Source organism: Cryptomeria japonica, chromosome 7 (assembly GCF_030272615.1).
Source record: "Cryptomeria japonica chromosome 7, Sugi_1.0, whole genome shotgun sequence".
Classification (NCBI taxonomy): domain Eukaryota; kingdom Viridiplantae; phylum Streptophyta; class Pinopsida; order Cupressales; family Cupressaceae; genus Cryptomeria; species Cryptomeria japonica.
Genome location: NC_081411.1, coordinates 705,749,548 through 705,821,636, shown reverse-complemented (window position 1 = coordinate 705,821,636; position 72,089 = coordinate 705,749,548).

Below are 72,089 nucleotides of genomic sequence, written 5' to 3'. Positions count from 1 at the left end.
CACTTTGAAGTATTTGACTGATGGCTTCCGGTCATACCACAATTTATAAGAAGTCATTCTACTATTTTCTCTTAGTTCAACCGGGTTCAATGTCTATACAATAGTATGAACTACTTCTTGGCAGTATGTATCTGATATGTTTTCTTCATTCAACATAGTTCTTGCCATCTCCTTGTCAGTCTGGTTTTTTCTTTCTACAACACTGTTTTGTTGTGGTGTTCTTGGGGTTGAATACTGTCTTCTGATTCCATGTCTCTCATAGTAGTCTACAAACTCATTTGATGTGAACTCACCACCTTGGTCAAATCTCAAACACTTTATATTGCATCCAATTTCCTTCTCAACTATGTTCTGAAAGATTTTGAACCTCTCATATGCTTGTGATTTGTCATGTAGAAAAGTGACCCATGTCATTCTTGAAAAATCATCAATGAACAACATGAAGTATCTTTCACCGGCTAAAGCTCTTATTTTGGTTGGTCCACACATATCTGTATGCACAAGTTCTAAGGGCCTTGAGGTATTATGCACTTTGGATTTGAAGGTTACCTTAGTCTCCTTACCTCTTAGACATTCATCACAAAAGGTGCTTTCTAGTTTGATGATTGGTGGTATATGTCTCACATAGCCTTTCTTGCTCACCTTAACCAAATTATCAAAGTTTATATGGCCTAATTGTCTGTGCCACAACCAACTCTCATCTCCTTGTCCCATCAAGTATTAGGACTCAAAGCATTCCTTCATATTGTACACATTTCCATCTGTCCTTTTTCCTTTTGCAACAATCTGGCTGGTACTCTCCTTTCTTATCTTACAACCAGTAGAGTCAAAAGTGAACTTGTATCCTTTTTCACACATCTGACTCACACTCAACAAATTATGTTTTAGGAATTCCATATAGTATACATCACATTATTTTAATTTTCCATGTATGTTCAGAGTACCTTTGCCTTTTATCTTTATGGAAGAGTTGTCTCTAAACCTCACCGAACCTCCATTCCAATCATCAAACTTGGTGAACTTCTTTTTGTCTCCTGTCAAGTGATTGGAACATCCACTGTCTACAACCCATAAATTTATTCTTTCTACATGTTGGGTGGTCTATACAATCAGGCTTGATTATGCTTTATTCATTCTGATGCATGAAATCTTTTCTCCTTCATATTTAGTCTTCGAATACACATATATATAGGATATCAAAACAATCAAAATAACATAAGCTCATCACTATCTAACTCAGTAATAGTTTCCCATTGAATAACTTATTACTCCCCTTCATTTTCACATTCTTTCTGTGTCACTTACTGACATCTTTATACTCATCAAAACATACTCTTTAAGATATGGCAACATCATACTGAATCACCTGGCCATCCACTGCCCCATCTCAGCCTCCATTTGGCAAAGGTTCCTCATTAGTTTTAGTATTACCTGGGTGTTCCCCAAAACCATCTCAGATTTGTTCTCCTCCTAGAATATAAAATGGTCTAACTCTTTTTTGAGATATTTGTGGCAGCTCTCGCTTCCTCACATCCTTTGGGGTCTTTGGAAAGAAAGAAATAACCAAATCTTTAGGGATGTTTCACTCAACTAGGATATTGTGTTCCAGAAAATCCAATGGGATATTTAGGAGAATATAGAGATCAATGAGGGTCCTTGTGTTGCGAAAAATCTTTAGGAAGCTAGCATTCTTAGGGCTTGGAACATGAAGTGTTCTGATAGCTCTAACCTCTTTCATAATAAAAGGCTTGATGTTATTTGGAAAACTCCTCCCCAAGGTTGGTTCAAAGTTAATTTTGATGGTGCTGCCAAAGGTAACCTGGGTCCTTTAAGTTGTGGAGCTGTTCTAAGAGATGACAAAGGAATGTGCAAGGAAATGGTTGCTATCCCTATTGGGGTCCAAACTAACCATAAAGCCAAAGCAATGGCTGCTCTCCAAGGTATCCTCCTAGCCAAAAAATGGAACTGTCCCTACCTTTGGATTGAAGGGGATTCAAACAATATCATAAATTGTCTTAAGGGAGTCTCAGAACATTCTTGGTTGATCAACAACATTATTACCTCTGCTAGAGACCTCAATTGCACCTTCAAAAAAAGCTACATCTCCCACATTTACCAGGAGGCCAATGGTTCTACTAACTGGGCCGCCACTGCGGCAATTAATAAGGAAGTAATGACCACATGGATGGGAGAACATGTACTCCCTAAAGATGTCAGGCAAATCATTTTTCATGATCATTATAAAAGTACTCCTAAGATACTCAATGGACAGGAAAATTATGAAAATAATTGATTTGAGTACTTCGAGTCACTGTAATAATGAGATATCCATTAATTATATTATCATCACCATAAGTTCCCATGCTTTATGGGTGACTCTTATTGTTTTGAAAAGCTCTCCAACTAATTTGCTCTGCAAGTTTTGAAATTTGGTGTTGAATAGCAACAAAATGGGTGGCAACAGGAGCCAATATGAACCAAGTAGATGTAAAGAATGGAAACAGAAGGAGGAGGTTTGGGGTATTCTACAGAAGGGAGGGCTCTCAAAATTCATGGAGAGACTCCATGGTTGTGATGGCATGGTCACCATCTTTTTCTGTAAAAACTAGAAGAAGGGAATGCTAAGAATGGGAGATCAGACTGTGGAAATTGACGAGGATCTAATTGCTCAAGCTATGGGCCTCACAAGAGATTAGTGCAGCTTCTACAGAGATAGGAAAGTCAGCAAGGAAGCTATAGAAAGATACTTGGACATGGAGAAAGAGAAGAAACAACTGGTAAAGTTGAGAAAAACCTACTGCCTACCCAGGGCTTTTGCCAAACCTTGGCAGGAAATTCTCTTTGTTTTAATGCGATATATCATGCTAGATGGTAGGTTCACCAAAGTCTATGATTATCACTTTGTCCTACTGAACCACTTTAGGCACAATGATAAGGTAAATTTTCCTTATTTTTTGCTCTGTTCGATGAATGCATCCCTCAAGGCCCACAAAGAGAACCCACGAGGTGATACAACCATGCACCAAGGCTTGATGGTCCTCATCTATGACCATCTTAAGGCCAACCAATTTGCTTGCTTACAACCCTCTATGGATATTGAGGATGAGGGGTTTGATCCTACCTTCTCAAAGGATGAGGAATCTAAAAGCAAGCCCATGACTGACACTGAGGATAGCATGGATGTCTTGGATTATGATAGTGGAAAGAAGAGGAAATACAACAAAACCAGACCCTCATCCTCCAAGGGTAAAAAGCCCAAAGGTAAACCCCTGATTAGCATTTCTTTGGAAGAGGAGAATTTGGATGACTTTGAGGAGGAGTAACCTCAAGGGCGGTTGAAGAAGAGGACTAAAGTTCACACCCAGGCCAGAAAAATGCACAAGAAGAAAGAGGAGACTGTTAAGGAACCGGAAGCTCAAAAGCAGGTTAGGGACCCGGATAATGACCAAAATCTGGAAAAGGAGACATTGGAAGAGGCTCTTAGGGCTGTTGACACCACCACCCTACACACCCCTAAAGTGGAAATGGCTACCCCTGAAAAAGTTGACCACCCACCTAATCCTCCCCTCGAGGGTTTGCATGTTTTTATGGAAACTATCGAGTGGCTCATCAATTGTTACAAGAAAACTGTAGACGAAAATAAAAAACTCCGTAACAGAATCCTAATCCTGGAAACCATCAATATAGGGGAAGGGAAAACCATGGTGAACTTCATTGAGGACCTGAAAAGTACCATCACCAAAGATAAAGACATAAGAGATGCTTTCAATCCCAGGTTTGAAAACATTGAGAAGGATTCACTGGAAAGAAAGAATCTTGCTGACACTAATGACCACATTCTCACGGATACTATTAGCAAAATTGGTAAAATAGAGGAGTGTTTGAAGAGCATTACCGAATAGAGCCTCAGCATCCTGAAGATTTCAGCCAACAACACCAACACTCTCATCAGCAAGCTAGATGATGATAAGGAAATTCGGGACATTGACCCGGAAACAAAAGGAACAGGGGAAGTTCAAGGTCCTAGAACCCGCACTAGAGGCAAAAAGAAGGACAAAAAACCAAACAAGGATCTGGAAGACCTTAAAGCTATCAGGTCTACTTATGATGAGCTAGCGATGAAGGCAGAGGACTTGTTGAAGAAAATTACTGTGTAGTGCCCTCTCAATTTCTTTGTTGTTGTTTGTTTTGTTGTCCTTCTAGTTTACTAGCTTTTTGCAAGTCTTTTTGTATGCGGTTCTTAAGAATTGTTGGTGTCTTATCTTAATATCTTTTGTTAAAGGTTTCGGGTCCTGAAATTTTTTTTAATTAATCAGAATATCATACTGAATCAAAAAATCAATTGCTTGACATCAATGACAAAATAATATTATTAAGACGGTAATCATCCTTCATCAATTATATCAACAAACTTAATGTAATGCCAACATTGTAATGTGGCAAAAATTTTGACAATGATAGCATTTCACATTGACATTGAATGATGAATTTGAAAAATTATTGTAGGGCACCGGTAGACTTCTCCTACATTCATAACTCCGATGACCAAATCTATTACATTGATAACAAATAACATTCATCTCCTAAAGTGTAGCAAATAGGTTTTTACTTTCAAAATTCTAAGGGGGCTTACGCATCAAACTACACTTAGCAATTCTATGTCCAAACTGATTACACCGGTAACAATAACCATGAAATTTGGGTACATCCTTCTGTTGTGACTTTAGATCGGCTAACCTTTGTTTCATCGGTTGTCTTCTACTCATGTTATTGACTTTAGTTAACCCTTCATTATGAACCTTGGGATTTCCTTTATGATCTGCATTCCAGTACAATGAGTTAGCCTTCCAGTTCAAAGTTTGAGCAATCTAATTCACAGGCTGGTTTCTAGTAACTTCAGCATAGGTCTTCTTCTTAGTAGCTTTGCTGACTATAAAGTTTTGTTTTTCTTCACTTTCACTTGAAGAAGTAAACTGTATCTCCTTGCCTAATGTGTCTTTTCTATTTGAACTCTTCTCCTCTTCAAATCCTATACCTTCGGTATCTTTTGAGTGCTTTTGGTTACTTAACATCTTGTCCAAGGCTTCTGTATTGCTTTCATATTTGCTCCTCATCTTTAATTAATTCTTGCTCTTTTCAGGCTCCTGTCTGAGCCTTACAATTTCTTCTTCTATATTTTGATCCTCCTTCTCCTTATTTATCAAATCAGAGGATGTAACTTCACATATACTTTTAGTTTCTTCCAACTAGAGTTTCAGATCAGAAATTGTTTTCTTGGATTCCTCCAGAGATTGCTTTAAATGACCTTGTTCTTCTACGGCAACATACTTAACCTTCTTTAGCTCTCTTCTTGTTTTACTTAACTCCTCAAGAGCACTTATGAGCTCACCTTCCAAGTCCACTTTAGCTTCAATGTCTTCATCTTCATTAGCTTCATCAACCGGTTCATCTAGTGCCATAAAGAGATTAATTTCTCTTTCATCCTCACAACAACCCTCTCCTGAGGCACTTTATTCATCTATAGCATCATCTTCAAAAGTAAACAGACTATTTTGCTTCTGGTAGCTTCTTCTTTCTTTTTAGTAGGATTTCTTCTTTTTATCCATACCCAAAGGTCTATTGGTGCTTTGTAGCTCCTCTCCACTATTCTCACCATAGGGACATTTTGAAGCGAACTGTCCTATTTTACCATAGTTAAAATATTTGAGAGGTAATTTTCCTTTGTACTTATCGGATCCTCTTTAAAGCTTCCTTACAAAATTTTCTATCACTATATCTGAGTCTTCACTAGATTCTCCATGAGTAATTTCTTCCTTACCCTTTCTGATGGAGTTGAAAGCAACCTCTTTCTTTGAAGTTCCTTCATCGATTGTTCTCATCTCATAAGTAGTTAGGGATCCAAATAACTCATTCAATGAAAAGGTTTTCAGATCCTTGGCTTCTTCCATTGCAGAGGCCTTTGTATCATACTTAGATGTGAGGGATCTAAGTACCCTTTTGACAATAACTTCATCAAATATGTCCTCTCCAATTCCTCTAATAGTGTTCACCATTTCATCAACTCTTTGAAGATAATCAAAAATCTTTTCTTCATCTTTCATCTTCAAGCCTTCAAGATGAGCTCTTAGTGTTTGTAGTTTAGCCTCCTTGACCTTGACATCTCCTTCAAACAATCTCTTCAACTTATCTCATTTCCTTGGCGGATGAGCAGTGCATAACCTTAACAAACTCATTATCAGGTGAACCATTGAGAATATCATTCTTGGCCTTGGTATTGTTTTCATACTCATTCTTAGCATACAGATCTATAAGGGGTGCATTAGGGATAATATACCCATTTTTTACAGACATCCAAACATCAGAACATAGGTAGGATAGATAAGTTTTCATTCTTTTGCTCCAGAAAGAATACTTGGTACCATCAAACATGGGAGCTTTGTAAGATGAGGATTCATTCCTTCCCATTATGTTCTTAAACCAGAATCTACCCAAGCTAGAGAAAACTTTGACCAATAGGGAACCTAAGGCTCTAATACCAATTCTAGAACACAAGATATCACTAAGAGGAGGGGGGATAAATAAGTGATTATAAACAATTTCAAACAATGTGTGTAACTGGTAGGATAATGAAAACACTAACAAACAACTACACACAAGAGCACATCACATAACATCAGATATATGAGGAAAACCCAATGTGGGAAAAACCCCGGTGAGAAATGCTGCTGGAGATCTACTGCTCTAATCCAACCTCACAATGAAATAATAGTTTAACAATGTTTAGGGCACCAACCCAAGGACCACCAACCCCTAGCAATTTATGGGAACCTACCTAAAGGAGCACCAACCCCTAATCTATTCTGAGCACCAACTCAAGGAGCACCAACCCCTACACTGAGCACCCACTCAGTGAAATACAATGAGATATAAAAATAATACAATGATATGCACTTTGTTACAAATGAGTTATGTAACACCTGCAAACTATTCACTCTTCTGGTTGAACTCTTTTCTATCACATTGCTTCTTCTCGACCAGATCTTAGTTCTCTCTGTCTAAATCCTGTATGTCTCATCTTCTGCCTTGCTGGATCTCTTCTCACACTCACTCTGCTCTCCTTCACTCTTTGCTATTATCTTACTGGTTCAGTCTCTGCCAGTTTAATAGACTGTTATGCTCTGTAATAGTTTACTGGTTACCTTAAGTCTAGCTGGTTAAACCCCCTACCAGTTCTTCTTCTAATACTCAGTTACTTCAATAATTTTTCTATCAACACTTAGAGTGATCAACTCTCACTTGGTAGAATTATACTTTCTCATCAACCATCCACCATACTATATCAGCTTAAGTCTTTGATCCGCACATTTATACACATGCTTTCCCGCCAAAACAAAAACTCAAACTTTATGCGCCTAGGGTTTTCTTCACCGACCATGATCCACATCAAATTGGATTTCATCTTCTTGAATTGACAACCTGCAATAGCTCAACAAAAAGCTCTATCCTTTTTTATTCTTCCTATAAACATTTACTATATTTAGCAAACTCGACCCTATTCATCGGTCTTTATTTTGTCGATCACAATAAATGATCTAGTTGTTTCCTTCTCTAGATCAACAAGATGATCAGATGTCCTTCTTTGATCATAATATCAAAGAATAAAATCTTTTCCTTTTGATTTTCTTTTAGCTGCAATCCTCTGCAATCGATCCGTGATTTCTGCAGTCTTCATGCATTACCGACCTAGTTAGCAACTACCTTGCTAATACACCATTCACCTACCACTGCATGTTTGCCACCTAGAGTACATGTGACATTTCTTTCAACATCCATCTCACTTGATTGTGTCATTTCAAACCCAGTCACCGAACAAACATGAACCTGGTATACACTAACCAGTTAACCTTCATATCACGCACTTCGTTGTTTTACCGATTAGGACATGTAAACATACTACTGGTGACAATCCTCAACTATTTTTCCAAAGTGGAAAACACTTCATATCCTTTCATCTTCTTATCTGGGTCCTTCAATTTGTCTCTTTGATTGCTTACCGATTGACATACTTACCGGTTGACATCAACATGCCAACAATCTACATACCGGTAACATCAACTTGCATACCGATTGACATCCCATATTGGTTGATGATTACCAGTTGACATACTTACTGGTTGACATCAACATCCAACAATCTACATACTGGTAACATCAACTTGCATACTAGTTGATATCCCATACTAGTTGACATCCCATACCGGTTGACATCAATGACAACATGAAGCCAATAACATATTCCTTGGCTATTCTACTAAAATAAAAGCTTATAGATGTTAGAACAAAAGGCTAAGAAGAATTGTTGAAAGCACAAATGTGAAGGTTGATGAAGAAACTTTGAAGAATACACTTGTCGAGATGGGACATGAATCAGATGATTCTATCGGTAAAACAAAAGAAAAAAAGACTAAAGGAATAGAAGTGAAGAATGATAAAGAAGTTATTCCAAAAATTACTCCTAAGACTTCGAGGTATGTGTAGAAGAATCATTCAAAGAAATAAATTGTTGGAGACAAAAACAGAGGTTTTATCACTAGAAGTAAAGTTGTTGAAGAACATGTGAACTTATGCTTAATTTCAGAGATAGAGCCAAAAATAGTAAAAGAAACTTGTAGTGATCAACATTGGATGGAAGCTATAAAAGAAGGATTGGAACAGATTGAGAAGAATCAGACTTGGGAACTTGTCCCAAGACTAACTAAGAAGAATGTAATAGGAACTAGATGGGTATTTTGGAACAAACTAGATGAACATGGACACATAGAAAGGAATAAGGCAAGACTTGTATGTAAATGCTACTCATAGGTAGTAGGAATATATTTTGAAGAAAATTATGCTCCTATGGTAAAAATGGAATCTATCAGAATGTTTCTGGCTTTTGCGACAAATAAGGATTTCAAATTTTATCAAATGGATGTGAATTTTGCATTCTTGAATGGAGAACTGAAAGAGGAAGAATATATAGAACAACCAAAAAGATTCAATCTATCAGTCACTCTGAATATGGTCTACAAATTGAAGAAGGATTTGTATGGATTGAAGAAAGCTCCCAGAGCTTGGTATGCAAGGCTTGATAGGTATTTTCTAAAGAAAGAATTTCAATAAGGTACTATTGATAATAATCTATATTTTATGGTTGAAGAAAATGATATCTTGCTTGTAGTTATTTATGTGGATGATATAATCTTTGGAGAAAATAATGGTATGTGTAGAATTTTTCTGATGAGATGCAAGAGGAGTTTGAAATGTCTATGATTGGGGAAATGAATTTCTTTCTTGGTTTAAAAGTTAGTCAGACGAATGATATATGGTATATTTATTTCACAATCTAATTATGTTAAAGAAATGTTGAAGATGTTTAGAATGGAAAATGCTAAACCTGTATGGACTCCTATGTCTATTGGTTCTAAGTTAAGAAAAGGTGTTGAATCTCTCAAGACTAATGAGAGAAAATACAAATAAATGATCAGAGGATTATTGTATCTAACTACTACCAGACCGGATATCATACATGTTATTTGTCTTGTAGCTAAATTCCAACAAGATCCTAGAGAAAACATGTTGCTGATGTGAAAATAATTTTTAGATACTTAAAAGGAACATAAGACTATGATTTGTTATCCCAAAAGATATAATTTCACTCTTATTTCCATTACCAATGCAGATTGGGTTGGTTGTGTGGATGACAAGAAAAGTACAAGTGGGGGTGCATTTTCCTTGGACCCTGTTTGGTTGCTTGGTCAAGTAAGAAATGGGATTTAGTATATCTATCTACTATTGAAGTTGAAATATATTTCTACTGCTACTTTCTATACATAGGTATAATGGATGAAACAAACTCTAAAAGGCATTGGAATATTGTTTGATGAACCAATTTCTAATTTTTGTGATAATACTAGTACAATAAATATTTTTAAGATTTTGGTACTGCATTCAAGAACAAAATAGACTTAAATATGGTATCACTTCTTGAGGGAGAAATTTTTAGAGAACGAGGTGAAGCTTGATTATGTACCTACAAAAGAAAAAATTATTGATATCTTTACTAAAGCACTTGCTAAGGATAGTTTTGAATATCTTCAAGAGAAATTGGGGGTTATTGCCCCTCCTTTTCTGAACTAAATGAATATAGAGGTGCATTAGTCTAGTAAAATTCATGAATATTATTATTCTAGACTAATGATTTGGGGCTACCTCTTAAGGGGAGCTAAGTGCAATTTTGAGTTTTGAGGAGTTGAATAGAATGAGCTAATATTTTTTATATATGAGCCTTTGTCATTGATGGAAAAGGGGGAGAGAATGAAATATTGGGTGAGAGAATGACAAGATGCGAGTAACTAAGTAATTGGGAAAGCATTTAGAATTTTGGTATGAGAGCTATTGATATTGTTGTTGTCATTGATGTGTTTCCATCAATGAAAAAGGTGGATATTGTTGTAAGTTTAGTTAAAATGTACTATTGATGTGTTATCATTGATGTCAACATGCTTTGGTTGTCATTAGTGACTAGTTGTTATAGTTGATGTTGAGTTTCCTATGTAGTTGTGCTAAGATATTTTCTCCACATATCTTCTATATTGTATATCTATTCTTGCGGTTTGGATATGTTGTTAAAAAGTGTTTAGAAATGTTATATATTCAGGATTTCATGCTTTAGATTGTTGTGCTAAGGAAGTTGCATTCGCTAGTGTTTGACAATGTTTCTATATGAAATGCATGCTTCACATTTCTTTGTGTTATGGTTTATGGAGTTGCAATTTTGAAGATAAGTTGATAATGTCCTTAGCTTCATTATATTTAGTTGGCATGTGTTCTCGGGCTTCAAAAGCATGGTTTCAAAGTTCAATGGTTTTTAGTCTAGGTTTGGGTGACCTTGGGTGTTTACACTTTATATTATTGGTTTGATTATTATGGATCATTGTATAACATGTTTGCTATTTATTTTGGTCTTAGTTAAGATGTGTTGTTGTCCAATTTATATTCTTTTCCACTGCGAGAATATTTAGTGCTGACCTAATTTGAATTGTGTTTGGTTAAGATGCTTAGCCAACCTTGGGAGAGTTTGCATATGTGAGGAAGATATAAATAAAGGATACTTTGATAAGGATTATACAAAAGTGTGTGTATGCATGTGAAGAGAGAATGAATGTGTGTTATGAAAGAAAATTAAATGTGATGAAGGTGTGTGAAAGACAATCTATCTCCTTGATTAGTTGATGAGTGTTGTTTGAGTTGGTGAAAAGTATTGAGCAGTGTGGACTTTCATGTGTTAGCTACTAGAAGTAGTGAGTTAAAGGTATTTATAGATCTTATGGTTGTAGAAGTGGATCAGTGGTAGATTCTTTCTCTTTTATTCTTCTTCATTTGGGCAGTGAGCCCTTCAATAGAGAGCCTTTATTTCTTTCCTTTGGGAAGTGAGCCCTTTGGTAGCGAGCCTTTCTTTGTAAAAATCATCTTAACCACTATCACCCTAACAAGTGTTCATATATTGAGAATAACATTCTCCATGGTTTTTCCCCTAATAGGGTTTTCCTGTAAAATTTGATGTTTCATTTTGTATGGTGTGTTCTTCTTTTCATGTTCTTTCATGCTCATATATTTTTGTGGATTAAGTGATAAGTTGACTTTCTATGGATTTGATTTAAGGAAAGATTTAAGGATTTGTTTGTACAACTGATTCACCCCCCTCTCACTTGTCTTGTGTGTTATAACATTCAACACAAATAAGCAATGACAAAGGTTGGGTGTACTTTAAACATATCTAATCCATGCCCAAACTCCCAAAGGCTCAAACATGCTAATCACACCAAGAACCATTAATCATAATTCTTGGATGCTAAACAAGACTATCCTATATGCATTTGGAGAGTCCCAAATGCACTCAGATTGACTCAAATCCACTCAATGACTCAAGTCTCAAAAAGGAGGTAGGACAACCTCATGAGGGAACTACAAAATGCTCAAAGAATACTCAAAATACAACATGATTATTTTAATATAAAATTAAATATTCCTAACATATATTGATGATACCACTTAAAACATAAAGAATGAAAGAATACAACCTCATGTCTGATATTGACATTGATACATGTAAAAATACTCTAATCCATTACATATCTGCATGATTATGTCATCCTCCACGAGGAGTGTATAATATATAGATACATCATTACATGACTTGGATTCAAATATTCATATACATATATTTACATTAATTGAGAAAGTATATGAAGGAATAAGAAGGGAGGAGAATAGGATGAACTCAATCCCATCATCAAAGTTGTGATCTCCGGTCCCTAGTGATGGTTGACTAGGGTAAACGACAATGTAGAACTTGAAGGTCCACCCCATCATGCTCATGGAGATAGACACAAGGTCTAAACACTCAAGAAAGCATACATAAGGATATAGGCTTTACACATGCCACATATAAAATGTACACATCAACATGATAAAGAGAAATAATCCCAACTAGGAGAAATACCATACATCGCAATTGCAACACAATAAGAAAGAAAATGATGCAACCACCAATACAAGTATGTTGAACATAAAGAATCAAGGAAAAAAGTCACTCATCAATCAAGAATCAAGTAACATGTAACATCCAAGCCAACATATATGGTGATCATATGAATCATCAAATAAATAATACCAATAAGGAAGGCACGACATCTTCTAGGTACTACTTAGATCTACAATGCTAGATGTTAGAGAGTGTAGCGTCGTAAATTGTACGCACTTGCTAGGGTGGTACAATTTCACACCTAGTTTAGCACCCGCCTTGGTGCATTTTACATTTTGCATTGCATTTCCCCTTTAGCACTTAATTAATGAAACTAATTAGGTCTAAGGTTCTATTTCATCATCTTCCACATCATAAAGTTGGGCCCTTTCATTAAAGCGTGCCCTTTTCATTTTATTCCTCCAATACATCATTCAATCAAAAACCCTAATTAAGTCCTATTTTGAACTTGGGGGCTTGATTTCGGGGGTCAAAACATCTTGAAGTCATCTATAACTTCGGGATTCTCTCTAAAATCATCATATCTGATGACCCTAAAAATTTGGTGAAAAGTTGTCGGGACTGTGGCACCCGGAGTGCACATGGTCTCGGACATTTTTCCCAAAATTTTAGGAGCACGATCCAATCATAAAATAAAGCTTAACCCTAAGAAATTGGCAGGAGATTCAATCTTTAGGTCGGCCAAAAGTTGAAATTAAGACCTAGGGTTTCATATATAAGAGCTCTCTTTCTTCATTTGAAGGAGGCAGAATTTTGGTTTTAGGGACCTTCTATATAGCGAAAGAGCAAATCTTTGAAGACTTCAATAACATTCAACATCCAACCATCAAGCATTCATCAATTTCATTCATCCATTTAGGGCTTTGAAGGCATTGAAGAGCAATAGGGGATCATCGACTGAAGATTGGCTTGTACCCCTTCCTTGGGGTTGGGTATGATTTCATGTTGTTTTCATGTCTTTGCATAAGCCTCATTATATCATTTGTATTCATGCTTTAGATCACTTTTCATCTTGATTTGGAGCATTTACATTATCATTTACAAGCAATTAGGGTTTACTTGCTAGGTTGCTCTAGTTTGCTTACTTGCATTTTAGGATCTTGCACACACACAAGGTCTACACACACACTACTTTTACAATACAACTTGGCTATTCGTGGAGGTGGAAATCACCAAAGTGGGGGTTTGACTAAGGCAAAACCCTATATAGCCACCCACCATACCTTTTCAGATATAAGTGCAGATTTTTGAATTCGAAGGATGCCGCAAGTTGTAGATCCGATGGAAGCGGACCGAGACAGAACTTCACACCAAGTTTCAGAACAAAAGACCAGGACAAGGGCGTGGGGTGCCTTGGTCCTACCGGGATAGGGGCGTTGGGTGCCCTGGTCCCTGGGACAGTGGCGCTGGGCACCCTGGTCCCTCTATCAGATAGCAGTTTCAGCATTTCCGACAGCTTTTCAGGTTGCAAAACAACAGTTTCTGGAGCAGTTTCAGGGGCAGAATCAGGACAGTGGCACCCACACCCCCATCCCAAACATTTCCACTCAGATTTTAACTCTGGGTATGCATTTGCATTCTTGTCTTGTCCTTGTGTTTACAACTTTCCATTGTTTAATCTCAATTCTGCAATCTTGTTATTAGTTCATACTTACACTTTAGGGTTAATAGTTGAACTTGCATCATTCTATCTATCATTTGCAACAAGGGAATAGAAATCTTAATAGGTATCCCGTGGCTCTCTCTTCCACAAAAAGAAGTAGCCAATTGCGTGATACCTCTAGGCTCTTTCGTATTCCACAAGTGTGTGATTGAAAGTGAGATTAGGGCATGTTTGCTTAGTGTCACTTTTTCCCCCACATAGAGAGAAAGAGTGGTAGTGTCATCATGTAGCTTGAAGAGATGGCTCACTTGGAATAGAGTAGTCCTCTCATACAAGTGAGGAGACTCGATCATGCTAGATCAATGCCCCATGGATGACTAGGCCTTCCCTACTCATCCTTAGCCTATATGAGAACTCAAGGCATGAGAGGGGCATCTAAAATTATCTTCGTTCATTTAATTCATGTGTCAAATGTTAGTTTTTAATTGATTACAAAACATTTGAATGGGTTATCCTAGCAATCCCTTTGTGCCCTGACACCCATTGGATGCCACTCCCATCATTATCCCTAATATCTACCCTAGGCTCAATGAATCCAAAAACCAATTTCTAAATCCAATGATGTCAACTATATAATTCACAATTTTTACCAAAATAGACAACAAAAAACTATAAAATTTCACATAAAATACCACTATTCACATAATGTGCATGATTGATCAATTAACTAAAACCACATGAAAATAGATCTAAATCAATCCCAAATCAAAATTTCATATACATTATCCATCATTCCACATAATAATATCACATCAAAAACACAAAATTCCACTTTTCAATAGATCTTATTTTGGACCAAAAACCAGTCTAAGAGGCCATCCTCCATTGATGGACCTCCAAGAATTCAAAAATTCAAAGTGCATGGATAAAAAATCTAAGAAAACCCATTGGTTCCCATCAACCCAAAATAATAAACAATGAACTGAAATTTCCATTTCAATGATCCAATAAAATTATGACAACATATCCCCATCTAAAAATACAATAAATGTAAACAATAAATTCCACATAATTTAAATATGAAAATTCTTTAAACCATTCCAAATATCATTTGAAACAAGCTTGAAACCTTCAAAATGAAAAACAAATAACAAATGAAGATTCTTACCTCCAAACTTGGAGAAAAATTCAAATTCAAAGAGAAATTGACAACACCAAGAGAGGTTGCAAAAAATGGAGAGATTGTAGAGCTCACCCAGACAATTCTTTTGAGCCTCTACTCACAAAATTCCACCTAATAAATCTCCCAAACTCACCAATTCAAAATCAGCTTGTAGGGTTTTTTTTTAACTTCCCCAAAATTGCAATTAAAATTACTAAGTATAAAAATCAACACTTTTCCCATATATAACCAAATTACCTTTTAGCCAATACAATAATTAAATGAATAAAAAATTAAATAAAACTTCAATTCCCATTTTCATAAACCTTCTCCAATGAAAGTTATAATAACATGAGCATAAATAAGCCCCATAAAAATATTCCCAAAACATCAAATAACCATTAAATAGTTAAAAGTCACATCAACATCAAATAAATTAAAAATTAAATTTAAATTCTTTAGAAGTTCACATTTAATCCTAAAAGTCGTCCATAATCCCAATTGAACAAATGCCAATTAAAACAAATACTCATAAGTCATAATTAGATTTAAAACATTTAAATTGCAATCAAAATCATTAGAAACAATTTCCACATTAAAAATTGATGATAATTTATTATTAAGCCAAATCAAGCAAACACTCTTTGCACTAGTCTACCACAATAGAGAATTAGGGTAATCCAAACATTACCAACATGGTATCCAGATCTTTACTAGTATTCACATGGGGAATCACAGTTAGATGGGTAAGGCTTAGTGATAATTTTGGTCAATGTGCTATCTCCAATATAACCACTGTTAGGGAAGGGTACACTTAGAACTATGGAGCTAGGTGGAATTGATACCCAGTATCTACAATCACCCAAAATATCAAGGATACCTATGCATACATATATACACATATAATACTAAAATGTATACAATTCCTAATGGGGTTAAAATACAACATAATATTAATTAATTACATTAGAATGACTAAATGGAACACATTATCATCTAATTGAACATCATGCTTGATATTTCAAAGCATAGTAAATCAACTGATGACATTTATCCATTTTAAAATATATTTAAACATCAATAGCACATTAATTAATCATTAAAATAACATTAAATCAATATGTAATAATATCTCAAAATCAACTAGCTTAAAGCATGATTAATATAGAACACACTTGCATCCCATAAGATATATTTACACATATGTACAAGTTCTAGCTAGGGATTAAACACATCAGAATACATGCACATATATCAAGGTAGTAACAACAATAGTCAATGATCCAAACACATCATTAGTCATAGAAGTATTATACAAACACCGAAGCAAGATAAAGAATAGATGCTCGAGGGCCAATTAAGCACAACACATCAACATCCCCATAGTAAGGTTGGGAAAAAAATGAGATATCCATCTTCTCAAAATTACAAATGGGAGAAGGATTACACTAGTTTCTAAAAATGTATTTTTTTTCAAAATTTTATGGATAGTTAAAAATCTACACCCAAAATACCACACGTTGGTTTATGAAAAAAATTGATACACTAACAAATAAATTAAAGAGGAAAATCTTAACATACTTAAAAATGTGAAAAAAATTACATGGTTAGATAGTTAAGAGAGAGCTTAAATCATCATGGTAATTTTTAAATTTGCACTAAAATATGTGCAAACTTGATGGAGAGCACACAAAAAAATGTGTTTTTTTACTTTTACAAAAAATACATCTTTGGGCATGAAATGGATGTCCAACCCTTTAGGTTGGAGACCAAGGAAAATGCAACCCAAAGGGTTGGAATTTTCCAATTCAGACTATAATGTGAGCACATTAAGATGAGCTTGCATTTTGGAGAAGTAGAAATTTTTTCTAACTCCCCATCTTTGTCTTCAAGTCAAATTCAATTTTCCAATCAGATTATATACATGAAATATAACATTTGAGTATAATTCAAGTGAATTCCCTTTCTTATACTTAAAGTTATATTTCTTGTATATATTAATAGATTATTTGAGAGTGGTTTTAAATCTCTAGGTGTTATAATGCAAATTTTAGGCTTTAGAAGATATAAATAAAATTTCTAACTTAGTCAAATTTCAATAATCAATATGCTCCTATTAGTATTCTCTTTCTATCTTTATCTCACTCTCTTTATCTCTATCAAGCTATATACCTATCTCTCTCTCTATGACTCTTCCTCTATACCCTCTCTCTCTATATATCTATCTCACTCTCTACTCCCTCCCCCAAGTTCTAGACCTATCTCTCTACCTCTCTCTCTTACAATTTACTCTGTACTATCTATCTCCTGTCTCTCACTATAAACCTCCCCATAACTCCATCCCTACCTATATTTATCTACATACCTATCTCCTCCTCCCCCCCCCCCCCCTCTCTCTCTCTCTCTCTCTCTCTCTCTCTCTCTCTCTCTCTCTTTTCTACACCTTAATCCTAAACCTTATACCCTCAATCGTAAACCCTACACCCTAAACTATAAATCCAATACATTACAAAATCAAACTTAAACCTTATCTTAAATATCATCAAACCTAAACCCTATACCTTATACTCTCAATTATAAATCTAATTCCCTCAACCTTAAACTCTACACTATCCTCTCAATACCTTATATCCTCAACTTGGGTAAACCCTGCAGCGTCAACCCTATACCTTGAACCTTATATCCTCAATCTTAAACCATATACATTAAAACCTATTTGGTATATGCTCAACCCCCAACCCTATACCTTATACCCTTTATCATAAACCCAATATCCTCAAACCTAAAATATATACCTTATATCCATGTTATCACCAAGATTGCACTCGTGACTCTTAAGCCAAAAGCTCAACAATCTTGTGAAACATGGGATTATTTCTAGGCCTCTGGGTTGTCTATGGTGGAAATCAATCTCCAAAATGAGTTGGTTCTCTTATGAAATACCTCCTGCAAACTTAACTTGACAGGAAAAGGGATAGGAAGAAACTTTGAATTGGAAACTATCCTAAGAGGTGATGCACCAAATGTTTGGGAATCCTAAACAAATGCACTAACTCACAATCAACTTAAGAAAATAAAATTTATTTGTCACAATTCAACTAAGCATGCAATACATCAATATTTCATAAGAAAGGGCTAATTTCAGAGTTTGCTTGAAAGAAAACAATGTATTTTCATAACTACAAACTACCAAGACTAGCTAAACACAACCTATGACTAGCATTAATTATGCATCTTCTTGCATTAATACTATTTGAAAGAGACAAAAATTAAAGGATTATAAGAATGAATGACAAAAACATCATCAAATCTTTCATTCAACACCAAATATAAGAAGTATTGAAAAGGAAAACTGTCGTTCTCTTATTAAAATCTAGAAGGAATTGTTGATACAACTAATATGCTTCCAAAATGAGCTACAATATTCATGCCCAGCTGAAAAGAAAAGGGTAGAGAGAAAATAACTAAAAAGAAAAAGAAGATAGAAGAAGTCTTATAGAAGAAAAAGCTTCAAAGGTAACTGAAGATGAACTGGATGTCAAACTGCTTCTTCTTTTGAATCTTTACTTGAACTAATTGTCTCCACCTTGTTTCTATTGACAATATGTAGGAATTGATTATGTGTTGCCATTGATGTCAATAGTGCTCCGGTTGGACATGGTTTTGGCATAGGTTATCAGAGATTCTACTCTAGTATGTTTGGATTGTTGGATTCAATTTTGGTAGGATATTCATGATGATTATCTGTATTTCATATTCAGTTGGTTCATGATTTGGTGCTCCAAAAACTATTGATTATGTTTTAGTTTGTCGGTTGTTGTTCTTAGTCCTGCTTGATGATATTTGATGAAATGGTTAAGTAGTTTTGATCCAGCGTCTAGAAATGGTTCTTAACATGCTGAAGGTTTTCTTGATCGTATCTTAATTGTTTGGTGGCTTTGCATTGGATGGCATGAATATTTGGTGATCCTATTGATGAATACTAAGAGGGGGGTGAATTAGTATGCCAAAAATCTTTGCAATAAAACACTTACACAGTCTAGAGATAAACCGGTAAAGCAGTCTGACAATCAAACTGGTTATCACACATACAAACCAAAATGCGAATAAACCATTCATCCACAAAAGCAATGCAACCATAACACAAGATATTTGACGTGGAAACCCAATTGGGAAAAACCACGGTGAGATGGAACTCACAAGTCACTATCTACAGAATAGAAACCAGACCGGTTAAGGTCAGACCGGTTAAGGTCTTACAATGTTCTTAACTAGAACAGATCCTCTTAGGAATCTCAATCTCTGTTAGGAGATAAGTCCAATTAAAGACTACCTTGTTAGAGGATTTTAGATTCACATGTGTGAACCACCTTGTTAGAGGATTTTACAAAGGCTTTGAGGCCTACCCAGTTAAGGGCTACAAACTTGTCAAAGAGGTAAGTAATCAACAAGTGTTTGATCTTTCTACTAGCACAAATTGCTTGGTTAGATCCAGTATTGCTCACAGCTAACGCATTCCAGCATTACTTCAGTCTTCTCTATCTTTCTCTTAGTTACAACTCGATCTTCTTTGATAAGATCGCTCTCTACTTCCACCTTAAATCCTAGCTCAACATAAACCCTATTCACAACTTCTTCAACAACACAAAAACCCTAGACATGATGTCCTTTTAAAGGAATTTGATTTCATGTCGGTCCAATAGGATTACATTACATTTTCCTAGGTTTAGTGAATCTAGACATACTCAATAACATGACACAAGAATCATCGTCAATGTGTCAGTACCGTCAAACAATCAGTGGATTGGTAACTCGTCACAAAATGTCAGTTGGTAACTCATCACAAAGTGTTACCGATTCATACAAAATGTCGGTTGATGGTTTGAAAAAAATGAAGACCGGTAAGAATGTGTTGTGCTACTTTGCTTCCTCATACCACTTGTGATCTCTGAACCGCTTGGGGTCAACATGCCACTTCAGACCAGGAAACACATTCTACAAAATCACCACTAGTCAAAAGACTAGAGTACAACATATCGGTTGGAACAAATACCGATTGAGCATGAGCTCATACATATAAAGGGGATCTCAATACAAGTGTGTGTCCATCAATGACAATCAAAACATAAACATAAAAAATGCCAACAATCTCCCCCTTTGGCATTGATGGCAACACTTAGGAAAATAAAATTTTGACATCTAAGTGTTTTACAACAAAAACTTGCCATTAACAAAATTGCTCCCCCTAAGCATATACACTATCCCTTAATCAACAGAGTGTATAGCAATTTTGCATTAAGAGCATAATCATCAGGGCATATATATATCACAACATATATCAAAATGTCAAAAACAGATACTTCTCCCTCTGATATGCCAAAATTTCAAAATCAAAATTTTAAAACCATGTACTTCTTCCCCTTTGCCAACAATCACAAAGTACCACTGCAAAAACCTATTTCCATATATATATAAAAGAGTTTATGACAATAATGAATAATATTTGTCAAAAACTGCTTTGTAGTCCTTCAAAAATTATTTCATGGAGAGAGACCAGGACTCAAGTAGGGAGGTCGCCACTTCCTTCTCTGTCTGCATTTGGGATACCTATTCCTCCATGGAATCTATTGTGCTCAGTCCTTGGATAGCTGTCAGTGCTTCTAGGTTTAGATAGCATTTCTAAAGAATTTGTAGTCATGGAAGTAATACCAGTTGAAGTTCCTGCAAATCCCTAGATCTTGTGCTGATCTCTTTCTCTATCTTGGCTAACTGGATCTAGAACCGGTGAACGGTTTGCCCATATGCCGCAAAGGAGTCGTAAGGAGTCTTGAATGTGCTTAAGTAGGACTATAAGTCCATTTGAAGCTGTTGCTTCTTAGCTAGCACATCACCACAAAATAGGTGAGGTTGACAAATTTTGCTTAGTAGCAAGTTTCCCTAATCCAAAGCACTCCTTATGTCTTTTTGCTCCTTTGACATTTCAACCCTAAGCTCATTTAGTTTCTTCACCAGAGCAACATTAAGAGCCTTTTGGTGCTCTTTCTTTACATTGGCCTCAGCTGCTTCTTCTAGGCTCTGCACCTGATCATCCACCATAGTACACAGAAGTTTGAGTTGTGCAAGTGATGAATCAGTGTCAGGAAGATTAGTACCGGGGATTAAACCGATGAGTGTGTCTACAGCTGCCTGAATGATGTCTTGTTCCTTTTTCTTGTAGATGATCTCAAGGTGCTCTTGAGAAACCTTGATGCTCTACATAAGTTCTAACTTGCTTGTAGATTGGAGGTCGATAGGACTAGAGAGATCAACCGGTGAGGGTTGACTTTTGGTTGCCTTCGGAGTCTCCACCTGAGAGCCTTTTGCCGCTTCACGTTCCTTGGCTTCTTCAGCTTTCTTCTTTTCCACTTCTCTTCTCTTCTTTTCTTCCTTGTCTTCTTCTACCTTTTTCTTCTCCTCTGCTCTCCTCTTTTGCTCTTCCTTTTCTTCTTCTTCCCTCTTCTACTTCTCTTCCTCTTCCTTTTTCTTCTTTTCTTCCTCTTCCTTCTTCTTTTCTTCTTCTTCCTTCTTCCTCTTTTCTTCCTTTTCCTCTTCTTATTTCTTTTTCCTATTTTCTTCTTGCTTCTTTTCCTCTTCCTCTTTTCTTTTCTCCTCTTCCTCCTTTCTTTGTTTCTCATCTTCATCTTTCTTCTTTTTCTCTTTTTCTTTGTCTTTTGCCGCTTGCTATGTGTCGATAGCTTGTTCACCATCTTGATCGGCCTGTTGCCCCTGTTTAGTTCCCTCAGATGGTATATCGTCAGTGATATCTTCTATATCCAGGGCATCGACATCTATGGTGTTGATTGGTTCCTCCACCATGTTTCCTTCTTCATCAAAAAATTCATCTGGTTTAGAAATAATTGGTTCCTTTTCCGCTTGGAGGTTGGCCATTCTAGCTTTGTGTGAACTAATAGCATGGGCCATGTGTTGATGTGTATCCTTTTCTACATCATCAACTCTCCCTTCCAACAACCAGAGTCTTCTTCTCCTTGTGAAGAAGAGACCTTTATTTTGATCTAATACATCAAATAATTTTGAATTTGAGAGTTCAGGGAAGTAATGTGCAAACACTTTCTCCCTAATCTCTTATTCCTTTTAAATGGCAATGCGCCATTTGTTATCCAATGCTTTATACAATGAATCCAGTGTCTGAGATTTAATCTCTGATGGTGATCGGTCATTTCTACATAAATAAAGAATAATCTCCTGAAGTACTTCATCTTTTTTCTCACTATTGAAATCATCATAGTAATCAATTAAATCATGAAGTAAGTTTCTCCTAATATTCTTTACTATTCTTTGACAATGTGTCAAAGGTTTGTAAGAAGAGATATCTATATTTACTGATGCAGATGTTGCTAGTTCATTCTTCTTCACCTTCTTGGTCTATCTAGCCTTCTTTGGCTGTTCATCAAACTCAGTTTCTTCGAAGTCCGATTCATTTGCCTTAGTCTTCCTCTTTCTTTCAAAGACTTTTGCCAGTGTTACCTCCGGTTTCTTCTTTGTCGGTGACCACTTGGTCACTCTTGGAGTCTCAGTGGTAGCTGGTGCTGATGCCACGGGCACTGCCTTAGCTTTCTTGGCTGCCAGTTCTTTTCCCTTCTTCACTGATGGTTCTTCAATCGGTACAATCCTCTCCAAGTAGGTTCTGGTTCGCTTTGCCTTTGGATCAAGAGGTGAGGCAATAAGGGTTGAAGCATACCCTTCCAGCATGTCATGAATGACTTCATAGCCCATAGGCTCCACTTCCTCCATTCTAGGCTCAATAGCCTCCATTAGACATTTATCCACCTGAATAGTGAAACAGATGTCATCTTCATACTTCTTCACTATGTCACCTGAGATTCGCATCCTCTGACTCATTTTTCTTCTAAACTCATCAAAGTATTTGTTTAGGATCTCAGGGTAGCCGGTTCCAATGGCTTGCATACTTTCCTTTATCTACTTGGTTACCGGTTGGTCAGGGGACCACTGGACATCTCCTACACCCGGAAAGTAGCCTTGGAAATAGAAAAACAATCCTACTAGTAGTTGTCCAAATTTAAATCTCAGTGAATTGTCCTTTTTGATTGCCTTGAGATTTGATAGGAGTTGCCTTTGCATACTGATGCATAAGTCAAATGATTTATCGTCTATAATCATCCAGTAAGTGACGTTTACCGCTGTAGCAGATATAGAATTAATCCTGCTAGCTGAGAATGTCCTGTAACCTACCACCATGCAGGTGTATTTTACCAATTCATCCTTGATAGAATTAACTGTCATACCTCGTGAATCACTTGTCAAACCGGTGAGCTTGGTCATTTCCATTTTGCTTACCATTCTCAGGGCTGGTACTTCCCCTGTGTTGCAGAAATCGGTGACTGCATGAATTGCCTCAGGCATGATATCATGCATTCTTTCTAGGTACATCTTGTCACCATGGACTCTGCTCAGGATGATTCTAATGTGATCTTCTATGAAGTCTTCTAGAAAGTACACTGCATTATGGAGTTTCTTCTTCTCTAAGATACTAAACTCCATTTTGATACTTTAGTCCTTACCACAAAATAGACCTAATTGAGTATGAATGGCTAAGGACCCTAGGTCTTCTATCTTGCAATCAATATAGTCTAAAATTCCTTCTTCGACTATGACTCTAGCTGGGACTTGTGACAAAGCATTATACTTGGACTTCCTCTGAGTGAGATTTTTTGACTCAATGGATGTGCTTGAATTGGTATGAGATGCAGAAGCCATTGAAGAGTATTTCAAGAATACAAAAAATACCTTTCACATGCAAATTTAGGGCTTCCTAATTCTGCTTTGCTTCGCTCTCTGTCAGATGTCGAATCACCACTTTGAGTTCTCAACTACCAATTGCAAGCTGTATTTGAATCTCTTTCAAATATCTCCAATCCCTCAAAATCTAAGCTCAAATTGCCTTCTCTTCACTCTGCACTTGAAAAATTTTCTTCGCTCGAAAAATAGATAGTGAGAAATGATTTGAAAATTACATTTATACATGTCTCTCACCTACCATCATTAATGCTCCTATATTAGGGCATAAACCCTAATTTGCCACTTTACCGTTTCTGGTTTTTTGCCAAGTGACAAGTGTAGCATACCGATTAAGGTCTTTTACCGGTGTTAACTAGGGGTTCAAAAGAATTTTGCCATTTGCTCCCCCTAAGCCTTTGACGCTTAGTTTGCCGGTTCAGATATTTCCACACTGGGTGCAGAAATTGGTTCCTCCTCCAATAATATTGGTTTCTTCTTCCATACTTTCTTCATGTCTTCTTGAACTTTTCCAACATCTATTTCTCCTTCCTGAGTGACTGGTATATCATCAGATATACTTTTTCTGCTTCTGCAAAATCTTGCAATGTGACCCGGTTTGTTGCAGCGATAGCAAACAAGTCCAGGTGCTCTCCAAGGTCCATTGTACATGTTTCCATTCTTCCTTTTGCATGTTGTAGTAGTGTGACCATGACCATGATAGATCATACAACTTTCTCTCCATTTGGTTGCCACTTGATGACCACTGCTTCTTGACTGATGATTGAAGACATTAAACTAGTTGTGGTTCCAGTTCATAAAAGATTTAGGACCAGTTTATTTGGTCCTCTGAGGATATCTTCCAGTGTTATCCATTACAGACTTGCATTTAAATGCTCTATGCCCAAACTTGTTGCATGCATAACAATGACCATTGAGCTTATTGGATCTAGGTATATTGTTGATAAAGTAAGAAAAAATATTGTAGGCTTTTCTCCTACACACATTGGCAGTGTGTCCTTCTTTAAGACAGTTAAAGCAAAGAGGTTTGAATTTTTGCTTACCTTTTCCTTTGAGTGCCGGTTGCTTCTTTGATGCTTCAGCATTTGTCCTTGAGGATTCTCCTTCCTCATGTCTAGAAAAACCAAGACCATTGGTATTCTTTGCCGGTCTAGATGATTCAAGCTTTTGCTCTAGCCTGACTATACTTTTGCCAAACTTAGCTAGTATTTCCTTTGATTCAAAGAGTTCTTTGGAAATAGCAGTGTTTGTCTCCTTAAGACTTGCATTTTCTGAGATGACAATGTTTAGTTCTCCTTGTATGTCTTCTTTCTCCATTCTGCTCTCATGAAGGCGAGCAGTTAGTGCACTAATCTCTTGTTTCAACTTGGAGATCTCATGATCTCTATCTTTTACCAGATCTTCATCCTTTCTTTGGTTCTCAAGCTCTTGGCTAAACCGAATAGTCAGTCCTTCCAACTCCTTTCTTAGATTGGAGTTTGAATCATTCAGCTTATTCACTTCAACAATCATAGCTTCCATGTTAGCTTCATCTTCAGAACTAATTTCAGATAGTTCCATCAGCCTCTCTGCATGTTCTCTTCTTTTTTCTTGAGATGCCTTGTATTTGACCATAAGATCCTCATAGGCTTTCTTAGACTTAGTGAGCCATTGAGTAAGTTCCCTCAATGTGTATTCTCCCATATCTCTTTCCAAGTGGTTAAACTTATAGAAAGGTTGGCTCTGATACCAATTGATGAATACTAAGAGAGGGGGGTGAATTAGTATGCCAAAAATCTTTGCACTAAAACAATTACATAGTCTAGAGATAAACTGGTAAAGCAGTTTGACAACCAAACTGTTTATCACACATACAAACCAAAATGTGAATAAACCATTCATCCACAAAAGCAATGCAACCATAACACAAGATATTTGATGTGGAAACCCAACTGGGAAAAACCACGGTGAGATGGAACTCACAAGTCACTATCTGCAGAATAGAAACCAGACCGATTAAGGTCTTACAATGTTCTTCACTAGAACAGATCCTATTAGGAATCTCAATCTCTGTTAGGAGATAAGTCCAATTAAAGACTACCTTGTTAGAGGATTTTAGATTCACATGTGTGAACCACCTTGTTAGAGGATTTTACAAAGACTTTGAGGCCTACCAGGTTAAGGGCTACAAACTTGTCAAAGAGGTAAGTAATCAACAAGTGTTTGATCTATCTACTAGCACAAATTGCTTGGTTAGATCTAGTATTGCTCATAGCTAATGCATTCTAGCATTACTTCAGTCTTCTCTATCTTTCTCTTAGTTACAACTCGATCTTCTCTAATAAGATCACTCTCTACTTCCACCTTAAACCCTAGCTCAACATAAACCCTATTCGCAACTTCTTCAACAACACAAAAACCCTAGACATGATGTCCCTTTAAAGGAATTTGATTTCATGTCGGTCCAATAGGATTACATTACATTTTCCTGGGTTTAGTGAATCTAGACATACTCAGTAACACGACACAAGAATCATCGTCAATGTGTCGACACCATCAAACAATCGGTGGATTGGTAACTCATCACAAAATGCTGGTTGGTAACTCATCACAGAGTGTTACCGGTTCATACAAAATGCCGGTTGTCAGTTTGACAAAAATTAAGACTGGTAAGAATGTGTTGTGCCACTTTGCTTCCTCATACCGCTTGTGATCTCTAAACCGCTTAGGGTCAACATGCTGCTTTAGATCGGGAAACACATTCTGCAAAATCACCACTAGTCAAAAGACTAGAGTACAACATACCGGTTGGAACAAATACCGGTTGAGTATGAGCTCATACATATAAAGGGGATCTCAATACAAGTGTGTGTCCATCAATGACAATCACAACATAAACATAAAAAATGCCAACACCTATTTGGGTCTGGTTGGATATTCTGTGTTATTGACACTGAGGTTTTTTCATGGTTGGTGTAACATGTTTGTGGTTGATTTTAGTGGGATTTCTAGTGGATGTAATTGTTTGGGAATTTGAATTAGGTCCATACTATGTAATATAAATCATAATATTGGTCCAATGGTCGATCTTTGTATCGTGTGATGCAATTTTTGTAATTATGAGTTGAGGGTTGAGGGTTTAGCCAACTTTGTTATCAAGGTTGATGATTTGTATATATATAGGTGATATGTTTATGTAATTTGTGTATGAGGAAAGGAATTCTGTCTGCATTATCTGAGAGAGGTAAATGTGTGAATAAGTATATATCATTCAACGAAGTGTTGTGGAGAGTTTGGTGTTGGAGGTTGGATATTTGTGCTTAACTAGAACTATAACCAAGCATTAGGAGATGCTACTTTCACAGTTCATTTTCTCCAGATTGTAGTCCATTGATTATGTAAGTCAGTGAGACTTCCCTTTTGTGTTGAGGAGTGTCCTCTAGGCTATTGGCCTGATTGCAAGTGCAATCCCCATTGTAATATTTTCACATACTACTGCAGAAGTATTATTTGACTATGGGTAGGGTTTTCCATGTAAAAAAAATTGGTGTTGTGTGTTGCGTACTCTCATGATTTATCTTTCACTGTGCTTTTTTGATTTTGCTTTGGTAGAAGTTTTATAATTTACAATAATTGTTTAAGTTGTGGAAAATTGATTCACCCCCCCTCTCAGTTTTCCTCCAGTGCATTCTAATAATTAGTATCAGATCAAGGTTCTCTCTACAGAAGCTTAACTACTTGAGGAGATCCGATGGCATCAATCTCTTCATCTAATTTCTACTAGAAGGAGACTCCTAGATTTAATCGTATAAATTACAAATTATGGAAGGATCGAATGAAGATTCCTCTGAGATGTCTTGGAGCTGAGATATGAGAGATAAAAGAAAAAGGTTATGCACCTCATGGTCTTGTTGACAATATGTAGGAATTAAGTATGTGTTGTCAATGATGTCAACACTGCTTCAGTTGGTTGTCAACACTGCTCCAGTTGGTTGCTGACCTGCTCCGATTGGACATGGTTTTGGTAGAGGTTATCAGAGATTCTACTTTGGTATGCTTAGATTGTTGGATTTAGTTTAGGTAGGATATTCATGATGATTATGTGTATGTCATATTCAGTTGGTTCATGATTTGGTGCTCCAAAAGCTATTGATTATGTTCTAGTTTTCCAATTGTTGTTCTTAGTCCTGGCTGAGGATATTTGATGAAATGGTTAAGTGGTTTTTATCTAGCTTCTAAAAATGGTTCTTAACATGCTGAAGGTGTTCTTAATCGTGTCCCAATTGTTTGGTGGCTTTCGCATTGGCTAGCGCAAATATTTGGTGATCCTATTTGTGTCTAGTTGGATATTCTATGTTATTGACACTGAGGGTTTTTCTCGATTGGTGTAACATGTTGCGGTTAATCTCGATGGGATTTTTGGTGGATGTAATCATTTGGTAATTTGAATTAGGTCCATGATATGTAATGTAAATCATAGTATTAGTCTGGTGGTCGATCTTTGTATCGTGTGATGTAATTTTTGTAGTTATGAGTTGAGGGTTGAGGGTTTAGCCAACCTTATTATCAATGTTGATGATTTGTATATATATAGGTGATATGTTTATGTAATTTAGGTATGAGGAATGTAATTTTTTCTACATTATTTGAGAGAGATAAATGTGCAAATAAGGATATATCATTCAACAAATTTTTTTGGAGAGTTTGGTGTTGTAGGGAAGACATCTGTGTTTTACCGAAACTATAACCAAGCATTAGGAGATTCTATTTTCACTGTTCATTTTCTCTAGATTGTATTTCTTTGATTATGTAAGTTAGTGACGTTAGACAATTCAATTAACTAGAATACAACTGAGAGGGGGGGGTGAATAGTTGTCATAGATTACTAGAACCTTAAGTAATTAAAACTTTAATACTAGAACCTAAAACATTAATACCAGAATTCTTAAACCAAATACTGGAATAGTAGTTAAAGCTATTAAGCATAAACAACAATCATAGAATAAATACCATCCATATTACACCAAGATTTATACATGGAAAATCTGATAAAGGGAAAAACCACGGTGGGAAGCCTACCTACAGTCAGATAATACTTCTACAGTAAGTATGTGAATTACAATTGAGGGGCCTACACTTATAGGAAGGCCAACAACCTAGAGTGCACTACTCATCACAAAAGGAGTTTTACTGACTACATAGAAATCTAGACTACAATCCAGAGAAGTGTTGAACTGCAAAAGATAGCATCTCCTATGCCTGAGTACAGTTTTGGTTAAGCTCAATACTGGAGGACTAAATCCTCTTACATAAACCCAATTCGATCTCCAATGATTGACCAAATCCTCTACCTGAATGATATTACATTATTCACACATTACATATCCATTTTCCATAACCACAAACATAACCATACTGATCTACAATGAGATCTTACATTATATATACAAACCCTTGATCATAAATAATCGAGTAGGCCACCAGACAATAAACCAGTTACATAATTACAAAACATGTCGACCTTAGACCAAACAAATAATATTCAACACTTAAGACAACTCAAAAATGTATCGAGAAGTCCAATCCACATGCTTCATTAAACCAGTCCATAACCTAGACCAATTGGGACCCAATATAGGTCCACACACTACAACAATGATCTCCATCAACCAAGTCTCGAACATGAACACCAATAGCATCCAGAAACTCCACCAAAAGATGCACCAACACCACTTATGCACTTCATCAAAAGCTCTGCCGGTGAAACCCTCGCCGAAACTAGAAACTAGATTTCTAAGCAAACAAGATAGCATCTGATCACTAGACCAAAACCAACTTACTGAATATGAACATGAATAAGCCAATTCCATAAAAAAACTATGCTGGAGCCTATGGGATCATGCTGGATCCAAATCAACCAAAAACCATTCAGCCTACTAGGACCAAAAGGGTGTCGGTAAAGCATCCAAACAACTATTGTTGGTATCAATGACAAAACATCAATGCAACACATAATAAATTCCTCCAAATGGTCAACAATCTCCCCCTTTGGCATTGATGGCAACACTAGATGTGAAAAACATCTAAGTACCAAGAAATGCCAACAAGTCTCCCCCAATGGAAGACAACCAACAATCTCCCATAGTAATGAAGTTCTGAAACAAAGACCAAACTCCACCTGTGAATGACATCTCTGTAAAGCTCTGAATTATAGATATATCTCTCCCCCTTTATTTTTGTTTTTCACTTTCTTTTTCTTTTTCACATCAGTATCTCTCCCGTTTTGACATCAATGCCAGAAATCTGACAAAAATATCAAAGCAAAAACATAAACCACTGAATCACAAATTTGACTACTCTCCCTGAGAAATAGCATCCCCACATCTGTACCAGAATGAATAGTATCTCTGATAATGCATACTAGACTGATGCCAAACTGCATCAATCAAGTCTTTACTAGAGGGGCGAAAACCCCCAATTTGTCTCTCAGGTACTCAAATGATTCTTTAGGCAAAGGTTTAGTGAAAATATCTATAATCTTCTCTTTAGTGTTCACATAAACCAGTCTAACTTCATTTGCTTCCACCTTTTCCTTCAAAAAGTTGTACATGATAGATATGTGTTTTGTCTTAGAATGAAATACTGGATTCTTTGATATGTCAATAGAAGTAGAGTTATCATAGTGAATAACTACCGGTCCATCATAATCCACATTTATATCCTTCAACATTTTCTTCATCCATAAAACCTGTGTATAGTTAGTCACATCAACAACATACTTAGCTTCAGTAGTAGATTAAGAAGTACATGACTATTTCTTACTGATCTAGGAAACCAACTTCTTTCCAAGAAAGAAAGCTCCATCAGAAGTACTTTTCTGATCATCAATATCTCCAGCCCAATTGGCATCTATATATGAACATAGTGTAAAATTATCATCCTTAGGGTACCATAAACCATATTCTGATGTACCTTGCACGTCTCTAAAAATCCTTTTCACCGCACACTCATAATTTTCTCTAGGATCACTCTGAAATCTTGATACAATACAAACAACATTCATTATGTCAGGCCTAATCTGAGTCAAATAAAGAAGACATGCAATCATAGATTTGTATCTTGTAGGATTTACCAGTGCAGAAACATCTTTTCTTGTCAATTTGTCACTTGTAACCATAGGAGTACTTATCGGTTTAGAATAGCCCATACCAAATTTCTTCAACAATTCCTTAGCATACTTAGTTTGACAGATGAAAATACCTTTATCAGTTTGAGTAATATGCAAACCTAAGAAAAATTTAATTTCTCCAATCATAGACATCTCAAATTTTTTCTCCATATTCTTAGAAAATTCTATGCATAACTTATCTTAACCTCCAAAAATAATGTCATCAACAAATACTTCAATAATCAGTAAATCATCATTAGTGATTTTATAATATACATTACTGTCAACACTGCCCTTAGTAAAACCAAGCCTCAATAGATATTTATCCAACCTTGCATACGAAGCTCTAGGTGCTAGTTTCAATCCATATAAAGCTTTCCTTAACCTGCAAACCATGTTTGTATCATCTTATAGTGAAAAACCATCAAGTTTCTCAATATAAACTTCCTCATCAAGATCCCCATTAAAAAATACACACTTAACATCCATTTGATAAACCTTGTAGTTCTTATGAGCAACATAGGCAAGAAATAATCTTACAACTTCAATCCTAGCTACCGGTGCAAAAGTCTCTCCATAATCAATTCCTTCCTTATGAGAATATCCTTTACAAACCAATCTAGCCTTATTCCTTATAACTTGACCATCCTGATTCAATTTATTCCTAGAAACCCATTTAGTTCCAATAACATTCTTATTTTTAGGCCGGGGAACCAAAGTCCATGTGTTATTTTTCTCAATCTGATCTAATTATTTTTCCATAGCTTTCAACTAATATTAATCTTTACATGCCTCAATTACTGATACTAGTTCAACTTGTGAAATTAAACATACCTCATTAGTTGACAGTCTTCTTCTTGTCATCACTCCATTGTTCTTACCCCCAATGATTTGATCTTCTGAATGATTCAATCTCACATACCTAGGAGTCCTTTGACTCTCTATTCCTCTTCCCGGTTCTTCAGTTCCTAATTTTTTTTTTGATATTGCCAAAGTAATTGGTTCAACACTCTATTCCGGTAAAGGTGCTACCAGTTCAGATATAATCATTTCCACTACTAGTTCCTTCTCATAAACTCTGATTTGACCTCTATTCAACTCATCCACTTTGAAATTAGCACCCTCCACAATTCTCTACAATCTCTTGTTATAACATCTATATGCTTCTATCATTATAGTAACCAAAAAATATGCCTTCATCACATCCAGGATCAAATTTGCCAATAGTATCATCTCTCCTAATCTAACATCTACTACCAAATATTCTGAAATACTTAACTGTATGTGAATTGCCAAACCACATAAGGTGTCTTACCGATTTCTCCTTTGATATGTACTCTATTGAATGTCTAAACCAGTGTGCTCACTGCTTCTCTCTAGTAGATATGAGGTAGACTAGCTTTCATCATCATTGTTCTAGAAACATCCAAGATAGTTATGTTTTTCCTTTCAACAACTCCATTCTGCTGAGGTGTCTGGGGAGCAGAAAATTTTCTTCTTATACCATGCTTCTCACAAAAGTTATTAAACTCATCGGATGTGAATTCGCCACCTTGATCTGACCTTAAAAATTTAATCTTCAATCCTATCTCAGTTTCCACTTTAGCCTTAAAGATCTTAAACTTTTCAAATGCCTTGGATTTTTCTTTTAGAAAAGTAACCCACATCATTCTAGAACAATCATAAATGATTAGCATGAAATATCTATCACTTTGAAAACTTTTAACTCTAGCAGGGTCACACAAATCAGTATGAATAATATCAAGAACATCATTAAATTTATCTTGTTGTGTAAGGGAAAAAGCGAGACTAGGTTAATCATGCCCTAATCCTACCTTTCGACACACATTACGGAATACGAAAGAGCCTAGAGATATCGCACAATTGGCTACTTCTTTTGGTGAAAGAGAGAGCCATGGGATATCTATTAGGATTTCTATTCCCTTGTTGAAATTGTAAGATCAAGTAATGCAAGTTCAAACCCTAATCCCAAAATGCAAGTATGAACCAATAACAAGATTGCAGAATTGAGATTGAACAATGAACAGTTGTAAATACAAGGATGAAATGAGAATGCAGATGTGTACCCGGAGTCAAAATCGGACTGACAATGTTCGGGACGGGGGCGCGGGCGCCACTGTCCTGAAAACTGCACCGGAAACCACTGTTCTGCACTCTGAAACACTGTCTGTAAACTGTCTGTCCGGAGGACCAGGGCGCCCAGCGCCTCTATCCCAGGGACCAGGGCGCCCAGCGCCCCTGTCTTGGTAGGACCAGGGCGCCCAGCGCCCCTGTCCCGGTCTTCTGCTCTGCAATTTCACACATAGTGCTGTCACAACTTTCTCTCTTTGGATCTGTATCCCGCGGCGTCGTCCGAATCTCGAAACCTGCAACAATATCTGAAAAGGGGGAGGGGCGGCTATATAGGGTTTTGCCTTAGTCAAACCCCCGCTTCAGTGATTTCCACCTCCACGAATAGCCAAGTTGTTTTGTAAAATGTATTGTGTGTGCAGACCTAGTGTGTGTGCAAGGTCCAAAATGCAAGAAGGCAAACTAGAGCAACCTAGAAAGTAAACCCTAATTAATTGTAAATGATAATGTAAATGCTCTAAATCAAGATGCAATGTGATCTAAAGCATGAATAAATGATGTATCAAAGCTTATGCAAAGACATGAAAACAATACGAAATCATACCCAACCCTCAAGGGAGGAGTACAAGCCAATCTTCAGTCGGTAATCTCCTATTGTTCTTCAATGTCTTCCAAGCCCTAAGTGGATGAATGAATTTGATAAATGCTTGATAGAATGATGTTGAATGTTGTTGAAGTCCTCAAAGATCTACTCTTTCGCTGCATATGAAGTTCCTCGAAACAAAAATCCGATCCTTCCAAATGAAGAAAGAGAGCTCTTATGTATGAAACCCTAGGTCGTAAATTCGTATTTTGGCCGACCTAGAGATTGAATATCCTGCCAATTTCTTGGGGTTAAGCTTTATTTTATGATTGGATCGCGCTCCTAAAATTTCGGGAAAATGTCCGAGACCATGTGCACCGGGCGCCACGGTCCCGACAACTTTTCACCAAATTTTCAGGGCCGTCGGATATGATGATTTTAGAGAGAATCCCAAAGTTACAGGTGATTTTGAAATGTTTTGACCCCGAAACCAAGCCCCCAAGTTCGGAATAGGATTTAATTAGGGTTTTTGATTAAGTGATGTATTGGAGGAATAAAATGCGAAGGGCGCGCTTTAGTGAAAGGGCCCAACTTTATGATGTAGAGAATGATGAAATAGGAACCTTAGACCTAATTAATTTGATTAATTAAGTGCTTAAGGAGAAATGCAATGCAGAATGTAAAATACACTAAGGCGGGTGCTAAACTAGGTGTGAAATTGTACCACCCTAGCGAGTGCGTACAATTTATGACGCTACATTTAGCCCCCACTTTAGCGGTCATATGAGTACTACGTGCATATGCAAGCTAAAGTACAGAAAAGTAAACATCATTTGAAAAAAGGATATATCCATAAGTTGTTGGACGAAGCCCCCAGCGGTATCTGCAGTACACAGTTAGGAACCGCATCCTACAAAACAAACGTTAGATCACAAAATCACCTAATGCTTACTAGGGAAAGTGATGAAATCTGTGAGTAGCTGTATGCCCCCCCCTGTTTCGACTTGCTTATTAGGGAGGTGAAACAGGGTAACATGTTTACTTGCGACAAATTGTGTAAGAGAGTATTGATGAGGGGTGTTCACTAAATAGGCTTCATCAGAGCACTTTTTGGAACATCCCGAGAGTAGGGGAAGGAAAGTACGATTCCAATGCAACAAACGGCTCAAAAATTGCATCTCCCAAACTCAAGTTATGATAAGATGAATGACAGAGGAAAAATTAGGGTTTCAAAAAGTAAGAACAAGCAAACGAGAGTATATACCTCGAAAGTGACACTTGTATTCGTCACTTTGTCAATTTCAGGATACTATTCAGTGTAGCAGAGCCCACCTAGCTATCACCATGCCTTCACGATGATTGGAGTGTCCCACGAGGATCGAGATCTTGTGCTAGGCCGTGATCGACGATGAGCCACTGGATGAGGTGAGTTGACTGAACGTTTGACTTTTGATTTTTTCGCATGTTTGACTTTTTCGTGATCGTATGCAGGCCTCGAAGGCTGATCGGGGCCCACCCAGGGCGCCATGGTCCCTGAGGGGCGTCCTACTCCCTCCAGGGTGCCATGGTCCCTAAGAGGGGCACCATGGTCCCTGCAGGGGCACCATGGTCCCTGCAGGGCGCCATGGTCCCTGACAGGGCGCCATGGTCCCTAATTAGGGCTTGGCGAGAGGTTCCGGGGCTAGCATACGATGTGCGACGGTTTGCATTTGTGATTTCGATGATCGAGTACTGATTATCGTCATGTTTTTGTGTTGCAGGGTCTCCCGTACATGAGAGAGCACACAGCGGGACATATTCTTCGCACTTTGCGAGATCAGATTCCACGGCTGACTCAGTCAGAGAGAGACACACTATCAATTGTAGGATTGTGGTACGTGATTTTGATGCCGGCCATTCGATTTCATCTTGCGATGCTGATGGCCTTGATGGAGCGATGGGATCCTGACACATGCACCTTTCACCTTCCAGTAGGAGAGCTGACGGTCACACTCGAGGATGTGTACCGTATATTTCATCTTCCTATCAGAGGAGTGACAGTTACATACGTGACCGATCGATCAGCGGAGGATCATCAGAGAGAGCAGGTGTATTGCATAGGGAGAGTCATGCCGAGCGAGACTAGAGGTCGCATCATGGTCAGCTGGCTCTTACATCCTACAGGGGAGGTACCACTTCTGAGATGCCTTATGATAGCCATCATAGCACTAGCCATCTGCCCTAATGGGCAAGGGACACACATGCATGGGGGCCTCACATGGTGTATCAGAGCGATGGAGAGACACAGGAGAGTGTATGCTTGGAGTTGGAGTATGCTTGCGCATCTCTATCACGACCTTGGGGAGTATGTATTCGGACAGGGTTGTAGTTTGATGACATGCACACTTCTACAGGTGTGGATTTTAGAGCACTTCACATGCACCAGGCCCATCGGCTTTCCACTGAGTACAACAAGCGAGCGACCTAGGGTGTTCGCTTATCCACTTACCAGAGAGTGGAGATTTGGCAATTTGTTGTATTGGAGAGTGATTATTGACAGACTGACAGCCGAGGTGATAGTGTGGAGACCTTACCTACTGATGCACAGATGGGATGGTATGGAGAGACAGTTAGCATGTCTACAGAGGAACCACCTACTGCGAGGACGATATGCACACATCATAGTCCCTTTCTACTTTGATCGAGTACGGAGGTAGTTCGGACTAGAGCAGTGTGTTCCAGCTGATGTGCCCATCTATACTCAACACTCACGGGTCCTTCCCAGACCTGGAGCAGTAGCGAGACCAACGGTAGATGATATTGAGATGACAGATTTAGAGGGATCTGATCAAGATGTAGTCACTGACTATTCTACAGAGCCTGGAGCACAGCGTAGATATGTTTCATGGTTCATGAGATCATATCCAGGTCCTATCTTTCCACCAGATCATCCGACAGGCTATCCAGGCCCATGGAGATTGAGACGAGGATGAGGGATCCAGGTCAGAGGAGCCAGAGGAGGGAGAGGGTCATGAGGAGGCGGGAGATCCTGATCCACCTACAGGCGATCAGCCTAGTGACGAGGAGGAGGATGAGGATGCAGATAGAGAGGAGGATGAGGAGGATGCAGGTGATGATGCGGATGAGGATGAGGATGACGAGGATAGAGATGATGAGGAGGAGTCGGATGTAGCTCCCCACCATTCAGGAGATGATACCATAGCTCTGGATCCACCTCTTATTCCCCAACAGGGGGAACATGAGGTGATACGAAGGCCTATCCCTAGTACCGTCCAACCTACACCCATCGTGGATAGAGTATGTGAGCAAGGGGAGCCTAGCAGTGCCCAGGCACAGATACTACCATATCATGATCCCTACTGGCGCGAGGGAGATCCAGGTATAGTAGGTTTATATTGATTGATTAATGTTTTGATGATAAAGAATGGTACTAACAAAAATCTGTTCTACTGCCACAGCTAATGTGCAGGAATGGCGTTCCTTGATTCAGCAGGCAATGACAGACATTTCCATGATAGCACAGATCCCCAGTTCCTCACAGATTGCCTATAGGCCTCAGGGGAACGTGGGTCGGCATGAGGATTTGTTTTTCCCATTCTGAGTACAGGTAGATATATGGAGGGAGAGAGAGAGAGTCCTATCAGAGGACTTTCAGCAGGCGCGACAGAGAGAGAGAGTCCTATCAGAGGACCTCCAGCAGGCGCAGTGAGATCTAGCAGCGGCTCAAACCGAGGCTACCTCCTATCGCGCGATTCTTATGGATAGGGATCGTAGGAGTTCCTCTCGGAGTTACTCACGATCTGTATCGCGCTACACACCCATGGGTCCACCTTCATGGCCAGATCAGGAGGGAGTGTCCAGTCGACACTCTCCAGCCACTAGCCATAGGGATAGGAGATGATTTTATGATGTAAAAGAGAGGTCACATTTTGGATGTACAGTGACCTAGATTTGTATACGATCCACACATATATATGTATATATACATGCTTCTCTTTTGTCTCAAATGTGTTATCTTTAATGCCTAAAACAATGTATATTTTGTTTTGATTAAATCTAATACATTTGGTAAATGTACATGTATGTTCAGAATTTAATTTCCATGTGATTGATTTCTCAATGCTCCATGATTAAATTGATACATGTGTGACTTAATTAAAATATTTAATCAAGTACGACATTGATGATAAGGAAGAAATATGCATAATTCTAAGAATCATATAACTAATGTGATTTAATTTTGAACTTAAACACAACATGATACGATTCTACTTAACACATAAAGACATTGTATAATATGCTAGCATAATGAAAAATGTAAATCTTTTACAATTTACATAAATGAATTCAAGACAAACTATAAAGTAAGAAGACATGCTTGTCAGGAACGAAGCAATATAGATTAACATAACATTTAATTCTATTTTGCTTTAATTAAGAAATACTAACATATTATGCAATGTTGAAGAATTGAAAAAGAAGATAGATGAAAAATGAAGAATTAAACATAATATCTACGCAAGTGCATAGCATTAATAGGTTCTTTAAGAGGCGTACCATCTACATCCGCTATTTTGTAAGCACCTGATCCATAATCCTCAATAACGATATATGGTCCAAGCCAATTAGGACTAAATTTTCCCTTTTCTGCAGGCAAGGCATTCACATTGCGCTGATTCTCATAAAGGACTAAGTCACCTACTGAGAAGGAATGTTGAATAACCTTGTCATTATAGCTTCGTTGTAGAGTTTTGTGATATGCTTGAATATGCTCAAGAGCGTTTATGCGCTGTTCGTCAAGCATCTCAAGCTATTGAAGTCGTTGTTCTCTATAAGAGTCATCATCTACTATACCTTTGAGAGAAACCCTAAGTGATGGAATTTCTAACTCTAAGGGCATAATAGCATCAACACCATAAACAAGATTATAAGGAGTAGTTCCTGTAGCAATTCGTACACTCGTTCGGTAGGCCCAAAGAGCATAGATCAGCTGGTTACTCCAATCCTTACCATGCTTATTCACGGTTTTACGAAGAATTTGTTCAATTATCTTATTGGATGATTCGGCTTGGCCATTTGATTGAGGATAATATGGTGTAGAAAATCGATGTTTGATATGATACTTCTCGAGGAATTTCTTCACATCCTTGTTTTTAAACGATGTCCCATTATCTGAGATAATAGTGGAAGGTATCCCAAATCGAGAAATGATGTTTTCTAGAAGAAATTGACAAATCACTTCAGCAGTAGTAGAGCGAAGAGGAATAGCTTCTACCCACTTCGTAAAGTAATTTGTTGCAGTTATAATGAAGGTGTGTCCTTGAGATGAAGGAGGAGAAATTTTTCCAATAAGATCCAAACCCCATGCGGAGAAAGGCCAAGAAGCTACTTGAGAACGAAGTTCTTGGGCAGGAGCATGAATCAGATTATTGTGTTGTTGACATTGATGACATTTTTTAACAAATGAAAAGGAATCCTTCTGCATAGTTTGCCAATAGTATCCCATACGAAGCAATCTATGAACCAAGGATTTGCCCCCAAAATGCCCCCCACAGGCACCTGAATGTGCCTCTTCAAGAGCAACAGGGATTTCTGACTTGTTAAGACAACAGAGGAAAAGACCATCATAACCCCTTCGGTAAAGGACATTAGAAAGGATGATATATCTAGCAAACAACTTGCAGATTCTAGCCCTAGTGTTCCTATTAGCAGAATTAGGAAAGGTACCATCGGTCAAATATCTTACGATATGCGAGAACCATTCATCTGAGTCTACAAAGTCACAACATGTTATCAAGCTAGAATCATCTTCAATAGCCAGAGAAATAAGATTGTGAATAACGAAATTAAGATCGACCATAGGGTCCTCTAAAGATACTAGAGAAGCCACACATGCCATTGCATCCGCATGTCGATTATCTTTTCGAGGAACGGGTTCCATGGTATAAGAATCGAAATTTTGTAATAAAGAGATAGCAAGATCTTTATATTGTGATAATTTGTCTTGTTTTGCTTGATATATTCCTGTTACTTGTCTTATAATCAATTGTGAATCTCCATAGATATGTATGTGTTTTATATTCAGAGCTAAGGCTGCTTTTATTCCCACTATAAGAGCCTCATACTTAGCAATGTTATTGGTACATAGGAAATTTAGACAATATGATAAAGGAATGGACTTCTTTGTAGGAGAAATCAGAACAACACCTGCCCCCGATCCCGTACGACACTTAGAGCCATCAAAGTATAACTCCCAAGTTTCATCTTTCTCTATAGAAAGAATGAAGTCATCAGGAAAGGACTCAGGGTTAGGGAAGGAGAAAGGCGAAGGGGCCTCAACTAAGTGATCGGTCAACGCTTGTCCTTTAATTGCTCTTTGGGAAACAAACTTAAGGTCAAATTCAGTTAACATCATAACCCACTTAGCTAGACGTCCTGATAAATCAGTCTTAGAGAAAAGATGCTTCAAAGGATCAAACTTAACCATGACATGGACTTCTGAATTTAAAAGATAATGTCTCAATTTCTGAGTCGCAAACACCATGGCCAAGCATTGTCTTTCTATCGCAGAATATCGGGTCTCATAATCGAGTAAGGTACGACTTATGTAATAAACCGGACATTCCTTACCATCTTTATCATGTTGTGCCAACAATGCTGCGAGAGCATGAGAGGAAGCAGCTATATACAGAAGGAAGAGTTTAGAAGGTTCGGCAGGTTGAAGAATAGGAGGACTAGCCAAATACACTTTTAAATCTTCAAATGCTTGCTGACAATCCTCATTCCATTGAAAAGTGATATCCTTTTTAAGAAGTTGAGTAAAAGGAAAGGTACGATCCGCAAGTTGAGACACAAACCTACGAATAGCTTGAATCTTTCCTTGTAAGCTTTTAAGTTGAGACACATTTCGAGGAGGTGGCATGTTAACAATAGCATCTATTTTCTTAGTATCCACCTCAATCCCATGATGCGAAACTATGAACCCTAATAGTTTTCCACTATCCACACCCAAAACACATTTTCGGGGATTCAAGCGCATGTGATATTTATGAATTCTTTCAAAGATTTGACGAAGGACTTTAACATGATCCATGCGAAGAAAGGATTTGGCCAAAATATCATCAACATAATCCTCTAAAATCTTATGCATATAATCATGAAAGATAAGGGTCATCGCTCATTGATAAGTTGCACCGGCATTTTTAAGTCCAAAAGGCATCATTATCCAACAAAACATACCCCAAGGAGTGGTGAAAGCAGTTTTGAATTGATTTTGAGGGTTTATGAAAATTTGATTGTAGACTGAAAAACCATCCATGAAGGATAGCAAGGCATGTCCTGTCGTAGAGTCAACTATCATGTCAATGTTTGGAAGAGGGAAATCATCTTTTAAAGAAGCCTTATTTAGATCCCGAAAGTCGGTACACATCCTTATTTTGTTATCTGGTTTAGCCACAGCGATAATATTTGAAATCCATGGGGAATAGTCAATAGGGCAGATAAATCCAGCCTCCAATAGTTTTTCAATCTCAGCTTTAACAAGCAGAGCCACCTTAGGATTCATTTTTCGAATCTTTTGTTTCACAGGCTTAGCGTCAGGAACTAAGACAATATTATGAGTAACGATCTTAGGATCTATACCAGGCATGTCAGAATATACCCAAGCAAAGATCTCAGGGAATTCATGCAATAGTTCTTCATATTGTTTCTGTTCCTCTTCATCCAAACATTTCCCAATTTTAATAACTTTCTCTTTATTGCAAGGATCCATCTTAACATCAGTGGTGTCACTTACGGGAAGATTACTTTGTTGAGTAGTATCCTTTAATTGAGGGAATTCTTTCACAATCTTATCGTTATCAATCTCTTTTCCAAAATAGGCTTCAGTGTTCAAACAATAAGGGAGTCCCCTATTGTGATGATAACGAGGAAGACTGTCATAGGCTCCCAAGAACTCAGCTAAAGCATCGTCGGTAGGGAAGATATCTAGAGCACAATCACCCGAAGAATCCTCATCAATATACTTAGGGTGTTGTATTGATAAAGATGTAGAGATAGCATTAACACTAATGCATGGTCTTTTAGAAGCTTTAGTACGTCTGCAGGGATTATAGCCAAGTCCAAAGGCATAATGTTGAAAATTAGTCTCTAGAGGAACTCTTATCCCTTGTTCATTAGCACCGCAACCTTTTCCATGATACCCATGCTTAGCAAAAATGCGAAAACCATGACCATAACGATCAGCCATTTCAGGAAGAGAAGGTGGTTTTTCATAAGACAAAGAATCAAACTCTTCATAATTATAGATGTGAGGAGAAGAAGTTTGAGAAGCGGCCACAAAATTATTACTCATAGATTCAGGTAAGGTTGATTGATTTTTAGTTTCTTCTTTCTTTTCAACTTTGTGATTTTCAACTTCTTCCTTCTTTTCAACTTTAAGCTCTCTAGAAGGAACCTTATATTCACCTACAAAGGTAGGGTTAAAATCAAGAGATCCCCAATCATCTTCTGCGAGAACCTTCTCAGGATCAAAATCCTTTTTATGTGTAATTTCAAGTCGAGAAAGATCTTCTTCAGGAGTTCTAGATTCATCCAAAGGATTTTGATCATCAGAAAGCGAAGACTCATCGATAGGTTTCTTGTTTAAAGAGTCATCACTAGACGAGGATGGCTTAGAAGAATCTCCTTTGGAATTAGATGTTTGTAGACAAGCTTGAAAATTAGTATCTCCTATCAAAGTATATGTCTTATTGTTATAAACAAATTTAACTTGTCTATGTAATGTAGAGGGGACAGCTTGCATGCTGTGAATCCAAGGCCTCCCTAATAACAAGTTGTATGTTAAATTTCCCGGCATAACATGGATAGGAGTAGGTAAAGTAACAGGTCCCACTGTGAGAGGTAAGGTGATGATACCTAATGAAGTCTTAGCCACATTGTCAAAGCCACGAATGGGACGAGAGTCAGGCTCAATAAGAGATGTATCCACATTCATCTTATGAAATAGATTAATGCTACATACATTAAGGCCAGAGCCATTATCTACTAGTGTTCGTCTTATAGCAGTGTCTTTCATGACAACCACAATCATCAAGGGATCATATTGTTGTTGAATTTCATTTGTAGGCAACTCATCTTGGGTAAACACAATTTGAGCTTTAGGATTCATCATAGAGTTAACAAAAGATGCTATATTACTAGATGTATTCGGTGGAGGAACATTCAAATCTTTCAAGGCATCTTGTAACATTCCATGATGAGCGGAAGAAGTTTGAATCAAATCCCAAAGGGATATCTTAGCAGGGGTAGCTTTAAGTTGTTCTATGAGATCATATTCCTTACCCATAACTTGCGAAATACGGGGAGCTTGAGGAAGAATTGGTTGAGGATTAGGGAGTGAGACTGGAATAACAGGAGGAGGATTAGGTTGCTTATTATTTCTGGTATGATAAGTATGGGCAACCGCATGATAACTCTCTCTAGTTATTTGCTTAGCATAATTGTAAGGACTTATAGGTTTTCTTCCTTGTACGGTGATGATTGGTTTATTCGGGGTATGAAAGGAATCATGATCATACCTCCCTTGGACAGTAAGGAGAGGTGATTTAGGAATTTGAAAGGTGGGAGAAGGATAAGCACCTTGGACTTCAAAGAGAGGCTTGTTATATTCATTCAAGTTTATCATGTTAACCAATTTGGAGGTCTTGTTTTTGTTTATAGGTTTCGACAAAGCCACAAAGTCATCAAGAGCATCATCCAACAAAGCATGATCATATCAGTTAAAAGGTTTGTCTTTTGATTCAAAAGGAGACATCTCCTCATAGAGGGGATTATTGAAAACAACCATGTTACTAGATTCAGGGGAAGAGTGGATAGGAATGTATCCTTGAGAGGAATCATTCGACTTATCTTTCTCATCACACCTAAATGGCATAGTAACAAGGCTTATGAGTTTTTGGTACAATGAAGGTTTAGCATCCTTAGGGTTTAAAAACTAATCTAAAGCTTCATCTAATTCATCTTGGCTATACTCATAATAATCATCAAATGCATGAACATTTTGCAAATAAAAATCTGACATTTTGAAAAGATTGCATAAAATTTAAACACACAATGTAAAGAAACACACTTTTTTTTTTCTTTTTCCTTTTTAATGAAATGAAAAACACACTAAATCTAGATCCAAATGCAATGCAAGAGGAAGCAATGATAGATTCACGTCGGGTTCACCAAAATGTGTAGGGGAAAAAGCGAGACTAGGTTAATCATGCCCTAATCCTACCTTTCGACACACATTACAGAATACGAAAGAGCCTAGAGATATCGCACAATTGGCTACTTCTTTTGGTGAAAGAGAGAGCCATGGGATATCTATTAGGATTTCTATTCCCTTGTTGAAATTGTAAGATCAAGTAATGCAAGTTCAAACCCTAATCCCAAAATGCAAGTATGAACCAATAACAAGATTGCAGAATTGAGATTGAACAATGAACAGTTGTAAATACAAGGATGAAATGAGAATGCAGATGTGTACCCAGAGTCAAAATCAGACTGAAAATATTCGGGATGGGGGCGCGGGCGCCACTGTCCTGAAAACTACATCGGAAACCACTGTTCTGCACTCTGAAACACTGTCTGGAAACTATCTGTCCGGAGGACCAGGGCACCCAGCGCCTCTGTCCCAGGGACCAGGGCGCCCAGCGCCTCTGTCCCAGGGACCAGGGTGCCCAACGCCCCTGTCCTAGCAGGACCAGGGTGCCTAGCGCCCCTGTCCCGATCTTCTGCTCTGCAATTTCACACAGAGTGCTATCACAACTTTCTCTCTCCGGATCTGTATCCCGCGGCGTCGTCCGAATCTCGAAACCTGCAATAATATCTGAAAAGGGGGAGGGGTGGCTATATAGGGTTTTGCCTTAGTCAAACCCCCGCTTCGGTGATTTCCACCTCCATGAATAGCCAAGTTGTTCTGTAAAATGTATTGTGTGTGCAGACCTAGTGTGTGTGCAAGGTCCAAAATGCAAGAAGGCAAACTAGAGCAACCTAGAAAGTAAACCCTAATTACTTGTAAATGATAATGTAAATGCTCTAAATCAAGATGCAATGTGATCTAAAGCATGAATAAATGATGTATCAAAGCTTATGCAAAGACATGAAAACAATACGAAATCATACCCAACCCTCAAGGGAGGAGTACAAGCCAATCTTCAGTTGGTAATCTCCTATTGTTCTTCAATGTCTTCCAAGCCCTAAGTGGATGAATGAATTTGATAAATGCTTGATAGAATGATGTTGAATGTTGTTGAAGTCCTCAAAGATCTGCTCTTTCACTGCATATGAAGTTCCTGGAAACAAAAATCCGATCCTTCCAAATGAAGAAAGAGAGCTCTTATGTATGAAACCCTAGGTCGTAAATTCGTATTTTGGCCGACCTAGAGATTGAATATCCTGCCAATTTCTTGGGGTTAAGCTTTATTTTATGATTGGATCGCGCTCCTAAAATTTCAGGAAAAATGTCCGGGACCATGTGCACCGGGCGCCACGGTCCCGACAACTTTTCACCAAATTTTCAGGGCCGTCGGATATGATGATTTTAGAGAGAATCCTGAAGTTACAAGTGATTTCGAAATGTTTTGACCCCGAAACCAAGTCCCCAAGTTTGGAATAGGACTTAATTAGGGTTTTTGATTAAGTGATGTATTGGAGGAATAAAATGCGAAGGGCATGCTTTAGTGAAAGGGCCCAACTTTATGATGTAGAGAATGATGAAATAGGAACCTTAGACCTAATTAATTTGATTAATTAAGTGCTTAAGGAGAAATGCAATGCAGAATGTAAAATACACTAAGGCGGGTGCTAAACTAGGTGTGAAATTGTACCACCCTAGCGAGTGCGTACAATTTACGACGCTACACTTGTATACTCCTAAAAGAGGTTTTGTCTTGTTTACCCATTTGACATTCTTTACATACCGGATTATAGGGCTTCATAATCTTAGGTATATCTCTAACTGCCTTAGTTGAACTGATCTTTACAATGCAATCAAAATTCACATGACACAACCTTTTATGCCATAGCCAACTCTCATCAATCTACGTAATCAAACATGTCTTCTCACCAGAGTTCAAATGAAACATGTTATCTTTTGTCTGTGTACTAGTTGTAATCTCCAAACCAATTCTCTTAATGATTTTGCATTTTCCATCCTTGAACTCTAATTGAAATCCCTTATCCACCAATTGTCCTACAATCAAAAGATTTTGTCTTAAAACCTTCAACATAATAAACATTATTAGTATTGTTCTTACCATCCAATGATATAGTTCCTTTTCCTTTGATCATACATGCTTTGTCATCTCCAAATCTAACTAGACTGGCATCAAATTCTTGCAAAGATAGAAACTTCCCTTTATCTCCAATCATATGATGTGAACAATCGTTGTCAATTACCCATTCATCCTTGTCTTCAATTTTAGCAACAAGCACCTTCTCTTCTAGTGCGAGATCATCTTCCTTGATAGCCAGGAACACCCATTCCTTCCCATTGTTGGAACCACTAGCAGAGTCTTTTGTCGGTTCATCATCAAAATTAGTAATGCCTTCTATTGGCACCTCCTAATTTTTGAAAAAAATTAGAGGTTTCCATATAAAATTTGCTAAGGTATGAAAAAGTACACCACTAAAAATTTGAGAAGGCCCTTTTGAGAGCTAATAAGTTGGGATCCAGTAAACTTCATGAGAAATAACTTGGATAATATGTTGGAAACATTCCATTAAGTTCATATATCCATCTACAAGCTCCTACAATCAGTTTTAAAATGTTTTTGATGCACCTACTTCTGGGGGTTTGCACAAATCTGCATAGCTCACATTTCCAGGAAAGCCTGAGTAGCCTACTTTGGAGGCCTATAACTTGCACCTTATTAATTGTCATGAGAAAATTCTTATACCCCTGTGTTCCCTACAAAATAATGTACTACCTTTCTCATTTGAAGACTCCTATGATTTCATTTGACCTGTTTGCCAAAGCCAAATCATTTGCAATTTGTTGTTTTCTGCAAATCAGACAGTGTAAAACAACAGTTCAATACCCTTTTTGGAATTTTGTATCTCACACCCGGTTGACCTGAAATTAAAAGTGGTAGTACACCATGAATCTCTATAGGTTTTTCTACCATCTACCCAATTTGTAGCCCCCCATCTCTTCGTTTGGTCAATTTTCAAGGCTCATTCCATATGGTCTTTTTCAGTGTTTCAGAAACAACATGTAAATGGGCCACTTTGAGCATTAATATCTTTCACTCGGATGATTATTTTTAAAAAAAAATTGGTCCATGAAATTCCTTGTAGTGAAATGAGTATGTGTGCCAGTTTCTAGCTCTTCATGATTTCATCTGATATGTTTTCAAAATTATTTTGAAACTGGGTTTGAAGAGGTTTCTGGCAGTTTTCAGTGCACAAATAGCCAAGTACTAAACTTTTGGGATTAAAATCTTGCAACTTAGTAAGCTTCAAGTAAATATATTTTCCAGGGTGATTAACAATATATCAGTCTATATGCTTGTCAGATGGCATGGTCTCAAGTGGCCATTTGAGTGGTTTTTGAAGGAGGTTTCTGGGGCTATAGAGGTGGTTTTGGTCATTTTGCAAAACAGTAAAAATCAAGTTTCAATGATTAAATTTTTGCAGATGATTGATCCAAATAGATATTCTAATGGTTCCAGATCAGTGGTAATATATTATTATTTTAATCATTATTATGATTTAAATAATAATTACATATGGAGTAAATTAGAAAAATGGTTAGGAAATTATTTAATAATGTTTTGAGATAACATTATTAAACATATTATTTGGTATTCAAAATATCATTTAAGTCATTTTATAATGATTTTAAATGAAAATGTGTATAGCATTTGGTGGGCCTAGGAAAGTTAAAAAGTTAAAATCAAATATTAACTACCACACAACTTTTTTTATATCTAAGCTATCGCGTGATAGGGTAATGGGAAGTAAGGAGGCTGATATGCATCATGACATCGCGAGCAAGGGTTTTTAGTGGCTAAAATATTTTCACAAGGGACCCGGTTTGCATCATCAGAATATGGTTGCATTTGCGAATTTAATAAGGTAGTTTATTGTTTAAATCATTTTTTATGATTTAAATAATCAAGTATATGTAAGGGGCAAATGTTATTTGCTCAACACCTTTGCATCCGAGATGTTTTGGTGGGCCTCAGAGAGAATAAAAGAAAAATCAAAATCAAAGGAAATATTTTAATGACAAATTAAAGATTTGCCATGTTGATTGTAATGTTATCACCCTTGCAACTTTATTTACATCTTTGCAATCTGGTGATCGTGCGATTGGAAAGAGGAGGGACATTACTCATTGTGGCATTGCGATGAAGGGGATTTTATTTGCCCTAAAATCTTTGGTGAAATAGAATGTAGGGTTTTCCATAGTCTCACAACTGCCATGGTTGCTAGAAAGAACAATGTATATTTGTTAATATAGCTCTAGAAATTTCAGCAAGTGCAACCAACAAAAGTAAAGCTAGACCCCATGCCCTTTGCCATTTTTCTTCCACGCTTGCAACAGTTTGTAAGTTTTGATGGGGGTAGTGATATTTGTGAAAGAATCACAGGTTGGGCTTGTGAATTTTTTTAAACAGATGCATGAGAGATGCCATTTCAGGAAAATATACAAAGTGAAAAATACAATTGTGTGCTTTGGAACAATAATATTTTTGTTCATAGTTCATATTTTAAAGTGAAAGAGATATTTTAAGTTACCAGTATAAGTGAGTGAATTATTTTGGCTAAGTTGGAAATAGAATAAATATTTTCACTCACTGGTGAAAGTGTACACAAAGGCATTACAATAAACATTTTTCATTGGTAAAGACAATGTGCGAGTAACAGGGTAAAAATGGTAAACTGATGAAGGTAAATGGTGTTGCAGATAATTATTCTTCTAGTAAGGATGTTTTCATAGGAAATGTATTGAGAGCAAAACTTTCACATATACAAAAAATGGATAAGAGATAAAAGGCTTTTGAACTATCTGCATAAATTTTAAAGTGGAAGAGATATTTTAAGTTACCAATATAAGTGAGTGAATTATTTTGGCTAAGTTGGAAATAGAATAAATATTTTTCATTGGTAAAGACAATGTGCCAGTAACATGGTAAAATGGTAAACTGATGAAGGTAAATGGTGTTGCAGATAATTATTCTTCTAGTAAGGGGATTGTACAAATGAAAGTGAAAATGTTTCAATAATGAGTAAAAGGTTAGTATATGGATTGTGTGGTAAAGCATTTTCACTCAGAGGTGAAAATGATCTTTTAACAAACTATTGCAGAAGTAAAAAAATCAAACAATCAGTGTATTTACTTAGAATAAAGATTTCCAGCAGGGCAATTATTTTACCAAGTGAAAAGTGAATTCATATGAGAAACAAGGAAAAGGGAAAAGGTTTTACCAAAGTAATGAGTCATTTTAAGTCAAAGTGAGAGCAATTTCAATTTTTTATAAAGGATGAAGCACACTCATGAGAATAAAAATGTTGCAAGAATGATTCGATATTCCTTATATCAAAGTGAAAAAATTGTAAAAGATGCTTCCTATAAGTGAAATGTATTCACGAAGAGAAAATGTGAAATTTAAGTATTGACACCAAATATTTTCAAGAATTGAAAATGATTCCACAAAAGTATTTACCCAGAAATAGAGTAAAATGTGAATGCACATGGTGAATATTATTATTCAGAATAACCAGATTTTCATTAATAAAGTGAAATACATGTGCAGATTTTCAAAAAACATATTCACAAAATATTAGAAAGTATTGGCAAGTGTCTTATTTGGCAAGAAAGCATAAATTGAAATATTTTTAGTTACAACCATAGGCAAATGGTGCTGCAAATTATTATTCTCCAAGTAAAGAGTGCTTGCATGAGAATTGACCGAAGTGGAGAATATTTGCAGTTAGAAGATATTTTGGGAAAGTGCAGATCAAATTTTGAAAATGCAAGGATATTTTCAGATGCAAAGAGATGAAAGATAGGACACATGGCATCGATAGGGCAAATTGAAGAAGACATGTGGCAAAGAAGGAACATATATGAAGTCTTCCTCTCTTCTATTTATTCTTATTTCTTCTCTATTGTAAAGGTTCTGAAGTTTTTCTCTTGTACAGGTTTTGTAGGTAGTTCTTGTCTAGAGGTTTTAGATCCATGTAGTAGACTGGTTATTTTGATTAGCTTGTAATGCATTTTGTAGAGCAAATTTTATATTTAGTCCAGTGTTCAAGTTTTTGCATGCATTTTGAATAATGGAATGTAAAGTGTTATGTGACAGAAATAGCACTTGGAATACATGAAAAATATGGTTCAAAATTTAGCTTCTCTCCATTTATGATTCTATCAGTTTTTGAGTGAAATCAACCAAGGGTTTATTTTATTCATTGAATTGTTATGATGTATGTGGGTTTTTGTTTATTCTTTGGCCCAAGGTGTCAACTGAATTGCTTAAATAGAGTTGCAGAATGATATGGCTTATGCAAGGGTTTAGGTAAGTAGTCCTGGATGTGAATCACTGATGAGATACACTGTAAGGCAGTATTATCTTAGATCTAATAGTTGTTGGATAAAATCCCATCATATGTCATTTTATGTTTTTCATAGTTTCAAGTTGACCAATGGAATGAGACACTGATCTCAGCTAGCAATTGTGCTTAGATTCAGTGTTGTTGTCAGAACCATTAGCTCTTGCTGCAAGCTTTGTTTGAATCAAAATATCTTTTATTTTATGTATGTGTATTTATAATGAGCTGAAATGTCTCATAGCTCTAGGAAGTTGAGGAGATTTCTCCTTTTTGTTGAGCCTATATGAGAGCCATTATTTCCAATAAATTGAAGAGTTGTTCATTCTCATTTCTCCACTTTAAGTTGCAGATCAATGGATGGTTATCCATCATTTAGCATCTCCTTAAATTGTTGTTGAGCCTCTTGGTGAGAGTATTTTCTTTATTTAATGTCATTTACAAGTATGGTGCAGAGATTGTAAATGCATTAAGGGATCATCCTCCTTAGTTTTGCAGAGCCTAAAGTGCAGAAGGATCTTGTATCCTTGTTGAAGTTGGTCCAAGTCCTTGAAATTTTTGATAGTTGAGGTTGGCAACCTCATACAAAGTGGAGAGATCAACTTGGTTGCTGCATAAGCGTAAAACCCATAATTGGGAACGAACAACTTCCTCATCCACTATGTAGCATGATTTGTCTCTATTTTTCTTGTACTTATACTTGTTTTGATATCTAGGATTAGGCTTAAATGATCTTTTAACTCTTTCTTCAAATCTTGAATTCCTTTCAAGACATCTACATGCAAAATGACCAATCTTATTACATGAAAAACATTTAAAAGGCGCTTTTCCTTCATACTTACTTCCTACTGGTCCTTAAGGTACTATTCTAGAAAAGAGTGCTTCAAGTTTCTCAAATTCTTCATCTTCTCTCTTCATATCATCCAATTCTTTTGCATATAAAGCTTTCTAATCTTGCTTATCGGTTGATGATGTAGATACATGAAAAGCCGGTTCAGTCTTCATAGCTCCAGAAGGTCTAATTTCTTCAAGCTGAAAAGGAGATAGTTTCCCAACTAAAGTATCTTTGTTCACAAATGTATTAGGCATTGTTATCAATTCATTAATAGAAGTAGCCTTATTTTTGTAAGCTAGTGTTATGGCTCTCAGGACTTTAGAAATAATTTCATCTTCGCTCAGAGTTCCACCACAACATTGAATTCCCATAATAATCTCACTTACCCTTTCCATGAATGTAGTAATCCTTTCATCTTCTTCCATCTCTGAGTTTTTATCTCTCACCCAGTAACCATAAAGTTTTGCAATCTTCACTATAGGGTCACCTTCTATAAGAGTCTCCAACTTATCCCATATAGCCTTTCTAGATGATTTGTCGATTAATCCCATTATTTGCTGATTAGATAGTGCACACAAGAGGGATTCTCTTTCTCTACAATCATTCTCAAGCTCCTTATCCAGGTTTGCCAGAGGAGGATTTCAAGATGTTGGATTATGAGGTGTGACACCATTCTATGTGATCTCCTAAATCTCCTTGCTAAGACATCTCATATGAGTTTCCATCCGCATCTTCCATACTATGTAATTTGTTCCATCAAGCCTCATAATATCCCTCCGAAAGATAGCTCCAAATGAACTGGATGAACTCAAACTATTAGATGCCATAGGATCTTCCTCAAGCGGTTAAGATTTTTGTAGAGAGGACCAAATATTTTATACCAATTGTTAAACAGTTCGAATAATCGAAAGACAACTCAGAAGATGGGGGGGGTGAGTCAGTTGTCACAGATTACCGAAACCTTAAGAAATCGAAACTTTAATATCAGAACCCAAAATATTAATACCAGAATGCTTAAACCAAATACCAGAATGGCAGTTAAACCAATTAAGCATAAACAACAATCACAGAATAAATACCATCCACATGACACCAAGATTTATACGTGGAAAACCTAGTAAAGGGGAAAAACATGGTGGGAAGCCTACCCACAGTCAGATAATACTTTTGCAGTAATTATGTGAATTATAATTAAGGGGCCTTAACTTGCATGAAGGCCAATAGCCTAGAGTGCACTGCTCATCAAAATAGAAGTCTCACTGACTACATAGAAATCCAAACTACAATCTGGAGAAGTGTTGAACTGCAAAAGATAGCATCTCCTATGTCTGAGTACAATTCTGGTTAAGCTCAATACTGGAGGACTAAATCCTCTTGCATAAACCCAATTTGATCTCCAAGGATCGACCAAATCCTTTTCCTGAATGATATTACATTGTTCGCACATTACATATCCATTTCCCATAAGCACAAACATAACCATATTGATCTACAATGAGATCTTACATTATATATACAAACCCTTGATCATAAGTAATGAGGTCAGCCACCAGATAATAAACCAATTACATAATTACAAAACATGATGGCCTTAGACCAAACAAATAATATTCAACACATAAGACATCCTAGAGATGTATCGAGAAGTCCAATCCACACGCTTCATTAAATTGGTCCATAACCCAGACCAACCGAGACCCAATATAGGTCCACACGCTACAACAATGATCTCCATCTGCCAAGTCTCGAACGTGATCACCAACAACATCCAAAAATTCCACTAGAAGCTGCACCGACACCACATATGCAATTCATCAAAATTTATTCATCAAAAACTCTGTCAGTGAAACTCTTGCTGGAAATAGAAACCAGGCTTCTAAGAAAACATGATAGCATCCGATCACCAGACCAAAACCAACTTATTGAATATGAACATGAATAAGCCAATTCCATAACCAAACTATGTCAGAGCCTACCGGATCATGCCAGATCCAAATCAACCAGAAATCACTCAACCTACGAGGACCAAAAGGATGTCGGTAAAGAATCCAAACAACTATTGTTGGTATCAATGACAAAACATCAATGCAACACATAAACAACTCCTCCAAATGGCCAACAAGTGAGACTTCACTTTTGTGTTGAGGAGTGTCCTCTAGGCTGTTGGCTTGATTGCAAGTGCAATCTCCATCATAATATTTTCACATACTACTGTAGAAGTATTATCTGACCGTGGGTAGGGTTTCCCATCATGGTTTTTCCCTTCACCAATTTTTCCACATCCAAAATATTGGTGTTGCATGTTGTGTACTCTCATGCTTTATCTTTCACTGTGTTATTTTCATTTTTCTCTGGTAGATGGTTTATAATCTGCAATAATTATTTAACTTGTGGAAAAATGATTCACCCCCATCTCAGTTTTCCTTTGGTTCATTCTAACAATTGGTATTAGAGTAAGGTCCTCTCTGTAGATCCGATGGCATCAAGTTCTTCATCTAATTTCTATCGGAAGGAGTGTCCCAAATTTGATGGTACAAATTATAAATTATGGAAGGAGCAAATGAAGATTCATCCAAGATGTCTTGGAGTTGAGATATGGGAGATATCAGAAAAAGGTTATACACCTCATGATCCTAGTTCTGTAACTCTAACACCTACTGATGAACAAAAGAATATTGATAATGATGTAAGAGAAAAATAAGCACTGTTAAGCACCCTATTAGATGCAAAATTATTGAATGTCATAGAGCTGGAAAATGCAAAGAATATTGAAGCTTGAAACTCTATATGAAGGAAACCAAGTAGTAAAGATTGCAAAACTTGAAGGTTATTGGGTGAGATATGAAAATTTGAAGATGGAAGAAGATGAAAGGATAAGTTCTTTTATGGACAGAGTGACTGAGATTGTCATGGGAATCAAATGTTGTAGTGGAACAATTAATGAGGATGAGGTCATTTAAAAAATTCTAAGAGTTCTACCTCCGACTTACAAAATGAAAGCTATTGCAATAAATGAACTCTTGACAATGTCAAATACCCCTGTTACTAGAGATACATTACTTGGGAAATTGACTACTTTTGAACTTGAAGAGCTTGGAGATTTGAATGCTACTAAAATAGAAATTGCATTTGAAGCATCTACCTCCAGTAAGTAGAAGATAGATTGGAAAGAGTTATATGCTAAGGAGATGGGAGACATTGAAAGAGAGAACAAAGAACTTGAAGAATTGGAAGCCCTAATTGCTAGAAGAATTCCTAAAGGACCGATTGGAATTAAGTATGAAGGAAAAGCTCCATTTAAATATTTTTCATGCAATAAGATTGGTTACTTTGCTTCTAGATGTCCTGAAAGAGCTGCAAGGAATCATGAAAGATTTTTGAGGAATTATAAACCTAATTTTGAATATCAAATCAAACCTAAATATAGAAGGAATAAGGACAAATCATCTTACTATGCTGGTCATGATGATTTTGGTATTACTGATGATTCCAATGATGATGAACCTATAAGTGGATCCGTTAATGGAAGCTTAGGTAGTGGAAAAGATTGGGTCTTTACTGCTATCAAGGATGAATCTCCGAAACTTGTCAATGATACAATTTGTACTGAGGAGAAAGCCCTAGCTGCTAAAATTGAAGACAAAGATGAATGGGTTATAGACAGTGGTTGGTTGCATCACATGATTAGTGATAAGAGGAAATTCTTGACTCTGCAAGAATTTGATGGTGGACTAGTCAGATTCAAAGACAATAAGGCATGAAAGATCAAAGGAAAAGAAACAATATCTTTGGATGGTAAGACCATTACTAAAATTTTTTATTATGTTGATGGTTTGAAGCATAATATTTTGAGTTTTGGTAGATAGAGGATTTCATTTACAATTCAAAGATGGAAAATGCAAGATTATCAATAGATCTAGATTGGAAATTGCATCTGGAACTCATACCAAAGGTAATATATTTCATTGGAACTTTGGTGAGAAGACTTTCTTGATTGCTCAGATTGATGAAAGTTGGACATGGCATAAAATGATGTGTCATGTGAGTTTTGATTGCATAGTAAAGATTAGTTCAATCTATGATGTCAGAGATTTGTCTAAGATCATCAAGCCTCATAATCCAATATGTAGAGTGTAGTACCCCTGCCCTAATCAATTTCTAATCTCGGTTTAATCTTGGTTAGTTTATCTTAATATAATGTTATAGTCAGATGTTTGATTTAATGCATAGCTGCTGATGTGGTTTTCACACTAGTTGTATGCAAGTTGTTTAGTGTACCTATTTCATGGTATTAATATCGGGCTAACGCTTTCATTAAATTTTATATATGTATGGATGTATGACTCTTGGTTGTAGGAGATTTTAGGTACAATGCCGCATGAGTGCGAGGTTTATCTTCACCTGGATTTGCAGGTTTGAGTGTACCTCTTTAATCCTTAGAGTTGGATTAGGTGGTCGTAAGACCCTAGTTGACCTTAGTCGTGCTCAAGTGAGCATTGTTAGTCATCGTCGGTATCCCTTTTTGTTTGGGTTTGCGAGTCGTCTATTTGGTTGACTTTCTTGGTTTGCGTGCATGGTGTGAATGGTTAAATTGATTAATTAGTCCTTAGTAATTATTTTGATTAAATATGTATTTGTGCATTAGAGATTAATGGACTAAATTAATTGGGAATTCGTTATGCGATTTTCATTGATATTGGATTGCTCATTTTAAATTGGGAGTAAGTTTGATTAAATGACTGATTTTCAATATTAAATGCATTTTGTATATGCTGTTAAAAAAAGAAAGTTTTGTATTTAAATTGCAATAGATTTAATTGTATTCTGTTGGCTTTTGAAATTAGGAAGGTTAAATTGAATTAAATGAGGAAATCAATTTGGAATTGAAAAACAATTTAATTTGTTGTTATAGTTAGAAAAGAATTATTTTTGAGAATTATTTTTAAATAAAAAATTTTAATTCCAAATATGGAATTTTGGTCAACTCTTCCTTATAACCTAATATTTTTGGGAAATTTTGGAGGATGGATGTTTTTGGAAAAATGTTGGTTGAAAAATATTTTTTGGGATGAAATTTGGAGTTTTTGGGAGGAAGGAGTTCTTCTGGATCTGGTAGGTGGGCTCTCCTTTAGCTCTTCCAGGAATGCGTATGAAGGTAGGAATTACCTTAACTGTTCTTCCTTGTTGCCATGGAAATAGTCTGTTGTTGAATGAAAATGCTTGTTGCTAAAAATCCAATCTTCTTAAATTGATTTTGGATTTAATTTTGGATTTGTGGGTTTAAAAACTATGCATGACTGGTGTTCTTGAGAAATAGTTGAATCATTGTGTTTAAAAAAAAAAAAAAAATGGTTCCTTTTGCCATGTCTGGTTTTTTGTAAAATAAAAATAAACTTATTGGAGTTTTGATGTTCCTCAATCTATGTTAGGTGTTGAAACCCATTTGTGTATGAAGAAATGAATACCCATAAAAAATGAGATAATACCAAAGCATATTTCTTTTTAACCCGAACTTACATTAAATCGAAATTTATTTTCAAACTCGATTCGGCATTTTTTTAAAGAGTTTCTGAACTGTGCGATGGTTTTTTTTAATATATTAATTTTAGTTGGGGTTCGGAGGGTGGGGAGTAGAGCTCCACCTACCTCCTCCGCCCCTCCCCCGTGCCTTGTTCTGCTCGCAGTGGCCGCGGGCACACTGTGGTGGACGCAGGGGCCGTGGTGGCCGCAAGGCACCACGGGACCTGCGGGCACCATAGTGGCAACGCCCGCGTAGGTCTCTCCTGCGGCTAGGGTTTGGGCTCCCAGCCGTCCGCGTTGGGAGGTGGGCCCCGCCTTCACCGCCCTCTTTAAAATGTTTTTTTTTAGTTTTTGAAATATGTTTTTTTTAATGTATTTTTTTTTTATATAAAAAAAAAATATATATTTATAATGTTTTAATATTATTTCATGTTAAGTTTTAGTTAGATTTTTAATTATGATTAATGTGGCACTAATCATAGTTAATGATAAATTGATATTAATTAATTATATAATGGAATTTATATGTTAATTAATATTCAATTTCATTATTATGATTAGTGCACATTTTCTAATTAAATTCTAGAATTGCTAATTCCCTCATTGAATATTGATTGGTTATATTTTGGACTATCTTGGATTAATAAATTTATATCTTACCTCTTAGCTGATTGGAGTATTTGGCTAATTGAGGAAGTATTGTTTAAAAATAAAATAGAATATTATGTTATTGGAAAATTGTGGAAATATGATGTAATTACTAATTGATGATGTGAAATATTATTCAAGAACATATCATTTGAGTAATTGAGAAGTAAGTGAAATATTTTATCGTTGGATATTTGAATTTAAACGATGTGCTTTTGGAAATTTAATTAAGTACCATTTGGGAAAAATCGTTAGTTACTGATATTCTCATTTAGTAAATGAATGGTCAATTTATATTTTTCCTTTGTTTGAGAAATAGACAATGGTACTATTGCTAATTGTGGTATTGTACTCACCTGGTAACGGTGATTTCTCGTCAATGCATTTTGAAAACTTAGATCAATCAGAGAATTGGATCAACTATTATGCTTAAATCAATTTAAGAAAATATTGTCTTTTCCAATTATTGCCTATGCGAGTTTAATTTCTGTATTCGCTTTTGATTATGAAATGGCAAGTCGTGCTTGTTTTGATAGGACCCTGTCATATGGAATGATTTGGGGTACTTGTTTCAGTCCTCTATTCTGAGTTGACTGTTGTTTTGTGGTAGTGTCATAATTGGTCATATCCTTTGTGTGGGTGTCGAATGATGATTTGTGGTTGACCATAGTTGGTCAAGTCTCTAGTTAGAGTACCGTCAGTAAGTGTACATCTTTTGAGTCGTGTTCGACCAGATGGTGGATTTCTCCATTTTGAACTCTGTTCATCTGACCATGTCTATTCCTTGGTTGTTGAGTTCGTCTGAGTTTAGTCTAGTGTCGTATGGGAAAGTGGCTTTCGATTGGGGGCCGCGCCCAAAGTGGCTGCTGGGTAACCCGTTGAAAGTGAGTCTAATAAGTAATAACCTATCAGTAGATTAGAATGTAATCTCTAAGTAAGATAAATGTGCCTCACACATGGGACAAGTGCTAACATAGACCCAACATGCTGTGAGAAGGCCTGAAATGGCAAACCATCATCTTGGTCTTCACGAGAGTATGTGTGGCTCCACATGAGGCTTGGATGGGCCAAAGGCTTGGATTAGGTTGCCAGGGTAACCCAATGTATGGGGCTGGGACCTATGAAGACCTACCATGGTAACCGTACCAGGTTGTGTGATGACACTTGTCCCTACGTTCGCTAGTGTGTTATTGTTTTGTCCTGTTAGGAGTACCTTTGTGGGTCATCCTTTTGTCTCTGCACTTGTGAGTATCGGTTTCATGTTAGACCTTGGGTGGTGATGACTCAGTTTTATGGATGCTCTCCTGGACCTTTGTATTAGCTTTGATGATGTTCAGCTAGATCTTGTTCTTTTCAGGGATCGTTTATGTATTTATTGACCGATGCAGTCGTTTGTATATTGTTTATATTTCACCTTGATGGCTAGATTGTAATGGTGTAACCTCTTGTATTCTTAACTTTATTAATTATCAGAGGGGTCTTGCAGTTGAGCAGACCCAGATATGTAGCCCTTTAGGGGTGAACTCCAAGATCATTATGGTGTTATGTGATGTATTCTCTTATGTTTCCCTTATTCAGCTTTATCATGTATGAATAGCTTATGTTAGAATGGATAAGTGGATGAATGGAATTAACTTTAAATGCTTATATGCAGTCCTTCTTGAATGCCATGTTGATTGAATGCATAAGTGGTTTAGATGAGATTTATTGTAGATGCATGTATGTAATCGTCTTTTAAAAGGCAATAAGTTGGAATATGAAAGAATGTAACTTAGAGTAATGGAATATATTCAGCTGTTGTTAAGGAAATTAAGTATGCTTGAAAAGATCTCTTATGTTTATGATGGAATTCTAGTGTGTTAGGATATTAGATGTATGGCTTGTAATTTTAAATGAAAAGCTTGAATGAAGATTAGGAATAGATCTTAATGGTTGAGCCATTGCTTGTGATTTATATTTCCATCTTTTGAAAGAAATTATCCTAATTAAGAATTATCTCGTTATTAAGATAATCAACTTATTGGATAAATTGTGTGAGTTAAGTGAATTGTGATATTTAAGTAATCTCGTTGGGAAACTCTTTAGGTGTTAGTTGATGTCTTCCGCTATGTAATCTGAATCTTTGATATCTTGTTGTATCTTAATGTGGTGTAACTTTAAAAAGAAAATTATTGCACTCTATTCTTGTGTTATGGCTTAATCCCTTCGAGGTTTCCTGGCGGGGCATTACATTTGGTATCAGAGCCCATGTTACAAACATTGGGATCTCTGGTGTCGTGTGTGCCCTCTATTGGTTTGAGGTGTATCGACCGTATGTGTATGCTTGTCCTCCTTTTGCATGTGAGTGATTGAGCAGACCTTAGCTTGTGTGTAACATGTGTGTGTTCACACCTTGTTTTCGCCTTCTTGATGTTGGTGTTTGAGTGTTTATATGTGCATTGTGTGCTTATTGATGTCTTGGTCTACGATTACTCTTATTCTGAAAGAGAGTCGTATGTACCTTCCCTTATTGAGTGTTGTACTCTTTAGACTAATCCATTTGGGTTGGTCTGTGCTTGTCTTGAATTTGAGAGTGCGAATTGTGTTTGTTTAAGATTATGATCTAGCTTAATGTTGTCCACTTGAAGGACTAGCATGGCAATTATTGTATGCTTATTTTGTAGGAAATTAAATGATTATCACCATTCCTCTCTCTCTTTCTGGAAATTAAAATGATTAGGATATGTGTGCAATTATCTTTGATTCAAGTTTTCTTGTTTGCGAGAGAGAAAAGGGTGTGACTTCTTGAACCGTTGTGTGAGCCTTATGACAATTATGTTTTTAGATTATTAAAGGGCTATGGGTTTAAAAATTTATTTTGGTGATTGGGAGAAAACTATATGTGTACATTTAAAGAATTCTCTAGGTGTATGTTGTAGGAGTAGCATGATTAAATTCTACCTTAGTAAGGTGCATTAATATGCGAATAGTTGAATTATGTTAAACTGCTTGGTTTGTAGAAGAAGTATTAAAAGGAGCATGTTATTGTAGCTTCGAGAGAGTATTAATGTGTTCCCTGAAAGATTGTTTTATGTGTTTCATTAAACTAGTTTGATTGAAGATTTATTTTAGCAAATGCTCCATTGAACTCGCTTTTGGGTATATGTAATTACCTTAATGTGTTTAGAAAGTGTGAATGAAAAGCTTGTTTGATGTGCATGCATTAATATGTTTTATTTGGGTGATAGGTCCTTGCCTATTTTGATCATAATGTGATTTCTATAATAGGTTGCAAATTATGACATGTGTCTGTATTGTATTAAATAGAGAGTGTTTTCAAGAGGTCTGGTATTATCTAAATGATTGCCTGTCTTGATCTCTGTTTTGTTTGGAAAACTAGAACCTCCTGTTGCAACCATAATTATTGGAAGTGTTTTGTTAGGCTGATTGTCATCCTTCTTAACGGTAGCAAAATGAAAACCGTGTAATTAAAATGATAGGCTTATAGTGAGAAATTTTATATTATAGTGTGATCTTGTTTGATCTTGTGTCTTCGTAAGAAACAATTTGATTATCAAACTCTCTTTCCCTTCTCCTTGCCTAATCCTAAGATTTTTAGAAATGATATTAAAGAATGCATTGATTTAAATAGAATGTTTATAAAACATGTGAAATTGTACTATTACATTTTGGCTTCATAGTGATAGATGAAAGTCCTCTTTGGGAAAAAAGTTGCATAGTTAGTAATTTGGTTTTGAATGCTTGGTGAAATGTGATAAAGATATAGGAATGATGTTATTTCCTTATATAATTGTGAATTGTTAATAATTTTAGTACTTGAATCTAGAGTAAACTTGATTCAGTTATTTATATAGAAAGCATAATTGAAATCTTCCTTGAATAGATGTTAGCGTATTGAAAAGGACTCCCCGTAAATGTGACTAAACCAGTACTGGTGTATTTGTGTGTATTGTAAGAAACCAGTGCTTATTATGTGTGCCCATGGATTGGTGAAGTAATCAACCATGGAGGATATGTAGCTTATGAGTATGGGAAACCATACTGGTTATGTGATATTGCTTAATTATTTCCCTACTGAGTACCAAACCTCGGGTTGTGGGTAACTCAGTATGTTAAGGGGTAGTATTCGAAGTAACCATTCCTTGAATAGTATGGATTGGCGTACGAGTAATGTCGGCACGAAGCGACTTTAGCTTCTCTACTTCGAGGAATGATATAGTTGTACTATTAAACTATATCAAAAGTGTACTCAATACTTTCCCTTTTTGATGAATCTATGTATAGGTTTATGTGTGTCAACCTATTCCCTCCTTTATTTGAGCTTATGGATGGTGATTCTTGTGTATAGTGATGGTATAATTTGGAGGATCCTTTGCCTTGTCTTCATGAAAGGTAGGTTTATTCACATGTGCTGCCAGTTAGTATGTGTTGGTGGGCATGTGGGTGGACCCTAGTCATGTATACCTCTGACTTACGATGAGTATCCTTCTAGATACGTCACTATGTGGGATGTGACTTGCGTGTGCTTTTTCCACGAGGTACACTACCATGCGGGATACGTCCATTGCATGTGTTCTCCACTTGGGGTATTGCCATGCCGTGTGACGACGTGATGCGGGGTGATGTCGAGGTGCACACCGCCATGCCATGTGGGTAGTGTGACTATGTCGCACCACATGATGAGCTACTGCAATAGCTAGTCAGTTGTTCCTTCCTTCCTCGTTGGTGGCTAGATGTTAGTCACATAGTGATGTTATGTGTAGTTGTGATATTCTTATTATTTCTTTGGGGATCAGCAATTTATTTTACTTTGACTTTGAAGGTTTAGCCACGATCTTGTGATCTTTTGCACTTTTGATTTGGTGTTGAAATTCTGGATTATTTTCTTGCCTTACTATTGGAATTGATGATTTATTACCTTTATTCATCTATACTTTGGTGGCTAAACTAGTTTATCCTTATTGTTTTCAGATGCTGGTCTTGTGTTGATATGTGAAATTCCTCTCCAAAGACGTATGATATGGATTTGGTAGAGTGTGTGTGAGGAAGTAGATGTAGGGAACCTTGAGGATGGGGGCATGTGAGGCTGTGTTGCAGCTAGTACCCACTACCTACCTATGTGTGGTGACTATCTCTTGGAGGCTAACCACCTTGCTCAACAAGGGATATTCACAAAGGTCTTGTATGGAAGGTAGCACCGCTATGGTGTGCCTAGCACCATCGAGCCTTTGAGTGAGATATTGGATATTTATGATCATATTGTTGTTCTGAGATCAGGCATAGAGATGCTGATCGTGCATGTTATCTTTGCCCGAGCATTAGACATGCTCATATGTGGCCTTTTGAGTTATGCATTCCAGTTATGTGGATGGTTATTAATTGTATCATGGAGTAAATTGTGTTAACTTGTCACTATGTTATGGGACATAGTCATTGGAAAGGTTTTTATATGCCTGGCAAGTGTAATCAATTGAGTTATTTTGTTGCTCTTATTTATTGGAAGTTAATTTGGTTGTAGAAATTGATATTTTAAGCTAGTTCTATGTTATAAAATTTTATGATAAAGATGGATTGGTAAAGGAAATTGATCTTGATGGCATGTTTTCTGGTCATGTTTGATAGATGATTATGGTAATTGTTGTTTAACTCTTTGTAATGCTTTAATTTGGTATAATGAAAGGAAGAAAATTCTTGTTTCTCTACTATGATTGTGGATAATTCCTAGAATATTTTAAGGAATGTATGGTTTTAGATGTATCTTGCCAATGGATAATGGCGTTTGTAAAGGATTTTGCAATAAACATTTAATTTATTTATGGAAAGATTTCTATGTGTAATTTGATCTTTATTGAATGAGTTTTAGGGCTGATGCGTACGACATGTTCTCTATCTAGCCTTACAACTTCCAGGAGTAAGTCAGAACCTAGGGGGGGAGAATGTAGTACCCCTGCCCTAATCAATTTCTAATCTCGGTTTAATCTTGGTTAGTTTATCTTAATATAATGTTATAGTCAGATGTTTGATTTAACGCATAGTTGCTGATGTGGTTTTCACACTAGTTGTATGCAAGTTGTTTAGTGTACCTATTTCGTGGTATTAATATCGAGCTAACGCTTTCATTAAATTTTATATATGTATGCATGTATGACTCTTGGTTGCAGGAGATTTCAGGTACAATGCTGCATGAGTGCAAGGTTCGTCTTCACCTAGATTTGCAGGTTTGAGTGTACCTCTTTAATCCTTAGAGTTGGATTAGGTGGTCGTAAGACCCTAGTTGACCTTAGTCGTGCTCAAGTGAGCATCGTTAGTTGTCGTCGGTATCCCTTTTTGTTTGGGTTTGCAAGTCATCTGTTCGGTTGACTTTCTTGGTTTGTGTGTGTGGTGTGAATGGTTAAATTGATTAATTAGTCCTTAGTAATTATTTTGATTAAATATGTATTTGTGCATTAGAGATTAATGGACTAAATTAATCGGGATTTCGTTATGCGATTTTCGTTGATATTGGATTGCTCATTTTAAATTGGGAGTAAGTTTGATTAAATGACTAATTTTGAATATTAAATGCATTTTGTATATGCTGTTAAAAAAAGAAAGTTTTGTATTTAAATTGCAATAGATTTAATTGTATTCTGTTGGCTTTTGAAATTAGGAAGGTTAAATTGAATTAAATGAGGAAATCAATTTGGAATTGAAAAACAATTTAATTTGTTGTTATAGTTAGAAAAGAATTATTTTTGAGAATTATTTTTAAATAAAAAATTTTAATTCCAAATATGGAATTTTGGTCAACTCTTCCTTATAACCTAATATTTTTGGGAAATTTTGGAGGATGGATGTTTTTGGAAAAATATTGGTTGAAAAATATTTTTTGGGATGAAATTTGGGGTTTTTGGGAGGAAGGAGTTCTTTTGGATCTGGCAGGTGGGCTCTCCTTCAGCTCTTCTAGGAATGCATATGAAGGTAGGAACTACCTTAACTGTTCTTCCTTGTTGCCATGGAAATAGTCTGTTGTTGAATGAAAATGCTTGTTGCTAAAAATCCAATCTTCTTAAATTGATTTTGGATTTAATTTTGGATTTGTGGGTTTAAAAACTATGCATGACTGGTGTTCTTGCAAAATAGTTGAGTCATTGTGTTTAAAATAAAAATAAAAATGGTTCTTTTTGCCATGTCTGGTTTTTTGTAAAATAAAAATAAACTTATTGGAGTTTTGATGTTCCTCAATCTATGTTGGGTGTTGAAACCCATTTGTGTATGAAGAAATGAATACCCATCAAAAATGAGATAATACCAAAGCATATTTCTTTTTAACCTGAACTTACATTAAATCGAAATTTATTTTCAAACTCGATTCGGCATTTTTTTTTAGAGTTTCCGAACTGTGTGATGTTTTTTTTTAATATATTAATTTCGGTTGGGGTTTGGAGGGTGGGGAGTGGAGCTCCACCCGCCTCCTCCGCCCCTCCCCCGTGCCTTGTTCTGCTCACAGTGGCCGTGGGCACACTGCGGTGGCCGCAGGGGCCGCGGTGGCCGCAAGGCACCGCGGGACCTGCGGGCACTATAGTGGCGCCGCCCGCCCAGGTCTCTCCTACGGCTAGGGTTTGGGCACCCAGCCATCCACGTTGGGAGGTGGGCCCCGCCTTCGCCGCCCTCTTTAAAATGTTTTTTTAAGTTTTTGAAATATGTTTTTTTTAATGTATTTTTTTTTATATTAAAAAAAAATATATATTTATAATGTTTTAATATTATTTCATGTTAAGTTTTAGTTAGATTTTTAATTATGATTAATGTGGCACTAATCATAGTTAATGATAAATTGATATTAATTAACTGTATAATGGAATTTATATGTTAATTAATATTCAATTCCATTATTATGATTAGTGCACATTTTCTAATTAAATTCTAGAATTGCTAATTCCCTCATTGAATATTGATTGGTTATATTTTGGACTATCTTGGATTAATAAATTTATATCTTACCTCTTAGCTGATTAGAGTATTTGGCTAATTGAGGAAGTATTGTTTAAAAATAAAATAGAATATTATGTTATTGGAAAATTGTTGAAATATGATGTAGTTACTAATTGATGATGTGAAATATTATTCAAGAACATATCATTTGAGTAATTGAGAAGTAAGTGAAATATTTTATCGTTGGATATTTGAATTTAAACAATGTGCTTTTGGAAATTTAATTAAGTACCATTTGGGAAAAATCATTAGTTATTGATATTCTCATTTAGTAAATGAATGGTCAATTTATATTTTTCCTTTGTTTGAGAAATAGACAATGGTACTATTGCTAATTGTGGTATTGTACTCACCTGGTAACGGTGATTTCCCATCAATGCATTTTGAAAACTTAGATCAATCAGAGAATTGGATCAACTGTTATGCTTAAATCAATTTGAGAAAATATTGTCTTTTCCGATTATTGCCTATGCGAGTTTAATTTCTATATTCGCTTTTGATTATGAAATGGCAAGTCGTGCTTGTTTTGATAGGTCCCTGTCGTATGGAATGATTTGGGGTACTTGTTTTAGTCCTCGGTTCCGAGTTGACTATTGTTTTGTGGTAGTGTCATAATTGGTCATATCCTTTGTGTGGGTGTCGAATGATGATTTGTGGTTGACCATAGTTGGTCAAGTCTCTAGTTAGAGTACCGTCAGTAAGTGTACATTTTTTGAGTCGTGTATGACCAGATGGTGGATTTCTCCATTTTGAACTCCATTCGTCTGACCATGTCTATTCCTTGGTTGTTGAGTTCATCTGAGTTTAGTCTAGTGTCGTATGGGAAAGTGGCTTTCGATTGGGGGCCGCGCCCAAAGTGGCTGCTGGGTAACCCATCAAAAGTGAGTCTAATAAGTAATAACCTATCAGTAGATTAGAATGTAATCTCTAAGTAAGATAAATGTGCCTCACACATGGGATGAGTGCTAACATAGACCCGACATGCTGTGAGAAGGCCTGAAATGGCAAACCATCATCCTGGTCTTCACGAGATGATGTGTGGGTCCACATGAGGCTTGGATGGGCCGGAGGCTCGGATTAAGTTGCTAGGGTAACCCAAGGCATGGGGCCGGGACCTATGAAGACCTACCATGGTAACTGTACCAGGTTGTGTGATGACACTTGTCCCTATGTTCGCTAGTGTGTTGTCATTTTGTCCTCTTAGGAGTACCTTTGTGGGTCGTCCTTTTGTCTCTACCCTTGTGAGTATCAGTTTCATGTTAGACCTTGGGTGGTGATGACTCAATTTTATGGATGCTCTCCTGGACCTTTGTATTAGCTTTGATTATGTTCAGCTAGATCTTGTTCTTTTCAGGGATCGTTTATGTATTTATTAACTGATGCGGTCGTTTGTATATTGTTTATATTTCGCCTTGATGGCTAGATTGTAATGGTGTAACCTCTTGTATTCTTAACTTTATTAATTATCAGAGGGGTCTTGCAGTTGAGCAGACCTGGAGATGTAGCCCTTTAGGGGTGAACTCCGAGATCATTATGGTGTTATGTGATGTATTCCCTTATGTTTCCCTTATTTAGCTTTATCATGTATGAATAGCTTATGTTAGAATGGATAAGTGGATGAATGGAATTAACTTTAAATGCTTATATGCAGTCCTTCTTGAATGCCATGTTGATCGAATGCATAAGTGGTTTAGATGAGATTTATCGTAGATGCATGTATGTAATCATCTTTTAAAAGGCAATAAGTTGGAATATGAAAGAATGTAACTTAGAGTAATGGAATATATTCAGCTGTTGTTAAGGAAATTAAGTATGCTTGAAAATATCTCTTATGTTTATGATGGAATTCTAGTGTGTTAGGATATTAGATGTATGGCTTGTAATTTTAAAGGAAAAGCTTGAATGAAGATTAGGAATAGATCTTAATGGTTGAGTCGTTGCTTGTGATTTATATTTCCATCTTTTTAAAGAAATTATCCTGATTAAGAATTATCTTGTTATTAAGATAATCAGCTTATTGGATAAATTGTGTGAGTTAAGTGAATTGTGATATTTAAGTAATCTCGTTGGGAAACTCTTTAGGTGCTAGTTGATGTCTTCTGCTATGTAATCTGAATCTTTGATATCTTGTTGTATCTTAATGTGGTGTAACTTTAAAATGAAAATTATTGCACTCTATTCTTGTGTTATGGCTTAATCCCTTCGGGGTTTCCTGGCGGGGCATTACATAGAGAATGTCAAATGGGTAAGAAAGTTAGAACTTCTTTCAAAATCATACATGATAGATCTAATGAAACTCTTGATATTATTTATGAATTATGGTTCGGTCATACTCCTACTGTCAAGTATTTCAAAAATTTTGGAAGTAAATTTTATAATAGAAGAGATGATGGAATAGGGAAATTTGATCCTACATGTGATGAAAGAATATTCTTGGGTTATTATACTAAGAGAAATGTATATAGATTTGTTAACAAAAGATTGCATAGGATAGTGGAAAGCATAAATGATAGAGTGGATGAGAAAAGTAACAATCCGATCAGATCATATGACTATGGACCAGAAGATGAGATTGTCAGATTAGAACTAGTAATGCAAGAATCAGTTCAGAGCATTGATCCAATTGCTCTGATTGTTGGCCATTTGGTGGAATTGTTTATGTGTCGCATTGATGTTTTGTCATTGATCTCAACACTAGATGTTTGAATGCTTTATCAAAACCCTTCTGGTCCCCGTAGGTTGAGTGGTTTCTGGTTAACTTGGATCCAACATGATTTGGTTGACTCTAGTATAATCTGGTGATGTAATTGGCTTGTTCATAATGCTTATACTCATACTTGATCAATAGGTTTTTGTCTAGTGATTGGATGCTATCCTTCTTGCTATGATGATTGGTTTCTAGTTCTGGCGAGGGTTTCACTAGCAGAGCTTTTGGTGGGAATCTTTGATGCATTGCATAATTGGTATTGGTGCATCTTCTGATGGAGTTTCAGGATGCTGTTGGTGATCATGTTTGAGACTTGACATTTGGATATCATTTCTGAAGTGTGTGGACCTATACTTGGTCCCAGTTGATCTAGGTTATGGACCGACAATAATGTAATGTGTCAATAGGACCTATTGTTGTATTTTTGGGTTGTCTTATGTGTTGGATATTATTTTTTTTGGTCTAAGGGAGACATGATTTATAATTATGTAATTGGTTTATTGTCTGGTGGCTAACCTGATTGTTTATGGTTGAGGGTTTGTATAAATAAGATGTAAGATCTCATTGTAGATCATCATGGTTAATGTAAGAGGTCATGGTCAAGGAATGTAATGTGTGAATAATATAATATCATTCAAGCAGAGGAGCTAATCGATCTTTGGAGATCGAATTGGGTTTATGTAATAGGATTTAGTCCTTCGGTATTAAGGTTAACTGGAACTGTACTCAGGCATAGGAGATGCTATCTTTTGCAGTTCAACACTTCTTCGGATTGTAGTCTAGATTTGTATGTAGTCAGTGAGACTCCTTTTGTGATGAGCAGTGTGCTCTAGGCTGTTGGCCTTCTTGCAAGTGTAGGACCCTTCATTGTAACACACATACTTACTACAGAAGTATTATTTGACTGTGGGTACGCTTCCCATCATGGTTTTTACCCTTTACCGGGTTTTCCATGTACAAATCTTGGTGTCATGTGGATGGTATTTATTCTATGATTATTGTTTATGCTTAATTGGTTTATCTTCTATTCCAATATTATTTTTCCAGGTTCCGGTATTGAATTTTAAATTGCTAATGCTTCTGGTAATTTGTGGCAACTAATTCACCCCCCTCTCAGTTGTATTCTGGTTATTTGAACTATCTAACAATTAGTATCAGAGCTTTGGTCCTCTTTATAGAAAGCTTAATCACTTGAGGAAGACCCTATGGCAACTAATAGTTCAAGTTCATCCAGTTCTTCTGGAGCTATCTTTCGAAGGGATATATCGAGGCTTGAAGGAACAAATTACACAGCATGGAAGGTTCAGATGGAGACTCATCTGAGATGTCTTGGTAAGGAGATTTGGGAGATCACAAAGAATGGTGTCACACCCTATAATTTGGGATCTAATAATCCTCCTCCAACTAACCTGGACAAGGAGCTTGAGAATGATTATAGAGCAAGAGAAGCCCTCTTGTGTGCACTTTCTGATCAACAAATCATGGGATTAACTGACAAATCATCTAGAAAGGCTATATGGGATAAGTTGCACTCTTAATGATGGTGACCCTACAGTGAAGATTGCTAAACCTGATGGTTACCAGGTGAGATATGAAAACTTGAAGATGGAAGAAGATGAAAGGATTAATGCATTTATGGAAAGGGTAAATAAGATTGTTATGGGAATTCAATGTTATTGTGGAACTTTGAGTGAAGATAAAATTGTTTCTAAAGTCCTGAGAGCCCTACCAACATCTTACAAAATGAAGGCTACTGCTATTAATGAGTTGAGAATAATGGCTTATACATCTATCAATAGAGATACTTTGGTTGGGAAACTATCTGCTTTTGAGATTGAGGATTTTGGACTTTCTGGAGTTGTGAAGACTGAACCTGGTTTTCATGCATCTACATCTACAACCAGTAAACAAGACTGGGAAGATTTATATGCAAAATATTTAGAAGATATGAAGAGAGAAGATGATTATTTTGAGAAACTTGAAGCACTATTTGCGAGAAGAGTACCGAAAGGACCAGTAGGAAGTATGTATGAAGGAAAAGAACCTTTTAAATGTTTTGCATGTAATAAGATTGGTCATTTTACATCTAGATGTTCTGAAAGGAATTCAAGATTTGAAGAAAGAGTTAAAAGATCATTTAAACCTAACCCTAGATATCATAACAAGTACAGATTCAAGAAAAATAGAGACAAATCATTCTACATAGCGGATGAGGAAGGCATTACTGATTCAAATGATGAATCGACATAATACTCTACTAGTGGATCCAGTAATGGGAAAGAATGGGTATTCCTGGCTATCAAGGAAGATGATTCGACACTGGAAGAGATTGTACCTAAGGAGAAGGCACTTGCTACTAAAATTGAGGACAAGGATGAATGGGTAATTGATAGTGATTGTTCACATCATATGACTGGAGATAAAGGGAAGTTTCTATCTTTGCAAGAATTTGATGGTGGACTAGTTAGATTTGAAGATGACAAGGCATGTATGATCAAAGGAAAAGGAACTATATCATTTGATGGTAAGAACAATACTAAAAATGTTCATTATGTTGAAGGTTTGAAGCATAATTTTTTGAGTGTAGGACAATTGGTAGATAAGGGATTTCGATTACAATTCAAGGATGGAAAATGAAAAATCATTAATAGATCTAGCTTGGAGATTGCAATCGGTACACAGACAAAAGCTAACATATTTCATTTGAACTTCAGTGAGAAGACATGTTTGATTACACAGATTGATGAGATTTGTTTATGGCATAAAAGGTTGTCATGTGAATTTTTAGTGCATTGTGAAGTTCATTTCAACTAAGGCTGTTAGAGATATACCTAAGATTATGAAGCCCTATAATCCGGTATGTAAGGAATGTCAAATGGGTGAATAGGTCAGAACCTCTTTTAGGAGTATATAAGATAAATCAAATGATGTTCTTGATCTTATTGATACTGATTTGTGTGGCCCTGCTAGAGTTAAAATTTTTCATGGTGATAGATATTTCATGCTAATCATTGATGATTATTCTAGAATGATGTGGGTTACTTTTTTGAGAGAAAAATCTAAAGCATTTGAAAAGTTTAAAATCTTTAAGGCTAAAGTGGAAACTGAGACAGGATTGAAGATTAAATGTTTGAGATCAAATCATGGTGGAGAATTCATATCCGATGAGTTTAATAACTTTTGTGAGAAGCATGGTATAAGAAGACAATTTTCTGCTCCCCAAACACCTCAACAGAATGGAGTTGTGGAAAGGAAAAATAGAACTATCTTGGATGTTGCTAGAACAATGATGATGAAAGCTAATCTACCTCATATCTACTAGAGAGAAGTAGTTAGTACAACGGTTTACACATTCAATAAAGTACATATCAAAGGAGAAACTAGTAAGACACCTTATGAATTATGGTTTGGCAATACACCTACAGTTAAGTATTTCTGATTTTTTGGTAGTAAATGTTATATTAGGAGAGATGACACTATTGGGAAATTTGATCCTAGAAGTGATGAAGGCATGTTTCTTGGTTATTCTAATGAAATCAAAGCATATAGATGTTATAACAAGATATTGCAAAGAATAGCGGAGAGTGCAAATGTCAAAGTAGATGAGCTGACCAAAAGTCAAATCAGAGTTTATGAGAAGGAATCAGCTGTGGAAATGATTATATCTAAACTGATAGCATATTTACTAGAATAGAGAGTTGAACCAGTTACTCTGACAACATCAAAGAATTCTACAGTAATTGAAGATCATGGAAGAGGAATAGAGTGTCAGAAGACTCCTAGGTATGTGAGACTGAATCATTCTAAAGATCAA